The sequence below is a fragment of the Chiloscyllium punctatum genome, chromosome 2 (assembly GCF_047496795.1).
Source record: "Chiloscyllium punctatum isolate Juve2018m chromosome 2, sChiPun1.3, whole genome shotgun sequence".
NCBI lineage: Eukaryota > Metazoa > Chordata > Chondrichthyes > Orectolobiformes > Hemiscylliidae > Chiloscyllium > Chiloscyllium punctatum.
The window spans coordinates 83,603,458-83,664,846 of record NC_092740.1 but is presented as its reverse complement, the minus strand read 5'-3'; the positions used below and the strand labels follow the sequence as shown (position 1 = coordinate 83,664,846).

General features: G+C 40.2%; 1 protein-coding gene across 1 annotated transcript; it reads left to right on the top strand.

Moving 5' to 3' along the window:
- Positions 1-4,038: 4,038 nt before the first annotated feature.
- On the top strand, positions 4,039-50,095 carry LOC140492353 (uncharacterized). Its single transcript, XM_072591275.1, has 11 exons — positions 4,039-4,152; positions 17,021-17,187; positions 18,007-18,140; positions 21,314-21,411; positions 24,660-24,761; positions 28,723-28,822; positions 29,905-30,097; positions 35,469-35,649; positions 38,228-38,429; positions 41,497-41,726; positions 50,048-50,095. Exons 1-11 carry the CDS (start codon positions 4,039-4,041, stop codon positions 50,093-50,095), a joined length of 1,569 nt encoding a protein of 522 aa, XP_072447376.1.
- The last annotated feature ends 11,294 nt before the right edge of the window (positions 50,096-61,389 follow it).

Here is a 61,389-nt window from a genome sequence, read left to right as displayed (position 1 = left end):
AACAACTGAAGTTATTTAATAGAGAAAAAGTTATAGGCCGAGCAACAACCTAACCACTGAAGATTTGTGGTCGAGAACTTCTGGATTCCACCATAGTCAGTCAAACTCTGACGGCATAGCAGCCTTGATCCAAACGTGGATCAAAGATCCTACCCTTACTTATTTCTCGGCCCACTTCTTCCTTCCCAGTCTTGATGAAGGGTCCTGCCCGAAAGGTTGACTCTCCTGCTTCTTTAATGCTGCTTTACCTTTTCAAACTCCACTTTTATCGACTCGGACTTTACAACATCTGTGCTCCTCACTATCTCAAAGAGCTTAATTCATAAGGTGAGGCAAGAGTGATGCATTTATATCAAGCTGACATTTGACTGAATGTGAAATCAAAGATTCCAAGCAAAATTGACGTCAGTGGAAATCAGGGAAAACACATCCACTCTTTGGAGCCATACCAAACATGAAGCAATGTGGTTGTAGTTGTTGGAGACGAATCACCTCCGCTCCAGGATATAATTGTAGGAGTTCCTTAGGATAGTGTCCTAGACCTAAATATCTTTAGTTATTTCATCAGAGACCTTCTGTCAACCATCAAGCTAAAAGTGAGGGGATGTTTAGCAGGTTGGACTGTTTCACATTCTCTCTGTCTGTACACAGATTCCATTTCTCTATATAGGGGTCTTTGCAGAACCTTGAAACTCTGACTAATTTTGCCTCCAGGATGGGTCTATCTTGAATTGAGCCATCCTTCTTCATTGGAGTGTCATTGTTCTCCAATAAAAGCAATTATTGTGCATTGAACGGACACCTTTGATCAAAACTTGCCAGTGTGGTAACAGGTACTTTTCCATAACTGCTAACAGAATATTAGAATTGTAATATACCGTTTCAAAATGTTTAAAGCCAAATTTCTTGTTCTTGTTAAAAAATAAGAGCACAAGAAATAAAAAAAAAGGAATACACCATTTCACGCCTCAAGCCTGCCATTCTTTATGATTATAGCTCATCTGCACTCCTCGATATTTCAAATATCTATCCATCTCCTCATTAAAGAATTTCAGTGATCTAGCCTCCACGACTGCCTGAGGTAGAGAATTCCAGACATTCATTGTCTACTGACAGAAGAAATTCCTTTCCATTTTGGTTTTAAATGAATGTCCCCTATTCTGTAACTATGTTCCTCAGTTTAAGATTCCTGCACTAGTGGATATGATGTAGAGGTATCGGTGTTGGACTGGTGGACAAAGTTAAAAATCACACAACACCAGGTTATAGTCCAACAAGTTTATTTGGAGGCACTGGTTACCTGATGAAGGAGCAGCGCTCCAAATAAACCTAGTGGATATAACCTGGTATTGTGTGATTTTTAGCTTTGCACTAGTGGAAACATCTTTTCAACATCTAGCCTTTCAAGTATTCTCAGAATCCTATATATTTTAATAAGATCACCCCTCATTCTCCTAATCTGTAATGAATAAAGGCCTAACCTGTTTTATTGTTCTTGATTAGTCAGCCCTTTCACCCTTGAAATTAGCCTTTTGATTTTCTTTTGAGCTGTTTCCAATAATATTGCTCACCATGAGAAGAGGTAACTTGTCCTAAGAATTTATTGACAGACTCCTTGGGCTAAAGTTTCATTCTTGGGCTAAGAATCTGGAATATTTTTGGGTCATAACCTTGTGCTATATTGGTGCTAGTGTCATAATGAAATTTTCAAAGTGTCAGCGAGTTGACAGAGTTGGTCCAGAGTTGGTCCAGAGTTGGGTTCAACTCCATGTATGGGCATAGGTAAAAGGTGAAAATTGGAAACAGTGGGAAAACTTAAAAGGCAAAAGGCAGTCATGACTAGGCTTGCTGTTAATGTTGAAATAGATGAGCAGGGAAAGCAGAGAGTTAGCTGTGGTCCTCCAGGCTGATGCCTCCTTCAAGGCTAAAATGGAGGATGGAGAGGAGAGTTGTGCTCTTCCTTTTATTTAGAAGTAGACTTCCAGTGAATGAGATCATGCGGGCATGGCGAGAAGTGGCCATAGATACCAAGCTCAGAATACTCTCAAAATCAAGCCTCTTCGCTCTCGCAATAACACCTGTGTTGGTGCATGAATAACGGTATTTTAAATCTGCTCCTTCATACAACTCTTTCACAAGTCAGTTACCAGCTGTAAAGCTTCCCCATGCTCAATATCTATCCTGCAGATCCTCCGTGCTCATCATTAGAATTTGCTGACGGTTATTCCCCACACTCAGAATGAGATCTAAACTAACTCAACAAGGGGCTCTGAGGGTTGCTGGTTCTTCTTGCTCCCATATTTGACATTCTGCTAATTTCATCAAGAAGTCGAAATCAGTGAAGCCATCAAAATGCTTGATTCCCTAAACCCTTAGAAACACAATTCATCCCCACTAGAGTTAAAAATTCAGAGGCTGTTGAATATGTGGCATAATGTGAATTGTCTTTTCATCAATGTTTCCATCAATATTGCATTTCTCAGCTTCCACCCATTCCTTTCAACTGCAACAAATGCTCTTGTATTGGTCAATCTGTTCTAACTATCAAAATGAAAGAATGGTTATCGAACAAAGGAGACCACTGAATCTATTAAATCCATATCCAAGACCAATTCAGTTAAGTCCCACTCCACTACCTTTTGCCCTTCATTTGCCTTTATAATTCTTCATTTTTTAAAAAAAAGTTAATATTAGATTTTTAAATAAAGCTGTCATCTATCTGTATATATGATGCTATAAACTTGATATGCTATTTGATAATGTATTACAGTCTGCTGAGGAAAATGTCCAGCAAAACGTTCATATGACATCGACCAATCTAGAAGGGACTAATGAGATCAAAATCGAAGCAGCTCGGATAAGATTGGAAAAACTAAAACAGACATTGAGCAAAAGAGAAGCTGAAATCATTGAGCTTTTAAGAAATAATAATGAGCTAGAAAATGATTTTGGAACATGGAGCAAATCACAAGTTGCCCCGTTTGATACATCAAGAGTAGTTCTACTAAAACGAATTCTAGAAAAAGTGAGTTTTTAATAATTTAATAAAAATTTGACTGTACTATGTAATAGAGATGATTTTTTTGTGCACTGATTGTTCAGTTCTACCAATTCCTAATGGTTCTGCCAGCTTGACTCAATTGCTTGTTATCGTTATTGTGTTTAAGTCAGAAATTTAGAAAATTTCATTTTCAATTCAGTAACTAATTCAATTGATACTCCAAAGACATGTTGACATGTTACCATGCAGAAAGGGGCTGTTCAGCCCATCATATATGCACTGGATCTTTAATCATTTTAATTTAGTCTCAATCTCTTGTGTTTACCCGATATCTGTGCATTTTGTTTCTAATTAAATAAACATCCAAGCCCACTCCAATGCTTTGATTGAACCTTTTGCCACTGTGTTTCTGAGCAGTGCATTCTAGACCTTTAAATACTCGCTGTGTGAAAATGTTTTTTTTCTCATTTTGCATTTGCTTCTTTTGCAAAACATTTCAAAACTATGCCCTCTGGATCTTGACTCTTTCTTGAGTAGAAATGTGTTGCTGGAAAAGCACAGCAGGTCAGGCAGCATCTAAGGAGCAGGAGAATCGACGTTTCGGGCATGAGCCCTTCTTCAGGATTCCTGAAGAAGGGCTCATGCCCGAAATGTCGATTCTCCTGCTCCTTGGATGCTGCCTGACCTGCTGCGCTTTTCCAGCAACACATTTTCAGCTCTGATCTCCAGCATCTGCAGTCCTCACTTGGGCTTGTCTGGTATCTTCTAGGAGAAAGTATGTTCACCTTTTGATATATCTATAGCATAGCAGACACATTATGAAGTTGAGCTCTTCTGTGCAGCAGTCTCATGTGCCTGATATCTTTTTTCTCTTTTCTACATATTCTTGGTGGAAGATCATGCTATAATGGGTGAATTTCACTGTGATTATTGAAGTTTGATGGGGGGGTGAGTGTTGGAAACAAATTCACACTCTTGAGTAAATGCTACGTACCTGAATGACTTGCTATGGTATCACTGTCTTTAGTGGATTAATAATGGCTAGTCAGCGGTTTGGTATATCTCCTGTCACTTGGCAAAATGAAAATGCTGGCATATTCTGTTTTGGTTCTGGGGATCCACTTTACTTTGGCATTCATTTCCACAGCCATGTTAGTCCTGACATGGATTAGGTCTTATGGAATTTCCATCCCAGGCAAGTATGTGAACAAATTAGGAATTTGGGCTGGAATTCAGTATACGGTACGCAGGTTTCATCTTTTTTTTTGCCTCTCTTCAATGGTATTCCTGCCCAATCCACAGCAGCTGGATCTTCAGGTCCATCGATCATTCAATTTCATAATTCTAGCTTCTCAGCCTATGAGTGGTATATTGGAAGTCTCATCTGCCAGGTGGAGAATTGGAGAGAGGCCTCCTTTCAGTAAAGCTTCCCAAGCTACAGGCCAGCACAGGGAGGCCCCTTGCTATTGGGATCAAGATGGAGGTGGAAGCCCTGCCTAGCAAGAGCTCACTTAATTCATCCAAATCACAATGAAGTATCTCAGCATTCCCCTCACAGCTCACCCTCCCATGTAGCTTTGTTTTAACAGTTCTGGAGATGATAAAATAAGTGTTTCCTTGCTAATGCCCAGCTAGAAATTTCTCATTAGATATGTCAGTCATGGGGAAAAGATTCTCTCAATCTACCATAATTTTGTATACCTCAAACAGATCACATCCCCTCACCCCCTGCCAACCTCATCTGCTCCAAGGAATACTAACCCAGCCTGACCTGTGTCTCCCATAACTGGGAATTTTCAACCCAGACAACATCTTGGTGAATCTCCATTACACTCTCTCTAGTGCAATCACATCCGTCCAATAGATCAGTACAGCTCAAGGTTTCATATCTGTGGCCTAATTGATGTTTTATAAAGTTATAAAAAAAGTTCCTTGCTCCAATGTTCTACACTTTAGCTAATGACTACAAACATCCGTTTCTTTCTTCACCACCCGTCTACTTGTGCTGACACCTTCATGGATCTATGGATTTGTATATCTATGGTTCTTTCGTTCCTCAGTACACTTCAGGGACCTGTTATTCATTGTCAATTCTTCCCTTATTGGATCTCCCAAAATGTATCATCTCACAGTTATCAGGATTAAATTCCATCTATCATTGCTCTGCTCCGTTTACCAGTTGATCAATATCAGACTGTAGCCTGGAACCATTTCCCTTGGTATCAACAACACTATCAACTTTCACGCATCTGCAAACTTACTAATGATAGCTTCCACATTCACATGTACCTCATTAATTTTCATAACAAACAGCAAGCACTAAGCCACATCCATGGTTTATTATATATACTGAGGTGGCTTAGCTGCCTAAATAGGATAGCAGATGCTCCATAGATCATTGCCCATTGTAGTCTCCACAATTCCATTCTCCAAAACAGAGGGAACGCCTGAGGGATCACTTATCATTCCACTGTGTTCACTCAATTGTGGACTCAACTGAGACACGTACCTGCTTCTTGCTCACAAATAAAAAGGTAAACGCTCATCGCAGAGTAGTTAGTTTGATTTTTTAAACTTAGCAGGCTGATCCCTCTCATCACACAGGTGAGTGGCTGTTCTTGAGTTTATATTCTGATTCTCAAAACCAGAGTTGTCAAAGTACAGAAATGGACATGTTGCTAATAAGTGATATGAAGTATTGGAGGTAATAATTCTGATGGAGAATGCGACAATAGCAAATTATATTGTAAATATTGGAGATCCATTCTAAAGGAGACTGCAGTGGGTTTACAGGCAAAAGCACATTGCAATAAAACTGAGATGAGTTTTACTTTAGGCTCTGCAGGTAACCTATGCTACCTGACAGTAGAAACCAACAGAATCAGTTTGACTGCTTGGCTTTCACCTCATTGAAGTTAATGGAAAGTGGAATTGAGCAGCACATAAAAATATCGACTGCTCTGAAATTATTAATTTCATATGAAACATATTCACAGTAAAAGAAAGACGATGACCCAGGGAAATCTTCAGCCAGAAGAAGAAAGACACCGAAGATGACAGCTGCTGTATGGTTTTTGAAATTAAATTGATGTGATTTTAATAACCGTTTTATTGGAACAGTATGTTGTTATAGAGTTGGTGGCAGATAATATTCAGTGAAGAGAAAGGGAGGAGATAAGTAGCAATCCCCTCCATCTTTTCTCTTAACTAATCTATTATTTCTCTCAGCTTATGTCCCACCATCACTCCCATTGATTATTTTTTCCAGAAAGCACCATTTATAATTGAATATATCAACATATGAGAAATCACTGCCAAAAGACATAACTCTATTAGATAATTTGTAATCTAACCAAACAAGTCACAATTCCGTTCATGTTTTGCAATATAATCAAAGCAAAATCTGTTTTTACATCATATCCTGCATTTCCCAATACTAGTGTCCTTGGCTCCGGCCAATTCTGGTGCATTTCCTAAGTTCCATTTGAATGTCTATGATTTGGCCATCAGTAGATTCCACAGTAGATTGTCTTTTTGAGACAGCCGTGGCTGCCTGTCATTAGGGTAAATGCCCTGAAAAATACTCTATTAATGCATTCACAGATTTAAACCACTTAAAAATGATTCATGAATGAACAGTATATATGTTTCATTGTTTTGCAGCTTCCCCAGAAGTCATTACCAGAGTAAAATGGAATTATATTAGTTTCCTTAATAGTTGAACATTATCTGAGTCTTTAAAACTGGACACCTTTTGAAAACAGTTTCTTATAGCTGCCTTGAAAACATAGAAAACTTTAAAAAATGACACAAATTCAAAGCTTTCCATCTTGCTCTCATCAGGACTGAAACACGAACTAAAAATTCAGAGTGAAAACAATTTGTACAACCTGAGAAGAGAGCACTGATTGGTTGGACTATGATTAGCAATGATGGTGCAGCAGGAACTGTAAGTGTCAGTGTTAAGTGACTAATTTGATTGAAAGCAAACAAGTCACCTCTGACTGATTAGAGCATTGCCATGCAAGTGCAGTAGGGATTGGGTCTCTCCATATTCCCTTCATTTTTTAGAGGTGCAATGTGTGGACATATTCTTTTTACCCACAAAGAACAGGACATTATCAGTGTATTGTTATGACATGGCGGTGAACTCTTATGTTAATTAAACTAAATGCCCGGAAAAGCTCACCTCGTCTCATAATCTGTTAAAATATGAGTGACAGAGAACTCCCATATTCCACTAAAGAAAATAATATCAATTTATTCTTTAATTCTAAAACTGAATATTAAACAAAACAACTATTTACAACTCTAAGCCCCTATTTCTCTTAACTGAAAATTATCTGCCACCAAATCTATAACATCATACTATTCCAACAAAATGGTTATTAAAATCACATCAATTTAATTTCAAAACCATACAGCTGCTGTCATCTTCAGTGTCTTTCTTCTTCCGTCTGAAGATCTCCCTGGGTCATCGTCTTTCTTTTACTGTGAATATGTTTCATATGAGAAGGTACCTTTAATAGAGAGTGTTTCAATGTCTTTGGTCTTTCTCAATGGCAGTTACTCTCTGACTTTCAAAATGCTAGCCTTTTTTACACTCCAACATCAGATTGTCTCATTGGTTAGAGTTTGGCAAGACAATTAATTCAAACTTGATTGGGTTTTAGTATCCTGAGGTATAAATTAAACTGATTGATTAAATTGGAATAATTGTCAAAACAGCAACCCCCCCCCCCTTCAGGTATCCATTTCACAACCAAATGTTACGTATTTTCAATTTTCCAGACTGCTAGATAGTCACATGACAAGTACTTGTAAGCTTTCAATGCAGAACAGCACTCACTTTCTTAAAGGTACAGTACTCACCTTCAACTTCATAACACTTTCCCCAAAGAAAAAAATGAAACATCATAATGAAAAGATGGCTTCATTTTAATTTCTAATTCTTAATCTCATTACAATGAAATACAAAAGTCATTACTCTAATTCATATTAATTTTTGCACAACCATATATGTTTCCATATTGGAAACTGTCCAAACTTATCTATACTTTTTCCTTTAAATCCTCGATAATACATCTGCTATCACATTCTTACAACCCACAACATGTACAATTTGAAAATGAAAAGTCTGTAACATAAGACTCCAATGAAATAGTCCCATATTTTTCTCTCTAAATCGTTTCAAGAATGTAAGAAGATTGTGGTCCTTGTACATAACTGTCTCCGACACATTGTTTATCACATAAGCATTAAAATGTTGTAAGGTCAGTACCAAACTCAAAAATTCTTTTTCAATGGTGTTGAATTTCTTTGAAATGTAGCCAATTGGCCATTCAATTCAATCATCATCTTCTTGTAGTAGTATAGCTCCAACTCCATTATCGCTAGCATCGATTACAACTTTGAAGTGTTTCAAAAAAATTGGTGGAGCTAAAACTGTGCGGTGGTTAATACTGCTTTTAAATTCTCAAATACCTCCTGCTGTTGTTTTGTCCACCGAAATTTTGTGTTCTTCTTTAGGAAATCTGTTAGCGGTGCCACCACACTGCTGAAGGTCGGACCAAACTTCCGGTAGAATCCGTTTAATCCCAAAAATCCAAGCACCTGTTTCATCAAGGTTGGTCATGGAAATTCCTCGATGGCCTTCATTGTGGCATTCCTTGGGTCAATCTTCCATGACCGATGTTATGTCCCAAGAACGAATTCTGTTTTCTTTATGTTTATTACCAGTTTTGCTTCTCATAATTGTTTAGAGTTCTGCCAATGGTACCATGTGATCTTTCCATGACTCTCTAAAGATCGCTATGTTATGAAGATGTGTGTACTGTACCTTTAATAGAGTAAAAGCTAGCAGTAACAGCACCAATGGTTCGCAATAAGACACAATGTACAATGTGCCCCAGCTACTGCGGTCGTTTGTTGCCTGGAAACAACAAAACAGATTTGAATTAGGCCAATCAGTTTATATTATACCCCAAAAAATACCAAATTCCAATCAAGTTTGAATTGAGTATATTGACAATCTTAAAAGCCAATGACACAATCCGATGCTTTGGGGTACAAGAGCAGGGAAATTGAACAGTTGGGAGGAGAACTGCCACCAGACCAACAGATGTAGACTGCTCATCAGAACTCTGAGAGATACCTGTCTAGAGAAGCAGTTTGCACAGAGAAAAACCTCAACACTGACCTGGGGAGCACATCTACCAAAGATAAAGAGAAGATTCGACCACTGGCTAGTTTTAAAATGTGAATTTTCAGTAAATCTTAATTGGGAGTTTTATTGGACTAGTATATAGAAGGGAAGGTAAATGATAGGTTAGAGGAAGGATTGTAAATAGTTGTTAGTTAATTATTCTCTGTTGTACTTTAAGAAATAAAGTAGTTCATTTTTACTTGAAATAGTTCTTGGCCACTCGAATTTTTACAGATTACTGCACAGGATGAATCTCTTCTGTGTTGCTGGTTTTAAATTATGCAGGAGGGTTTACCCCATGTCGTAACAATTTCATCGTCCAGATAAACTGCACAATTTGTTAATCCAGCCACAACTCTGTTCATGAGTCTTTGGAATGTGGCTGTTGTGTTCTTCATTCCAAAAGGCATCACTTTGAATTGATATAGCCCATGTGGGATTACAAGCACAGAAACTTCTTTTGTTTTCTCTGATAAAGGTACCTTCCAATAACCACACAGTAAGTCCAACTTTGATGTAACTGGCTTGTCCAACTTTCTCTATACAGTCCTCCGATCTTGGTATTGGGTATGAGTTCGATTTTGTTATAGTGTTGACCTTCCGATAGCCCACACAAAATCATTGAGTCCCGTCAGGTTTGGTTAAAAACACGATTGGTGAATTCCACTCACTTTGACTCTGTTCAATGATGTCTTCATTGAGCAATGCATCCACTTCCTTCTGGACATCTGTGGCTTGGAAAGGATTACGTCTGTAAGTGTGTTGTTTTATCAGAACAGCACTCCCTATTTCCACTTCATGCACAATAGTATTAGTATTAATAGTATTATCCCTATCTTATTCCTATATCTGCCCTCACACTTCTGCAACAAACCTTTCAACTGTATTCTTTGCTCCTGAGACAGATAAGTCACTAACCTATCCCACTCCTCAAGGACTTCCTCATTATTTAACATATTTTGAGGCACATCAAACTCCATGACATCTAGATTTGATTCCTCACTCTGCGGGGCAATAACTAACACGTGGTTATCTCTATTATAATAGTTTCAACATATTCGCGTGACATGCTCCATATAGATTTTCTATCTGGCATCTTTACCAGATATTTCGCCTGAGTTTTTATCTGCCACCTGCTTCATTCTATGCTGTGCCCTCTTCAGGTGCTGTTTAGCTAACTCACCTACCCAATTTAATCTCTCCCTCACCTCAGATACATAATCCAAGTGTGAGATTGCCAACTTTGGCCCTATCATTTCTCTTTAATCAATTTCAAAAACCCTCTCACTTCATGTCTGAATATTAACTCAAAGGGAGCAAACTGAGTTGATTCATTTTGGGCATCTCTAATGACAAACAATACGAATGTGATACCTTTATCCTAATCATTCGGGTAATCCTGACAGTGCACTCTTAACATGGTCTTCAGTGTCTGATGCCACCTTTCCAAAGCTCCCTGGAATTCCAAATGGTATGCACTTGATTTAACGTGCTGTATGCGTAAGCTTTCCATGACTTCCTTAAACAGCCTAGCAGTAAAATTTGAACCTTGGTCTGACTGAATCTCTCTTGGTAGCGCATACTGCGTAAAGACAGCTTCTAACTCCTCTACCACCCTTTTGGTCTTAATACTCCGTAATGGAATTGCCTTGAGAAATCTGGTAGACACATCCATTATGGTTAATAAGTACTGCTTCCCACTTTTAGTTTTCGGGAGGCGACCTACACAATCAATCATAACCCACATCAAAGGTTCTTCGAATGCGGGAATTGGCAACAAAGGTTTTTTTGATTAGATTTCCTACAGTGTGGAAACAGACCCTTCAGCCCAACAAGTACCACCGACCCTCTGAAGAGTAACCCACCTAGACCTATTTCCCTCTGACTAATGCACATAACACTATGAATAATTTAGAATGGTCAATTCACCTGACATGCACATCTTTGGACTGTTGCAGGAAACTGGAGCAAACCCACGCAGACACGGGGAGAATGTACAAACTCCACACAGACAGTCACCCGAGGCTGGAATGGAAGCCAGGTCCCTGGTGCTGTGAGGCAGCAGTGCTAACCACTGAGCCACCATGCTGCCCGGTGTTGGTTTTAATACCGCCCGTGGCATACCTATCATTTGACATGTATAACACATGCAGCAAAAGTTAACCACATCTTTGTGCAGTCCAGACCAATAGAAATGCTTTTGGATCTTAGCCTGAATCTTCCTCACACCGAGGTGACCTCCTACTGGTAATTCATGTGCTACCAGCAACACAATCTGGTGCACTTCTGCCCATTTCTCCTCTGCACTAATCTGCTGTGGTCTCCATTTTCATCCTAGCATTCTATCTTTAAGATAATAACCCTCAGGAATACATTCTGATTCCTTTTCTGGTATGCATCTATCTATATATCTTTCATTGTCTCATCTTTCTGTTTTAAGTCCATTAGCCTTTCAGGACTAAACACTTCTGCCTGATCGTCTGTCTGTTCAGGGTTTTCCTGCATCGTTACATCAAACAGGGCATCCGCTAATTGAACTTCAACTCCTTCATCTTTCTCTTTAGTTTTTGCTTCATGCTGCGACTTATGATAGTTGAATCTTGTTACTACAAATCTGGAAAAATTCCAGGGTATTTTTCTTTTAACTCTTCAGTTCCCTTACGCTTCCTTTGGCTTCTCCACAAGGGGTGTCACTCCCACCTTGGATCCTGCTACTCCCACTGTTACTGTTGCCACTCCACCTTGATCTTACATATGGGAACTTTAAATTTCTATCCACCTATTCCACAAATTACCACTCTCTCAGGTAACATGTCAGAAAGAGTGCAAATACATTTATCTCTTACTGTTGGAGACTAATTAAATCCTGTATCTCTCAAAATTATAACTTCTTTCCCTTGTACCCCTGTTCTTCTAAAGTAAACTTTACCCACAGAGGCAAACTCTTGATAGCGATCAGGCACTAACTCCATACCCAGTCCCGGCCTAGGATGTGCACTCTCCTGCAGCTCCTCAACTTTTCTTGGGGTCTCCTTTAGTATCTTCACTAATGCTATTGGCTTAGCTGCTTTTACCACATCTTTTTCTACAGCACCTTTCTTTAATGACCTGCACTGTAACTTTATGTGTCCCACTTTACCACAGTGGAATACCTGAGACCTTTCACCTCCTTTCCATCCTCTTGGGTTTCTTTTTTAACCTGTGGTGAACTATTACTAGTGTGCTGTAATCTTTGTTTTGTAGTGTAGGATCTCCCCTTCTCCAAATGTCTATCCTTCACAGGATGAAATTCTTCCTGGAAACTAAATTTTGTCTTATGCACCAATGCATATTCATCTGCCATCTCTACCATTCTTCTCACTTCTTGAACATTCTGTTCATCCACATGCATTCTTATCATCTCTGGAAGTGAGTTTTTAAATTCCTCCAGCAGAATAATCTCTCATAGAGCCTCAAAGGTCTTTTCTATTTTTAAAGCCCACACCCATCTATCAAAATTACAATGTTTAATTCTTTCAAACTCAACATAAGTCTGACCTAATTCCTCCTTTGTTTCTGAACTGTTGTCTATATTCTTCTGTTAACAATTCATAAACACTTAAAATAGCCTGTTTAACCTCTGCATAATCTCTTGACCCCTCATCTGACAGTGCTGCAAATACCTCACTAGCTCTGCCTAACAGCTTAGTCTGAACTAAGAATTACCCACAAGTTCTCTGACCACTCCATCTGCCTAGCCAATTTTTCAAATGAAATAAAGAAAGCTTCACATCTTTCTCATCAAAATGTGGCAATATTTTAACATATTTGTATACATCACTACCTTCTGTCTTGATCTCCATCCTGTTAACTTGAAATTGCTGACTAAATTGCAAGTTCTGAAGTTCAAATTCTGTGTGGGTGTGGACTCTCTCTCTCTCTCTGTAACTCTCTCTCTCTCTGTATCTCTCTCTATCCATCTATCTATCTCTCTCTCTATCCATCTTTCTCTCTCTGTATCTATTTCTCTCTCGCTGTATCTATCTATCTCTCTCTGTATCACTTTCTGTCTGAATCTCTCTCTGTATCTATCTCTCTCTCTGTATCTCTCTCTCACTCTGTATCTCTCTCTTTCTGTATCTATCTCTCTCTGTATCTATCTATCTATCTCTCTCTCCATATCTATCTCTCTTTGTATCTCTCTATCTCTCTCTCTCTGTATCTATCAATCTCTCTCTCTCTCTGTATCTCTCTCTCTCTCTCTCTGTATCTCTCTATCTCTCTCTGTATCTCTCTATCTCTCTCTGTATCTCTCTCTCTCTCTGTATCTCTCTATCTCTCTCTGTATCTCTCTATCTCTCTCTGTATCTCTCTATCTCTCTCTGTATCTCTCTATCTCTCTCTGTATCTATCTCTCTCTGTGTATCTATCTCTCTCTCTCTGTATCTCTCTCTCTGTATCTATCTCTCACTCTGTATCTCTCTCTCACTCTGTATCTATTCTCACTCTGTATCTATCTGTATCTCTCTCTCTCTCGGTATCTCTCTCTCTCGGTATCTCTCTCTCTCGGTATTTCTCTCTCGGTACCTCTCTCTCTGTATCTCTCTCTCTCTGTGTATCTCCCTCTCTCTCTGTATCTCTCTCTCTCTCTGTATCTATGTCTCTCTCTGTATCTATCACTCTCTCTCTGTATCTATGTCTCTCTCTGTATCTATCACTCTCTCTCTGTATCTCTCTCTCTATGTATGTATCTGTCTCTCTCTCTGTATCTCTCTCTGTATCTCTCTATCTCTCTGTATCTCTCTATCTATCTCTCTGTATCTCTCTATTTATTTCTCTCTTTCTATCTCTCTCTCTCTCTATCTCTCTCTCACTGTATCTCTCTCTCTGTGTATCTCTCTATCTGTCTATCTCTCTATCTATCTCTCTCTCTGTATCTCTCTATCTATCTCTCTCTCTGTATCTATCTCTGTCTCTCTGTATCTCTCTCTCTCTCTCTCTCTCTCCCTCTGGCTCTCTCTCTCTCTTTGTATCTCTCTCTGTATCTCTCTCTCTCTCTCTGGCTCTGTCTCTCTCTCTGTATCTATCTCTCTCTCTCTGTATCTATCTCTCTCTCTCTGTATCTCTCTCTCTCTCTCTCTGGCTCTGTCTCTCTCTCTGTATCTATCTCTCTCTCTCTCTATCTATCTCTCTCTCTGTATCTATTTCTCTCTCTCTTTATCAATCTCGCTCTCTCTGTGTATCTATCTCTCTCTGTATCTCTTTCTCTGTATCTCTATCTCTCTCTGTATCTATCGCTCTCTCTCTATGTCTCTCTGTATCTATATCTCTCTCTCTCTCTGTGTATCTATCTCTCTGTATCTATCTGTCTCTCTCTGTATCTCTCTCTATCTATCTATCGCGCTCTCTTTGTATCGCTCTCTCTGTATCACTCTCTCTCTGTATCACTCTCTCTCTCTGTATCACTCTCTCTCTCTCTGTATCACTCTCTCTCTCTATATCTATCTCTCTCTCTGTATCTCTCTCTCTGTACCTATCTCTCCCTCTCTCTGTGTATCTATCTATCTCTCTCTCTATCTGTCTATCTCTCTCTCTGTATCTATCTATCTATCTCTCTTTCTCTGTACCTCTCTCTCTGTATCTCTCTCTCTCTCTCTGTATCTCTCTCTCTCTCTCTCTCTGTGAATCTGTCTCTCTCTGTGAATCTGTCTCTCTCTCTCTCTGTGAGTCTGTCTCTCTCTCTCTGTACCTCTGTCTGTCTGTCTGTCTCTCTCTCTCTCTCTCTCTCTGTGTGGTCTCTCTCTCTCTGTGTGGTCTCTCTCTGTGTCTATCGCTCTCCCTTTGCTCAGCTAAGAACCTTCTCTCTCTTTCCTTATCTTCTCTCTCTTTTGCTTCTCTCTCTCTCGCGCTCTCTCTCTCTCTCTCTCTCTCTCTCTCTCTCTCTCTGTATCTATCTCTTTCTCTCTCTCTCTTTCTCTTTCTCTTCTCTCATGGCTCTTCTTTTCCCTTTCTTTATCTTCTTACTCCATTTTCCTCAATTTCAATTTAAGTTTATTTAACTCTACTGCACTTATCTGTTTTTCTGATACATCTAAATGTTTGACTAACTCCATTACAATTTCAGCTTTCCTTTTGCCTATGGTGAGATCTAATTCTAACCTAGCTACTAATTCTAAAAGTATGGCCTTTCACTGTCGTTCTAACCTTTCTTGGGAATCATCTTCAAACCCCAGAACCTCTTTAGCAATCTTAAGAGCTATTTCTCACACTTTTAATTTAACCAACCAAGAGTAACCAAAATTAAACAACTTATTTCACCCATGCTTTATTTAAAGATCTAGGACACTAATCAGCAAGTTTTAAATCTGCTGGGATCTTTCATACTCCAAATCTGTTCAAATCTGTCCACATCTCAGACTGGATTCTGTCCAAACCACAGATCCGAGCCCCCAAACTGTTGCAACATTGAGGTGAACCCTTATGTTAATTAAACTAAACACCCAGAAATACTCACCTCTCCTGGTAGAACTCCCAAATTCCACTACTTAAAGAAAATAATATTAATTTGTTCTTTAACTCTGAAAGTGTTGTCAAAACAGCAACCACCTCAGGTATTCATTTCACAGCCAAATCTTACGTATTTTCAATTTTCCAGTACACTCTTGAGATTGCTAACTAGTCATATGACAAGTGCTTGTAAGCTCTCAGTGCAGAACAGCATTTACTCTCTCTTAAAGGTACAGTAAACACTTTCAACTTCATAACAGTATATATTTGGCTTCTTGCACATGCAAATGAACCACACTGTTGGGCCGAATGACAATCTTAAATTGATTTCCTGTGTAATTCTTAGAGTCTGGGATTATTTACTAGAATTTGTTCAATGGCAGAATCACATCTAATGTTGGACACTATGTTCTCTGTTTGCAATGATGGGATGGTTGCCCACAACCAGCCTGCTGTCTGCTGTGAACTGTTACTTGATATGGTCTGACAGTCATTACTGCATATTGCCTCCATACCTCACATCCTATTAGTCGTAAAACTCAAAAACCACATTTCTCATTTGTGTGGTAAACAGAACATCCTTTTGGCTTGAATGTTATTGTCCAGTTAATGGAGAACATCACTTATGCATTTACTGAAATGTAGGAGCATGAATTGGCAAGCTTCAAATGTTTCTCAAATGTTTGAGGCCACTTTTCCTTCCAGCGATTTGACTTCATATAATATATTAGCAACAGCTACATTAATGTACTCAGAGCTGACTCTGGTTTTGAGAAACAGAATACATACACAAGAACATCCACTAAATTAAGATGGGAAGGCTCAGCCTGCTGAGATAAAAAAAACAAGTAATACATTACGATGAATGTGTACCTTTTTTATTTGCGAGCAGGAAGCAGATACCTGTCTCAGTCAAGTCCACAACTGAGTGAACACAACAGAATGACAAGTGATCCCTCCGGTTTCACCTGAAGTCACTCATCTTACGATTGTATGAAATGTTTGTTGTATACAGAACTGTCACACCCATGTACTCAATAACATTTCAGTTCACTATTACTGAGACTGCTGTTGGGGTTAGAGTTCATGGCTAAATTAAGTGCTGTAGTATTATAAAGTATGATAAGTTAATAGAAAGTGATGGGTAACCTGGATACAATGACATCTCCCATAGATCTGTACAAGTGCAATGTATTCAAGGATGGTTCTAGAAAAAAAATGTAGAGAACGAAGATGTGCATTTTGCATATTATGTTAAAAATCCACCTTTCTGTTTAACACAGTTACTCCATCTTTAAAACCAGTAATTTATTTCTATTTTCCACCAGCTTCATTTCATTCACAATGAAGTTCCAGAAGCACAGCAACTCATTGACAACCTTTTGAATGACTGTCTTCGAAAGACAATAGAAGCCAAGGAGTCTTTGGACAAAATACAACAAGATATGATAAATGCTGAAAGGGTAACTGATGGAAAATCCACAGATTTTACTAGGTACAACATCTTTTAACAAAATAAGTACTTCAGATGAAGTCTAGTTCATTCTGTCTACCCTGTAAGTTATACCATCGCTCAGGGAGTTTCTGCTCATTTTACCCTTTTCATTTTCACACAGCACAGGGGATTACAGGTTAGACATTGGCCTGGATGTTCACCAAGTCTGGGATTCCTTCCAGAATTCCCAATTTTATGTCTGTTCCCTTCACAAAATGCATGTTGACTCTTGTCTGATCTCCTTCAACTTAGCCAGATGCTCTGCCATAATATCTCTAATATAATTTCCTACGTTTTCACTCTGACCTAAGTTAAGTAACTCACCTATAGAAGGCGAAAGGACTGTGGATGCTGTCAATCAGAAACAAAAACAGAACTTGCTGGAAAAGCTCAGCAGGTCTGGCAGCATTTGTGAAGAGTAATCAGCGTTAATGTTTCATGTCTGGTGACTGTTCCTCAGCCCCTCGTTGAATCAAAGGAGTTTTGGAAATTTGAAATTAATGCATCACTTATCTCATTATCTGCTTTTTAAGAAGTTCTCCAAGAACCACACTGCAGGTCTTTTTATTCATGAGAATGATTTTCCTGGTTTCTCCCTCACTTACCATTATGCCAACTACCAACTTAATTAATCTTCACTTCCTTATTTTCTATTATTAAGACTCCACTTTCTAGACTGTCAGTGCTCTCTTTGCTCTCTCTTTTCTTTAGTAACATGTTAAATATAATATTTCTCACTAGCTTTTCCCCATGCACTTTAATTCTATGATCATATTCGGTTGATGTCAATGGTTCAGAGCTAATTGACATATTTTGCAGGGATCAGATTCCAGAGGAATTCCTGAGTTTGGAAGAAGCCCAAGTTGATCTTTGGGAAGCAGAAATTCTGCTGGAAGTATTAAGTACAATCAGGTCTGGATGTATTAATGATCAACTGAACTTTATTATCGCAGGTAAGATACTTACATTTGAATGAATAGAATTATTTAACAAGATTACCTATTGTACTATTCATTTTAAATCCCTCTGAATAATTACTTTAAAACTGTTAAACTCCTTTTAGATTTTTTTCTACACTTAGAGTCATAGAGATGTATAGCACAGAAACAGACCATTTAGTCCAAATCATTTATGCCTCCTATTGTTTCTCTTGTGTTCTTTCAAAACTAGAGGTACAGCTCTGTTATTTCATCCACCCAGACAGATTCCACTGTCCCTTTATGACAGCATCCAACTTTTTCTTTCTGATTTTCCTGCAATAGCCTCCATTACGCCTGCCAAAGAAACTATTCCTAAATTTACTGGATCGATGCATCCTAGCATTCTTATCTGTGGTAAAACCTTCTATGAGTCTGTTCTCTCCAAAGGTGACTCAAAGATACAACATTGACCAAGCTGATTTGAATTCTGAAGATTAGAAATAGACTGAAACTGAGAGGGGGTGATCTAACCTGAAGAAGTAACCTGTATGACTTCATGCTCACTAATCGATGATGTAGATAGATCTGTCGTGATGTTACTGGGAAGGAGTGACCACTAGATAGTCTGAACTCTGTACTGAGTTCACCCCTGGAATCAGCAAATTTGTTTCCTAGGAGCATCAGCAGACCATGTAGTCTTTTGGAAATGCTCCACCATTCAAAACGAGCATGATTGATCAATGCCATTTACCCACCCCATCCCCATAACCCCATTTTCCATTGATAATCAGAAATCTGTCAATCTCTACCTTAAACATACTCAAAGACTGAGCTTCTATTGGGCCCTGTGATAGAGAATTTGAAAGGTTCACAACCCTCTGAGAGTGCAAATTCTTCTCATATCGGAAATCAATGGTCTTCCCTTATTTTTAAATTGCCCCCCTGGTTCCAGACTTACCAAGCAAGTGAACCATCTTACACATATCCAACCCATCTATCCCTTTAAGTAGTTTGTATGTTTCAACAAGATCACTTCTGAAGGGAAGGGACAAGAAGTTTGGTAGGGATGTGAGGGCATGTATTTTCACACAGAGGATGGTGGGGAATCTGAAACTCGTGGCCCAGAATGGTATTAGTTGCAGAAACCCCCATAACATTTAAGACTTATTTAAATGTGCACTTACATTGTCAAGGTATTCAAGGCTATTGGCCAAGTTCTGGAAAATGAGATTAGAATAGATAGGTGGCTGCTTTTGACTGGTTCAAACTAGATGAACTGGTATCGGCCATATTCAGTGCCTCTATGACTATAACTCATTCTTCCACTATAATCTGTAGATCCTGACATCAATCCTTTCACTAAGTCTTCCTGTCTACCCTCTCTATGCCCCTCATAATTGTATACATCTCTGTCATAGTTCCTTCAGTCTCCTCTGCTCCAAGGAAATCAATCCCAGTCTGTCCAAACTCTTTTCATAACTAAAACTCTCCAGTCCAGGAAACATTCTGGTTAATCTCCTCTGCACCCTCTCCAGCTGAATCACATCCTTCCTATCATGTGGATTCCAGAACTGTACACAATGCTCTCTAGTCTTTGTCTAACCAACTCTTTTTATGCAGCTCCAGGGTAACCTCCCTGCTCTTAAAATCTATGCCTTAGCCGATAAAGACAAATATCCCATATGCCTACTTAGCCATTTTACCTACCTGTCCTGCCTCGTTAAGGAACCAATGAAAATGCATGTCAATGATCCTCTGATCATCAAAATGTATTCACTTGCTTTGTTTATCTTGCCCAATGGTCATCTTGAACAAGAGAGAATCTAACCATCTCCCCATCACTGAATACCTCACTACAGTATCCCAGGAGCTGCCTTTGACCAAAAATGAAATGTCAGTAGCAAGGCAAATGCATGGAATTCTGTAGTGAGTAGCTTACTCCTTACTTCCCAAAGTTAGTCCACTTTTTGCAACACTCATTTCAGGAAAGTGATGGATTACACTGTATTGTCTGGATGAGTGTACCTCCAACAGCACTGAAAAAGCTGAGGTTCATCCTCGCCTCCTTGATCAGCAACTTACTTGCACCATCTTCAAATTCATTCCCACAACACCAGTTCACAGTGGCCATGTACCACATATAAGGTGCACTTCAGCAATTTTCTAAGCCTCACTCAATAGTACCTTCCAAACCCCCAACCTCTACTACCTCTCAGGTCAAGGGAAGCAGATTCACTGGAACACCGCCACTTCCAGGTTCCCCTCAGAGTCCTACACCATCCAGACTTGAAACGATATCACTATTTCTTAACTATCTCAAGGCCAAAAGCCTGGAGCTCCCTTCTGAACCATACACTGAATGTACCTATCCCAAACAGACTGCAGAATTTCAAGTTAACAGTTCACCAATACCTTCTTAAGAGTCAGTCAATTTAGGCAATAAATGCTGGCCTAGCCAGTGAACTCAATATGAATGAAATTGTTTGCTTATCACAGGCAGTGTTGGAGATGAGAAACTGGCAGCAGGGCACATGAGCAGATGATACTTCCATCTTATACCATAGTCTCTTTTTCCATTCACCTTATGATCACATAGAATCCACAGTGGGATTATCTTTCACTTCAAGCAGTCTGGCATTCCCATGTCCTCAAGCTGTGAGCTGTCCTTTTGTAAATGATGCTCACAGAGGCAATTTCTTACTTGACCTCCTCCAGAAATATCTTTGATGCCCCATAACTCTTACATCTAGCTTCATTAGCTTGAACTCAGCCCAAAGCCAAGCTAATGACTTGAACAGGAAAATATAGCTCATTGTGTTGGCTAACAGTGAATAATGAGACCTGACATTTTAAAACAAAAGCTAAGCTTTGGAATGGTAAGAATGCAGAACAAACATGTGTTGAATATAACATACAATATTTATTGGCTTTTAGTTGCCTTTCTTTTGCTCTGTGCCTAACATGCATATTTTTCTGGCAGAAAATCTAATCAGGCTTTCAATGCAGAGAAAAAGCATGTTTTTTTTTGCTTGAATTCATTTAAAATGGTGGGTTTTGCTTTCAGCTTGGGTAATTCATGCTGAAGTGTTACTACTATTTTTTCATTCAACTCAATAGAAGCCCTCCATCTTTATTAATTACATTAAGTCATGTTCATAAAGTTACAGCAATTTCAATAATTCTTTTTTAAATGATGTGTTTAAAAGGTTCTCAAAAAATACAAGAGCCAAAGTTCGGGCTTGATTTGGGTCGAGAGAAAATTAAACAACCGTTTGCTGCTGATATCAACATTAGTCATGGACAGGTGAGTAAAAAATACACTATTGCTTAAAGAAAGCAGCATTTTATTAGAAAAGTGATTTTTGTTTGTGTCGATCCTTGTGAAATTTGTTAGGTTTGAAAATGGAACATTTCAACTTACTTCAGTGTCAAGTACCCCTCATAAACAAAATATTTAAGTACAGCTTAAGTTTCACTTCATCACTTCATCTTAGAGTTATAGAATCATAGAGTCATACAGCACAGAAACAGACCCTTCAGTCCAATTAATCCATGCCAAACATAATCCCAAACTAAACTAATCCCACCTCCCTGCACTTGGTCAAATCCCTCCAAACATTATTTGTTCATGTACTTATCGAAACATCTTTTCAACATTGTAACTGTACCTCTGCATTCATCACTTCCACTGTCAGCTCATTCCATGCCCGAACCACTCTCTACATTAAAAAAAATTGCACCTTTTTAAACTCTTTCTCTCTCTTTAAAAATATGCCCTCTAGTCTTGAAATCTCCCATGTTATGGAAAAGATACCTGCCATCCACCTTATCATGATTTTATAAGCCTCTAGAAGGTCACTTCTCTAACTCCTACACTCCAGTGAAAAAATGTCCCAGCTATCCAGCGTCTCCCCATAATTCAAAGCGTCCGTTACCAGCAACATCCTGATAAATCTCTTCTGAGCCCTCTCCATCTTAATAATATCCTTCCCATAATAGGACAATCAGAACTGGATAGAATACTCCAAGAGATGCCTCACCAACATCTTGTACAACCTCAACATACCGTTCCAATTTGTATACTCAAAGATTTGAGCAATAAAGGCAAGCTTGCTAAATGCTGCCTTAACCACCCTGAGTTTATGTGACACAAACATCAAAGAATTATGCACCTGAGCCCCTCGATCTGTGTTCCACAGTACTACCCAAGGTCCTATGTTTAATTGTCTAATGTGTGTATGCAACTACAGAAGTGTCCTGCATTCCTCAAGTCAGAACTTACTACCAGCTATATCATCTGAAAGTTGACTCACCAATTATTTTTGTAACCAGTCCAAGGGTGTTTCCAATTTGTGTATATTCCTTCTAACACATGCACAAAGCTTATATCTTTATTTCTACAATTCACAAGCACTGACTTATTGGCTTCAGATAGGCTTTTTTTAGTTCATTGACACAGCATTCATATTTCACAAGAAATAACGAAAGTTGGAAGATGACTTGAATGCAAAATCTGGGGACCAACTTGAAAGCAAGACTCCAACCTCCAAAAGTCTTTCCAGTCATTCACTCAGGCATAAGATTGGATGATGATACTACGTTCTGGCTACAGTTACACAAACATTAAAGCATTGCTGTAATATAGTTCATGTGGATGCTACAGCTATACCATAGAGGCATATTAAGAGGAGAATTGCTCCCTTTGCGATGCAGAGTGATCCCAACAGAGTGAGTTCTATTCCCACTCTGGCTGAAGTTACCATGAAGGACTCTCCTTCTCATCCTCTCCTATCAAGTGACCCTCAGAACAAACTACCATCAGTCATCTCTCTCTAATGAGACAGCTTCCCTGTGGTCTGGTAAGACTTTGGTGACTTTTATCAGGAAGGCACAATTGGCCAATGGACTGAGGTGTGGCACTTGGAGTTTAATTTAGATGAATGTGAGGACTTATACACTTACTGGCAAGGTCCTGAGGAGTGTTGCTGAAAAAAAGAGACCTTGAACTGCAGGTTCATAGTTCCTTAAAAGTGGAGTTGCAGGTAGATAGCATAGTGAAGAAAGCATTTGGTATGCTTTCCTTTATTGATCAGTGCTTGAGTATAGGAATTACGAGGTCATGTTGCAGCTATATAGGACATTGGTTAGGCCACTTTTGGAGTATTATTGTGTTCAGTTCTGGTCTCCTTCATATCGGAAGGATGTTGTGAAACTTGAAAGGGTTCATAAAAGGTTTACAAGGATATTGCCAGGGTTGGAGGATTTGAACTATAGGGAGAGGTTGAAAAGGCTGGAGTTGTTTTCCCTGGATCATGGAGGGATGAGGGGTATAAGGTAACTAGACAAGGTCTTTTCCCTGGGGTAGGGGAGTCCAGAACTAAAATGCATAGATTTAGGGTGAGAGGGGAAAAATTTAAAAGGGACCTAAGGGGCAACCTTTTCACGCAGAGGGTGGTACAAGTATGGAATGAGCTGCCAGAGGAAGGTGTCTGGATGGGTATATGAATAGGAAGGGTTTAGAGGGATATGGGCCAAGTGCTGGATAAATGGGACTAGATTATGTTAGGATATCTGGTGGGCATGGACAAGTTGGACCAAAGGGTCTGTTTCCATGCTGTACATCTCTGACTGTATGACTCTAAATAAAACATTTAAAGCAAAGAAAGTTTAGGGCATTGGAAAACAAAAATTAGATCATGGAATATCTTCACAGTAGTACTAAACTACTTATACTGAACATGGAAATGAATGTGTCAACTTGTGTTCCATTGTTCAAAAACTTATTGTTGCCTGACACAGAAACAATATATATATATTGAATGCTACTATGTAAGTGCTTAATGTAATAGGAACCAGCAGTTCAATTGAATAAAGTTCATAATTCAAAATGTTTTGATAATTAAAATTCAATTTTGCTTTATTTCACTGGTTGCAATTCACTGTCTTGTCTCTCCTGGTTATTCACTTATGTCCTCATCAAAGTAAGCAAAATAACTCTTGGCAAAACTCTGACCACAGTAACATTTTCTACTATATTTTCTAATTTTTGAGGGATCGATCTATGTTTGAAACATAGATTATTGAAGCAGAGAAAGGGGTCATGTGGTGAATCAACACCCAAAAATGAAACATAATTACAATAAATCAAGAGTAATTTAGCAGAGGAAAGGTAACGTCAGTAGCTGAGAAAGAATCTGGCCTAGCTGAACTGGAGTTGATGGGCAAAATGGTGTCTGAATAATGTGGGCATGCACAAAGTATATTCCCAAGAAATGGAAATGGATGGAAAACAAATATAGAACTCCCTGCATGCACGAACAGATTCGAAATGAAGATGAAGAAGAAAACTTGTGTCAAGTGAGCAATACAACCAAGAACAGGCTGAATATAGAAGAATCCAGTAGGAAATGAAAATGGAAATGAGAAAAACAAAGATAAAAAATGAGAAAAGACTGGCTACTAAAATAAAAGGGAGTCCCATAGATTTTCTATCGGAACGTAAATAATAAAAAATTAACACCATTTCTTTCCTTTTCTTTAACTGAACTTAAGAGGTTGAAGGATAATTTGGATGGAAGGACATTAGAGGAACAAAATTCAACACCAGCAGGATGGATGAGCAGTGCTAATAAGCTGCAGACTCTACAAGATGAGGTTGGTAAGCATTCTCTCACTTGAGCTTAATGATGATATCTGTACTTTAATCTTTGATGCATAACAGAATACTCAATGCATATTTTTCAATGATGTTTTATGAAAGCACTCATAATACAACAGAGATTGAGCAGATTGCAATGTGTTGACAATTTTATATCATTCAGTCAATGTTATAAGTGGGACTGAATGTAAATAATCTTTTAAATTGACTAACTGTGACTTAATCCATGGGTTAGAATGCAGAGTTTCCTTCCAGTTGCAGCACATTTCCAAAAAGTACTTTTCATGCCCAACGCACAATATTAAAAGCAGAATTGTCTAATGGACACATGCTTCTGGTGCATAATTGCTAAAGTAGTACAGGGTGTAATGTTCAATTTCACATTTAAATGCTTTGGTTAGTAATTTTATGATGCAAGCCTAAGAAAGCCTAATGCCACAGTAGAGGTTTTCATTAATTTCTCATTTGGGACCAAATGATATCAGGACCTGAAAGGTTTGGCTGCTCAATGGAACACCCAGATGCCCCACTTTGTGTTCTGCCCTTGAATATTTTCCAAAGTGCCAATGAAAGCCAATCCCCCAAACCTACTCACCCCAACTGGTGAAGCAATTATTTGCATTGTGGATTCATTGGAAGCTTTAATATGATAGTTCTTTTAATGTTCATGGAGGTGACCTGTTGGTTTTTATACCAGTTGTGTGGAAGTGGAAACCATGCATTGGAGATGGGAAGTGTTGAAAAAGTAAGTGAAATGCTTTTGACTTTTTTACCATTCACCATTTAATGCTGTAACATGAACTGAATCTCTTTTTTTAAGGTGGATCATGACAATGCTGTGATTGAAAGATGTAACTAACCCTGAAAAAACTTTTGCCAGATTGTTACTTATACAAACATACAGATGTCAAATAAAATAATTAGCACTGCAAATGTGGAAAAGTCTTCTGATGAATTAAAATTGTTCAGAATAAAATGGTAGAATTTTAATGTGTGAAAAAGTAGCCTGGAATAATAACAATGTCTAATTGTTTCAAATTCGCACTTTCTGTTTTTGTATTTGGCCTGAATATCTGTTGCAACTGTAGTTCTGAAGTCTGTTTGTTCATTGGGGAGTTTTTTATCAGCTTTTTATCAGCTACTGACTGTAATAATGTAGTGTGTTCATGACATGTATAGTGGATAAGGATGCAGGGACAGTCTGAAGGGTAATTTAGGGTTTCAATTGGTCAGAAAGTTTAACTCTGAATAGAGAAGCTGCTGACTGCATCAGAAAAATACAGCCAAGAGTGTTTTTGGAAATGAATGTGGCCCTATGAACCTATCACTTACTTCCATTCCTACTTCAGGGATGTAGGTCCATCACCAAATCACTTAGGGCCTGAACTGCCAAACAAAATTCCAACAGTCTCGAGACAGAGATGGAGAAAGGGAGCAGGAACATGATGTGAGATTAGATCCATCTCCCACAAGAAATTCTGGCTGTAGGGTGACATATTACATACCACAATTTCAACATAATGAAGGCAATTTGTTTTATGAAGAGATTAAAAAGGGTATGTGAGAGCAAGTAAGTTATTTAATGAATAACTTTAAATAAAAGAATGTAAACAGGAGAAATGTTTTTAGGAAGTCTGCAATTAAGCATCACTAGTCTGCAAAGAGAGAAAGTTGACATTTTCATCGGAAAGTGGCCTTTCCTGTATCAATAACATGCAAATATTCGGCGTTTAATGTACAATCCAAGATCTGTCTCTTGAAGACATCTGTCGAAATTTCAGTTCTTGTGGAAGAAGTCAGACATCCAATGTTAGAGGTGTCCACTGCTTACTGACTTGCACATATGAGAAATGTTTTCACATTGAGAATACATTTCACTCTGCGCTAAATGGATTAGGTGCAAATCAAATCTAGTATCTCAAAACAGGGCATCTATGAGGAACTTTGGGCCTTTAGCAGCAGCAGAATTGGATTCAACTACAAGCTGTAACCTGATGGTTTGGCATGTCCACTGTTCTAAACCTATCATTGTGCCGGGTGAATAACTTTGGTTCAATGAAACGTACAGGAAGACATGTGAAGAACAGCACCAGACATGCCTAAAAATTCGAGACAAAAATGAAAATTGCTGAACAAGCTCAGCACGTCTGGCAGCATCTGTGAAGACAAATCAGAGATAATGTTTCAGGTTGAGTAACTCTCCCACAGAGCCATTCTGATGAAGGGTCAGTTGACCCGAAACATTATCTCTGAACTGTCTGCACAGATGCTGCCAGACCTGTTGAGCTTTTCCAGCAATTTCTATTTTTGCTTCTAATTCACTGCATCTGCAGTTCTTTCTGTTTTTATTAAGCCTAAAAATTAGATGTAAATCTGAAAAACCTAAAAAAAAGGACTGTTTGCATGCAGAAACAACATGCAATAAACTAACATAGGCAATCCCACAACCAGCAAATTGGATCCAAGCTCTGCAGTCTAGTCACATCCGGTCTAGTAAAATGGTGAATGTTTATGCAATGGTGTGGAGGAAGAGAATCCATAAATATCTCCCTACTCAATCATGAGGGAGCCCAGTACATCATTGCAAAAGACAAGGCTAATGTCGTTGCAACCATTTTCAGCCAGACGTGCCAAGTGGATGAACCATACTGTCTTCTCCTGAGGTCCAATCATCATTGATGCCAGATTTCAGCCAACTCGACTCACTCCACAGATATGATTTGTAATGCAAAGTGACTTGTCAGTATTTCTGGAGCCCTAGATTCTTAAAACTTATGTATGGGTAAGAGAGTGAGTTCCGAGAGACCTAATGGGAATTTCTTTGCATTGGAAAAGTTTTACAAATAGAGGGATTAAACACTGAAGAACATTACCCTGTTCTGTTAGAAGGATCTGGAATTGTTTCATTTTTGCTCACGTGAAGGCTTTTAGGTTTAATACACTGATGAAGTAGACTATGTGCATTTGTTGTAAGAGCTGGACAATGTTCAGGTTGTAAGTAAATTCACATCACAGTGCCAAGACAGAATCTAATAATTTCCCTATGATATTCAACAGAATTACCATCACTGAATCTCCCATGATGATCATTCTGGGGAGTTACCATTGACCAGAAAAGAACTGCACCAGCTATAGAAATGACTACTGATTACTAGATCAAACAGGGAATTATGCAGCATGTAACTTACCACCTATCTCCCCAAAATCTGACCACTATCTATAAGGCACAAGCCAGGACTGTGATGGAATGCTTTCCACTTTTCAGCTCCAGAATATTTGAGAGCTTGATACCAGTCAGGATAAAGTATCTCAGTTTGGCAACTCATCCACCACATTAAACATGCACTCCCTCCACCAAGCAGCAGCGTGTGTCATATGTATGATGCAGAAACTCACAAAGTCTCACAGACAGTTGGCTGAGGGGAGAATCAAACCCAGGCCCCTGGTACTGTGAGGCAGCTGTACTAACCATCATGTCCCCCTCAATAGCATCCTTTAAAACCATGACCTCTACTAATTACAAAGATAAGGACAGCTGATTCACAGCAACACAACCACCTGCAAGTTCCTCATGCTAGTCTGACTTGAAATTATATAACTGTTTCTTCAATGTTGCTGGATGACAATTTCTGAAACTTCCTTCATAACAGCATTATGTTGTACCGATGCCACCTGGTCTGCAACAGTTGCAGAAATCAGTTCACCACCATTTTCTCAAATACAAATGGAGATAGGAAAGTAAACGCTGACCCACCCAGCAATGCTCACATCCTGCAAATGAATAAATTTAATAAATTATGTTCTCTCGTCAAAATTCTGGAAAACTGAATCCTTTATTATCGTCACCAAAAGGTGATCAATTCATCACTGGTATATAGATTTAATTTTTAAAAATATTCTTTTTGTTGTAAACAATGAAGATCTCTTCACCATCATCCATTTTTGTTTTCTGTGCAGTTGGAACAGCTGAAGTTGGAAAATAAAAATCTGGTGAAGAATTTGAATACTGAGAAGACTCTAAGAAAGAAATACTGCAATATGGTGGAGGATTTGAAAGGTGTGGCTGAGCATTAGGCGTAGATGAAATTCATGTCAGATTTGACAACTCTCAGTTTGTTCAGAATTAATATTGCTTTCTGCAAAATACAAAGGAAGAGCAGGCAAAATAAACATCACCATTGATTCACTAGGTCAAGTGTGACTTATCTGTGATCTCATATCTGAGGTACATCACCTGAATGAGATGTAATAAATATGTACTCATTGACCATTTATCATTTCTTACCAAAGTCCCAATACTTAAAATATTTTCAGTGATTTGGTCATAATGTCATAACTATTAATTCATCAGTGTAGACATCATTGCATAACAGCACAATACCATTGCTATTCATTCTGAGAGCTGCTTCACTAATGTTCTTTAATGAAGGAAATCTAGAATTCTTACCTAGTCTGGCCTATATGTGACACAGTAATGTTGTTGACTCTGTGCCGCCCTCTGCGCTTCTCAAGCAAGCTTCTCAGTTCAAGGGTATGGCTGGGCAACAAATGCCAGGCTTGTTAGTGACATTCGCATTCCTCAAAGGATTTTTTAAAAATAAAAGATCAGCAAACAAACTGAATGAAATCAGAATGTCATAAAAAATTATATCAATAACATTTTAGTGATTTAGGCAACAATTGCAAACATTTTCTCATCTCCTGACATCCATTAACTTCTTGTTCACTTCTATTCAATTTTCAGCTTATGGATTATTTATGCCCTCTGTTCATAGCTGACCAAGAACCACTGTTGATAATAATGACGGTCTTGTGAACAGACATACTTTCCACTCTTCTCCAGAATACCCTGGCCAAAAACCAAACAGGCAAGATCACAGTGCGGATTTTGCACAATGTAAGGGCTCTACATGGGTTCAATTCTTTGTTTCCTGATTGCTGAATGAAATCTGGCAATTGCTTGCTTGATCTATGGAAATGCTATTGTAGCAGCACTCAGAGTTACCACAGATCCCAGAATAAATTCACAGAGATCATTATTGGTGACAAATGTAGCAAGTAATTTTATGCAGTAAAAGGATTACACTAGAGTTGAAAATAGTGAAACTGTGCTTGCATGTACCACTTTCCATTATACAGGAAAAATCCACGTCTTCTGTCGTACACGACCTTTGAGTAAATCTGAGCTAACTCATGGAAGCCAGTGTATTGTCCAATCTCCTGATGAGTATACGGTGACCATCAAAAGTAGCCATGGAGTGAAGGAGTTCCAATTTGATCAAGTATTTGACGGTTCCACATCACAGGAAGAATCCTTCAGAGATACAAATAGGTTGGTTTTAATTATTAATCAAAATTTCAGAAAGTTGTCCTCAGAGAGGTTGCAGTCTATTAAACATAACATAGGAGCAAAATACTGTGGATGCTGGAATCTGCTCTGATGAAGAGTAATCTCGACTCAAAACTTTAGCTTGCTATCTCTCCACGGATGTTGGACAATAGGCAACCAACTAAGTAAGTTCTATTGTCTGTGCTGAACTGCTCTCCCATTATCACACACTTTAACACGTTCCTCACTTTTACAAAAACTGCTTCACCTTATCCTTTTCATGCAGGTACGAGCCGAACGCAGAAAACCACCAACACAAAAGACATCAGGCTCTACTTTCACCTCCTGAGGAGAAAGCCAATAAAGCCTCAGATTATGTCATGGCACTTTTGCGATTTATTTGGAAGAGTTGCTCCACTGATCATATGACAAACGCATACTATACAGTGAAAGTGTGTCATGCATACTGAACCTTTTGCTTCCCAGGAGAGTTATCATTGCATATTCGAGAATCCTGCATAATACTTACAGGCGAGGTGGAGAGGGATTCAGGTCCATTCCCCCACTGCACCCTTCGATGTCTCACAAGAATTGTGTTCACTGTTGCCTCCAGACTTCTCTAAATGTTGCCGTGATTACTTCTGCTTCATGGAACTCTACGTTTGATTTGCAAGCACTAATAACATAGTATCCATTGCTTATGACTAGCGTTTTCACCCCACATACTTGTACACTACATACATGAATGGTGATATGATTGCAAATGATGTGTGCCTGCATTCTGCAAGTGGATTATTTATACCTTTGCCCTTTCATTGTCCTCCCAGCGAGCAAAGGTACCCATCAAACTGACACTGACTCCACAATCCTAGGCATTCTCTCAAGTATTTTCCAGTTGCACATCACTTCTAGGCATCGGAAAGTGATGGCAGGGAATGCAGTATGGAATATACACAATCAGTACTAGGCTCAGCTACTGCAGTTCAGTAATGCCTAATGTTATGTGCCACTTTCTGTTGGTGGTGACTGCCCATAACATTCCCTCCCACAGCATTCCATACTCAGCTATTTATGGACCCTAGCACCGTCTGGTCTCCACCTCCCATCAACGGATAGCCCTGAGTAATAACTGACAAGCATCGTGTCCACTCTGCTTGCAGGTCCCAATTGATGATTCACTATTCTCCTGACTGCTTGCACTGGACCTGCATAGCTGAACATGGCCTACTTCCTACTCTGCAGTGAGGCGGGACCCTTCACCATGACTGTCCTTAGTGGACAACTGACCCTGGAATGTGGGCAGACACTCACACTGAGTACCCGGACCAGGACCCCTGCCTGACAGCAGCTCCCTTGACTTGACTGAGGCCAACTCCCCACAGACAATTGAACATGGCTATTTGGTTGCAGCACAGGCAGTGTTTAGCACACAGGCGCATGATGTAGGTGTGCGATTGGTATAGCACAGTGTAACACACACTGGACTGATTACAGTTGACATGCAGTCTGGCTCAGTGTCTGTGCTAAACAGCAATTCAGACTCTGGCTAATAAACCAGCATACTAAAAAGCAATGCAGGACAAGGCTTTGAGAATCCAACTAGATGCTAGGTGAGTCCTAAGAGAACAAGCTAGCAGCTCTCAGGTGCAACCCAGTCCAGTCTATCAGCTGGGCGTCTGCTCTTATGTGCAATGTGTCGTTGTTGAAGCATTTCAATGGTAGCTCCCTATGCAGCATTAAGACATAGCATTTTAGGCAAGTGCGTTGGAGATGTACTATGATGGCACAGAGACAGTGGAATGCTATAGACACCCCTGCTGTGGACAAGAGGTATGTGCAACTGCTACCTGGAAGCATACCCATAAACATTAGTGCTGGGTATCCAAGATAATTGTCCAGAGGAGCAAGTAGCAAGCTGGAATTACGAGGTTCCTGCTTGGATTTTCACGTCAGGAAGTCTTGGCGTCCAATTTCTAACCACTTTGTGATACAATAGGAGGTTGTTATTAATAAGGTGAGGTTTGCAGTTAATGAGAATGTTAACCCCCATTATAATCGCCATTAGTGGATCTCTCACCACACCCTAGTGAGAATCTCATCCTGATGTCTGGACCTCTTTGGGAAAATGTAACTGATTGCCCTGATGTCACGAAAGACGTCACTGGACTTCTCAAACAATTCTCCTAGATTTTGCTCTGTAGCCCATGTCTCTCAAGGCTCCATCAGGTTCCACGCTCAGGTTTCAGTCACATGACTGGGGTTCCTGGATGAGTCACTGTATGAAAGGGTTGCCTTTACATCTGGTCAAAGCCTTTGTGTGCTATAGAAGATACCTATGGGGGCTATTATCAATATTGCAGAGAGTTTTAATGGTTTCCTCTTAAAACAAACCTGGCTGGGGAGATGCAATATCTGTGGCTTCTTCATGGAGTTTGATTAGAACACCTATATAACGCAGGGGGATGTGCCATTCCCAGACGTGTATGAGATGGTTTTTAATCACTGGAATTTTTTTTGGAATGCATATTCTGTACACAATAACCTTCTACAGTTCAGCAGTCTGCAACACAGAAAGAAAGAACACAGTTTTAAGATTGAACAAATTTTGGGCGTCTGTTCATGCTTTCTGAGCATAACATAATTTTGGAGTCACCAGCACAGTGGCAATTTTGTCATGATATAAAGCTAATGAAAAAAGTACGCTACAAGACTGAACAGAACAAGTCACGGAAGGATTTGAATTGACTTGGGATATGACAAAATTCAATGCAAAGGATTGAAAAGTGATTCACTTGGAGACAAAATGTACAGAAATAGTCCATTATTTAGAAAAGGGAAAAAAAATTCTGAAGTTCCTTAATGGCAATTAATTGAAAATGCCATAAAAATGCTTGGTGATAGTGAGTAACAAAAGATAAAATTTTGGGATATAAAGAAGATGAATAGTAAGCCTAAAGTAAGGGATTCTGCCCACTCATAGATCATTGATACGCAAGAATTGGGATAACTGTACATAGCTTGGTCACCAGTGTGTAAAAAAACAGAACTGTTCAAAGTGTGCTGCAATGAACAAACAGAATGATTGAAGAGATTGGGAGATTATATGATAACTTGTCATATTCTCTCTGGAATACAGATAGTTGAGGTACGATTGTGGATTTTAGGATCCTTTAAGTTACTATCTAAGGCATTCTATCTTTTCAAGAACAGTAAAACCAGAGAACGCAAGCTTTCTCAGAAAGAATGCAAATTGAAAATTAATATGTGGAGGCATTGGGCAGACTTTTCTCAGGCAATTGGAAGTGGATTTAGGGGCAATGGCGTTGGGGAAATCCCAGACGGTAACAATGTGGTCACCATCTCTGCCAGCTCCTCTCAGGATAGGATTAAAAGTGAGCTGGGAGCACTCTTGGACTTGTCAGGTAATTAAGAATTTGTTAAGGTTGCTAGTTCAATTATGTTTTAACATTGGAAAGTCCAATCGCTGGTAAGGTGTTTCTCACAGGAGGACACACGGTGCAGCATGGTGGCTCAGTGGTTAGCACTGCTGCGTCACAGCATCAGGGACTGGGTTCGATCCGAACTTTGAGTAACTGTGTGGAGAGTTTCCATATTTTCCCTGTGTCAGCGTGGGTTTCCTCCAGGTTGTCCAAAGATGTGCAGGTTAGGTGGATTGGCCATGGTAAATTGTCCATAGTGTCCAAGAATGTGCAGGCTAGATGAATTAGCCATGAGGATTACAGGGATACCTTAGGGAAGTGGGTCTGGGTGGGGTGCTCTTCAGAGGGTCGGTGTGCATTTAGTGGGCTAAATGGCCTGATTCCACACCATCGGGATTCTGTACCAACTATTCGCTAAGCTTCTGCTTTTTCCTTATAGTCTTCACTTTTCTCTTCACAAGCTGTGTTCTTTACGTTCATGTGGAGAAGAGGGAGGGATCACTTTTGTGGAAGATGTTGTGTGGCATTGGTACAAAGGGGAAATAGGCTGAGGGTGAGTGTCTGTGTTGGCTATTCAGACAGGGATGTGAGTGGATTCAGGAAAAGGTATGAATGAAGTTGCAAGTTGTATTGACCTGAAGTATGTTAGATAGAAGAATACCGGGAAAACCGCAATGAGGCTTGAGCACCTGAAACATTATGCCACTCAGCAGTCATACCTTCCTGAGGTCCTGGGTCCTCTAGGGGCACTGTCTGAAAGCTCACTTCTTCAGTCACTTCCATCCATACTCCTTTATTCGAGAGATCAATTATTCCCTCCTCTCCTGAGCGAGGATGCCTGCTATTGTCTGTCAGCTTTCCTATCAGTGACACATGGTGAGAGACCAGTAGACAGAGTTTGAGAGGAAACATTGATGGGTGAGTGAGAAAACGCAAATGGGTCAGGCTCAGAGGGTCATTCAAAAGATCCCTGGCAGGAGAGGGGGAGGTGGGCTGGGGCTTTTCAACCTTTTGCTGTTGGGGTGGCCTTCAATGGGCCATAAGGCACAAAAGCAACCCCTCCCCCACCCCAGCCCACAAGCAGATTATTCTAGCTAGTCTGCCCGTGAGCATGGTCTCAATCTTGTCACTGATACAATAGATGTTTAGATACTTTCTAATCAACCTGTTCAGGGATGTTATTTCTGAGGACATTGGGACTTAAACCTGGGCCTGCAGATTCAGAGGCAGGGATATTACCCTGACTTAATTTGGGATGTTTGTGTGAAACTGGAGAAGGCCTTCCACCTCACACCTTATTAAATAGGTCCTCTAGCTTCTAACTGTTTTGCAGGGAAGTGGGAGGGGACATTAAATTCAATCCCTAAACTCTTTTTCTCTTGCCACAGATGCTGCCAGAGTTGCTGTGTATTTCCAGCATCTTTTCTTTCATTTCAAAGTTTGCCCATCTGTCATGTTTTGTTGTTATTTATTTTTTTCTGTGTAACCATTGCTTAAGATATTAAGTATTTCAAGAGAAGGTCAAATTCAATAAAGATTATTTGCAACCAAGTTATCACCAAGTTCAAGAAATGTATAACATGCCATCACACCTTGGTGTCTCAATAGTATCTCTGATGGAATTTGGAACAAATTGGAAGACTTTTGTCATAGTCTATTTCTTAAAAAGTCCTATATTTCATTCACCATTTCACTTTAAAAGACTGATCAATGGACCCTATCTGTGCTGTTGCTGATTTTGTTCGCTGCATATACATGGAAACGTTAAATGTTCTCTTCGGGGCATAATAAGAAGTCAGTGCATAGAAAATCAGCTATACGTGAACCAATGTTTTGTGTATGTATTGTATTAATGTAGGACTGTCCTATACTATTGGAAGGTAATTATTCTGGTTAACCGTTGAATCAGTAATTAATGCATTGTGCGCCTACAGGCTAATTGAGTCAGCTGTCGATGGCTACAATGTGTGCATCTTTGCTTATGGTCAGACAGGCTCTGGGAAAACATTCACAATGATTGGAGAGAAGGAACCAGCAAATCTAGGAATAATACCCAGAGCATTCAAGAGAATATTTCAAATTATACATGAAAACCAAGCAAACTTTACATTTAAGGTGAGATGGTAAAACAATATAATTTTTTTAAAAAAACTTAGTCATAAACCTTGAATGTTTTAGTATTTGTCTCTAATTTCAAATATTCTGTGGTAACAAATTCTGTATGTCTGAGGTTCTGATGTATGGTATTGAAAGCATGAAGATATCTTTGGAGTGAATGACAACTCTAGGATCATCTGATTCACAGCCCCTTAAGGTTAAAATAAAAAACAGGAAGTGCTGGGAATACTCTGCAGGTTTGGTGGCATCTGTGTCGAGAGAAACAAAGAATAAGATTTCTTCAGAGCACGTGCACTTACCTCTGCTTCTCTCACCACAGAGTCTGCCAAACGTGCTGGGAATTTCCAATTTCTTACTGTAACTTACATTTATTTTAGTGTCTAATTCATTGCCAATTCTCTTCCAGTCCAACTGTCCAACTGGAATTCTTTTACACTGTTTTATCTTGTTCACCTTCATTGCTTTCAACTTGTTTTCTTTCACTATAGATCCTCCCAGACCTTCTGATTATTTCCAGCACTAACAGGTTTTATTTCAGATTTCCAGTAACTGCAGTATTTTTGCTTTTACTTTACCTTAGGGCTCAATTCTTATTGCCAGCTCAAAGGTTGCTGCAATGCAAGCCTTCCATTCCACTTCTCACCAAAGAAACAAATCAGATAAAAAGGAGATAACATGAAGGGCATGCATTTGCAGTGACCATTGACATTTTGAGTATTGACACCTTATTTTGAAGTGCAGTACAGCAAAAAAAAAGAAAGTTGTGCAAAAGTTCCATTAAAATTTTTGAAAGTGCATTATTAAAGGCAGAACTTGGAAAGGGAAAAAAATATTCTAACATAGAGAAAACAACATATCTGCTCCATGAACGATTACTAAGTAGATCTCACTGTCTGTCACACTAATGTTTTTACAAATGCATGGAGCCACACAAACCCGACTTCTTTAGCAGAATTGATTAAGTGCTAGTTGTTTTCTATGAAAGCCTCTTGAACTGCTGAGTGTTCCCAGGATTTTCTGTTTCTGTTGCAGTTTTCCAACATCTACAGTTTTGTTTCTTTCCTTCACCAAGAGGATATGGATGCATATTAAACTAAAAGAAACCCCAAGCTCCTGGAGTTTAATGTCCACCATAACACACTGATTCAAATAGTCTGAGGAGCTAGTAGAGAAAGTAGTACACAAAATAATTGGATGTGATTCATTTCAGAGCATTTAGTCTATTTCTTCAGTGAACCCTATTATTGTGGGATGATTTTTGGATTTTCCCAACAAAGGGCTGGATCGTACCAGAAAACTGTCAGTTTCAGGGTGTTTCATGGAGGGTTTCTCTCTGTAAACTCTAGCAAGTTATCTTATTCAATTCTTCACAGCTTACCTCGTTCCACTACAGTGCCCACTAGCATTCAGTCCCAACAGTGGAAGCATTTGGCATTGTCACTAACTTAGGATTCCTGAAACCATGGTGACAGTCCAGCCATGTTTAGATCAAGCACTGCCAGCCAGGAGCTGCCCTTCAGTGTGTGCATAGTGCTTCAGCTACAAAACTGATGCTGCTATAGTGCCATAGCATGTTAAAAAACCTGTCTAAGGGTGTGCTACTCCCCCCCTCAATATCTGAGGTTGTGAAATGCTTAGCTTATTAGGGACAGCATGTCTTTTGATAAATAACAAGTTTCCAGTCAATGAGTGATCAATGCACCCAGCTCTCAATTGCTGGGACCTGATGTCAATTATGTCCTGACTGGCTTGTTGTGCCTGATGTTGCACAGCTCTATCCTACTGAAAATGATGTACCTCCAGCTCAAAGTCCTCATCTTCCTCTTTGGAAGACTGAAGTCATTCTCCCAGCAATTCTGTGTCCAGCACACCATCTCTTTGCCTGCTCCAGCTGTGTAGAACATAGAATGCAAGGACAATACAGTAGACTGTGTTTGGAGTGAACTGTTAGACCCCTGTCCATGGAACTTAGTTGTGAGGTTGGGACTGCTGGACTGCTGTCCAAGATGGAAGTCCGGTGGAGCAAGTGGTGCCAAGGAGTTGCCATGGACGCACTCTGACTTTCATGTTGAGAATTGTCACAATCAAGTTTTTCTCTAGCACATGGGAGAATAGGTAACTGAATGAGGAGAGATTAGGCACTCACGTAAGTTCATGCAAATAGGCCACTTGATGTTCATTAGCAAGATTCCTGATTCCCCATTCAAAACTTACTTGCAGAGTCAGACATTTTCTATCCATGAATGCTCTTTTTGCCAATCTTGTAACATTCTCCTTTCTGACTTATGATTGCCTGTTTCATTCAGGGGCTGAGAAAATTCAGCCTGTAGTGCCAGGTGTAGAGCTTGGTTCTTCTGGTGGGTGTATCATTGATTATAGTAACAATAAATTAGTTCATTTAATATGTACGTCTGTTATTTCCCTCTCATAGTACAAGAACGTCCTACCTGATTGCCAGGCCTGGGGTCTTCCATATTGTTTCAATAGCAATTCTGTTTTAAATGGAAGGTACATTCATCTCAGTTCATTATTTTGGCATTTTGTTGACTGGCTTCTGTATCATTGTTTAACTTAGGTCTTGACTTACATGTTGGAGTTACATAATGATCAACTTTTGGACCTTTTCATCAACCCTTGTGAAGGTTCCACTACAAAGCTTGAAATAAGGAAGGATAGAAAAGGATTTGTATACATCCAAGGAGCAGAAATAAAGGAGGTCACCAGTGCAGAAATGCTCTATGCATTGTTTGAGCAGGGTTGTACAAATCGCCACACAAGTAAGATGGGACATGTCACAGAAAACCATCTATATATCAAATAAGGTCAAAATTTATATAACTATTAGTTTAATGCATCATATGATTTTAATGGAGGGGATTGCAAGTGTCTTGTTTATTCCAACATATTATCTAAGGTTGACACCTATTTGGTAATTATGCATTGTACTTATATTGAAGAAGGGGAGATGGGTGAGTTATATGTTCATTAAAAATCTATCAGACATATAAAGAACGCATTAAATTAAATATGCCACATGGTTGAATGTGCATTAAAAGATCCTGAATAGTTAGACGTGTATCCTCATCCCGTCTTTTTTTCTCAATATCTTGGACATTCACCTTTTTATTGTGATTCTTTCTTCTGCTTGCAAAAAAAAGGAATACAAACCTAAGTGCAGAGTTCTAATCTCTTAATCTCACCTTCTGTTATTATAAAGATCTCTTTTTTTTAAACAGAAAAATAATTTCATTCTTAGGTCCAGGAAATGGACTTGCAGAATTAGTTTCTAGAATTCCAGAATGTAAAACTACTTGCCAGCAGCTAATGAGTTTTTCTTTGTTGATGATTCCTATTTAAATGTCTCAGACTGATAGACAAAATACATACATGTCATTTAGGTCATAACGTACTTGTGTAGATAACCAAGATGCCCTCTGGCACTCTCCTGATCAGTTCTAAGAGCTTTGCAAGAATTTAACATAAATCCAGATAGATCTACAAACAGATCCATTTCCAAAAATATTTTTCAAAAGTACTGGCAAAGCTAGGGAATGTATCGGGGTCAAATTCATCCAGCCTGGCATGAGAAAAAACACATTGTCAGGTTGTTTCGCAGTCTTTCTCATTTTTCTTTTCAGGATCTGAATTAGAGTGAAAGATCAGGGAATTATTTGAAGGAAAACAATGGGAATATGCTTGGTAGGATGATAGTCTGACAGAAAGAAGTCTGTGCCAGACCATCAACATTTTACAATTGATATCAATAACTTAGATTAGAGGAGTGAAAGTATGTTAGCTAAACTTCCAGATGATCTAAAAATAGCTAAGAATGAAAGTTGTGCAAAGGACACAAGGAAGTTTCAGACCATAATATACATTGGGTAAAAATCTGACTGATGATAATGTGGAAAAATGTGAATTTGTTCACACTGGCAGGGAGAATAATAAAGCATGGTAGCCTTACTGTGTTAAAGCAGAGCATTTGGCCCACTGATCCTCTGAAGAGCATCTCACCCTGTCCCCCTATCCCAACATTTCCCATGTCTAATCCACATCCCTGGACATTATGGGCAATATAGTATGGACAGTCTACCTAATCTGCAAATCTTTGTTTGTGGAAATAAACTGGAGCACCCAAAAGACATCAATACAGACTCAGGGAGAATGTTCAAATTCCACATGGACAGTCATCTGAGGGTGAAATTGAACCTGGGTCCCTGGTGCTGTAAGACATCAGTTCTAACCACAGAGCCACCATGCCACCCTATTAAATAGAAAGTGACTGCAGAATTCCAAAGAGGGATCTAGGTTTTCTAGTACATGAATCAGAAGATGTTAGCATACAGGTACAGTATGTAATCAAGAAAGCTAATGGAATGCTATCCTTTACTATGAAAGGAATTGAAACTAAAAGTTTGATTTAGTGAGACATGACATTGATGAGACCAAACGTAGAATAATGCACGCAGCTTTGCTCTTCTTGTTTAAAGGATGTTGATGCTATTGAGATATTTCGGAGGAAGCTTGCTAGACTTAAACCTGGGAAGAGTGTGTTCTCTTATGTTGATAGGTTGGATAGACTGGATTCATGTCCACTAGAATTTAGAAAAGTGACTTAATTGAATAGATAAGACACCTGAACATTCTTGACAAGGTGGATGTACAGGTGATGTTTCCCCTTGTGAGTGAGTCCAGAAGTAGGAGCACAGTTAAAAAATGAGGGGCTTCTCCTTTAGGACAGAAATAAAGGGAAAAAAATTATGAGCGTTGTACAACTTTCAAACTCTCTGCCTCAGAAGGCAGTAGAGGTAATTTCTTTGGACATTGTTAAGGTGGAAATGGACAGATTCTTGTTAGGCAACAGAATCAAAGGTTATCAAGGAGCATGTGTGAATGTGGAATTTGAAACATAAACATGAATTTGTTGAAAGGCAGATCAGGCTTGAGGGGCTGAAAGGCCAACTCCTGCTCCTCATTTGTGCATTCCTGTGTACAAGGTTTTGGGCGGCATGAAGGTTCAGTGGTTAGCACTGCTGCCTCACAGCACCAGGGACCCAGGTTTGATTCCCGCCTTAGGCGCATTCTCCCCGTGTCTGAGTGAGTTCCCTCTGGGTGCTCTGGTTTCCTTCCACAATCCAAAGATGTGCAGGTCAGGTGAATTGTGTTAGGTGCACTAGTCAGGGGTAAATATAGGGTAGAGAAAGGGGTCTGGGTAGGTTACTCTTCAGAGAGTTTGTGTGGACTTGTTGTGCTGAAGGGCCTGTTTCCATACTGTAGGGAATCTTCTAACTTCAAAATATGCAATAGTGGAAATAGTTGTTAGATTACTGGAACCCAAACTGAGCTATTTAGCCAATAGTTAGTAACAGGTGATCAAAACCTAAATAGTACTCTTTTAGTGCTTTGCTGCTGGAGTTTACCCTCACCTTTGTTCTGCTCCAAATTCTAGGGTGAGGGCCATTTAAAAAATAACACAGGTACTCACCCCAATACCAGTGCCATTTAGGCTCCAGCTCATGGACTCAGGAAGATTTTAACATGACTTCCTCTCAGAGGCAGAATGTTTCTGACAATCCTGTCTCTTAACATCATGATGTTAGTACAGAGAAAATACCAGGATAAGAAGCCCTATCGCTATTTACCTCAGAATCAGAATGGAACATAATTGGGTCTTGTCCCAAATCAGGGGGCTACTCCCCTCTCACTTTACTAATTCTCATTTTTTATGTGGTATAAATTGATTTTCCTAGATATATCAAGTAATCCCAAAATGTGTAATGACAACTTTGTAGACACATGCAGCCTGTTGTATGTCAGTTCATTCATTTTCTCTTTTTTTTCCAGAAACGAACAATGAAAATTCACGATCCCATCTGATTGTTGGAGTGACAATAAAAAGTACCAATCTCAGTGATGGAGCTGTAACTTATGGAAAGCTCAGTATGATTGATTTAGCAGGAAGTGAGAGAGCATTCAAAACAGGAGCAACAGATGATCAGCTGAAGGTCACTCTCTTCCACATTTTCATTAGTTTTCTCTCTTTCAAATCGCTACTTATTATTTATGATAGCAAGGTATCTAACTGACTGATCCTTCCAAAACATTATTGAGTCACTAGAAAATTGAGAATTGAAAATGGTTTGTTCTTCCTTTTAAATATCATTTTGTTGTACTAAATTTATTGTTACTGAATAGAGAGTATTGAACTTCTTGCTCTGTTTCTCTGCCCAGTCTGCCATGGATCCATCACATATGATGATAGGCTTCATGCTGTCGTAAACTATTCAGATTCTCTCATAGACATGCCTGTCCTTCTGTGCTTTGAATTTCTATGATTTCCAACTTTGTGCCAACAATGGAAATGTATGTTAGGAATTGAGGAATGGACTTTGTCACATTTGTCATTAATTTAAATAGTGCATGGGGTGGTACCTGACTTTTCAATGTGACAATCACTCATTAACTGCACAATTAGAAAACTACAACTTACAGATGTAGTGTATTTCCCACAGTATTGCACAGACTGAACATTTTAATTGTGGGTAGTTCTGTCATGTCAACTTAGTTAAGCCCACAGCATTGTCACGTCTAAATCAAAAGGTCATGGAATTAAACCCTGTCCATATCCCTCTGCAAATTCATAAGCTAATCTTTACTGAAGAGGAAGTGTTGCATCGTTCAAGATGTCATTCTCTGGATAAGGCATTAAACCATAGTTTCACTCAGGGATTAAATATTTTGTGACACAATTTGAAGAAGAGCAGGGAATTTTCCAAGTCTGCCAGCCAAATTTTTTTTCTCAGTCACCATTAAGACATTAACTCTTCTTTTCTCACATTGCTGTTTAATCGGGTATTTGCTGTGCACAATAGTCATCATTTCAAAGGAAGAAAACATTTTTTTACATTAGCATGATATAATAAGATGCCATATATTAGCAAATGTTTATTTGGTGTACACCTGGGAGTTCTGCTGCTTAAGGTAAACCTAATTGATGGTACTTGCTGACAGCTGTTAGCTGACAGCAAAATAAAATGATTTTAAAAAGGATTGGTTGGCATTAGAATAAAACAGGTATAATTTTTCCAAGAGTTCCTACATTAAGAACAGTGTAATGGATAAGGTCTTGCAAATCTCATTGATTTCTGTGATTGTAAACTGGGATAATATTGCTATTGCTGATTGATCTTTTGTTTAAGGATGACATCACCTAAGAGGCACAAGTTTCTCCAATGGATTATCATGTGACTGAACGGGCTGACTCCCAGCAGATCTTTGAGCACTTGTGTTGTGATAAGGAGGATGGAGTTTAGGACTTGCTTCTTTTTCTTTCCTTCTCCACTTCTGCTGCTGCTATCACTGAGGCATTTGAACTCAAAGCTTGATGGGTGAATTGTCAACATTTTGAATGATTGCTAGCAAGCTCCTCTTACTCATTAATGTAAATACCACATCTCAACTATAAACTTAGTTTGTGTTGCCATGAGGCTTGTCACTTGAAGCTCTAATCTACAGTTTGTAGATTTGGCTGTCCTGCTGATCACCTAGTACTATGTCTATGATACATGGCCCATAGCTTCCTCTTACTGAAGGGTGACTACCTACTGCCCCTGGTAGGCATTTGGGTTACACCTTGTACTTAATATGGTTTTCTGTCAGTACATCACTCACCTGTACAGACTATTCCATCCTTGCTTCATGGCATCTTGGGGACGTCACTGACAGATTTACACAAATTTCCAACTCATTATATCATTTTGCAATATTGCATTCCCTCTGCAATGTATAGAATCGTAGTTTTTGGATTTCCACCTTATTCTGTGCTTCAGCACCAAATTTGCTGCCAATTTCATCGCAACAATAATGCTGACAGTACACCGTCATTATTAGTGCAAGAGCTGGCCTGCTAATAAACAAGAACCTGCAATTTTTTGAATAAGCACAACCCAACAGAAGTGACAGACATTGTATCAATTTCATCTCAGCCAAAGGTGCCAATCCCACTAGCTGTGGGTTTTTTCTTTGAGTCTTAAACTTGAAAGTATCAACTCACTTAGTCTTTAGTATTGCACATCAGGTACAGCATGTTTAAGAATCTGCACTTTGTTGGTGAGTTTTTCCATTTTTAGTGGAACTGTGAAAATGTTAAAACAAAACGAATACAGTGCAGGCCACAATGAGAATGCATTTATATAAAGTGGTCAAAAATTGTAATTAAGGGACTGCAGGATAAATTATTTCCTTCCCATACTTAAAAATCTGAATGTAATATTGAGGAACACCTGACTCAAATATGTGTTGGGGTGGTGCTTTATTCTGATGAGAGGTTGGATGGATGAATGTGAAAGACAGAGGAGAGTTAGACAGATTGTATAATTACACCATTAACTCTCTTGCATCCAAGGTTTCACTCCTGTCTAAGCTACATAATTGGTTTGTGACCAGATCATATGTCTCTTTGTGGTATGCGGAGGAAACATTGTTTGCATCAAAATTAAAAATTAAAACACTACGAATGAAAAGAAAACGATTTTCAAAAAATACTTTTTTCAATAGCGTGCAGAAATCATTAATTAAAAGTTTACCTGTGTACTTTTATCTTCTGAGGATCACAGGAAGCTAATTCCATCAACGAGTCTCTGAGATCATTGGACGATGTCATCTCTGCTCTCTCAGGGGAACAATCCTTCATTCCATACCACCGTAACAAACTCACATTGCTGATGCAGGACTCATTGGGTGGGAATTCAAAGACACTCATGTTTGTGAACATTTCCCCAGCAGATTACAATGCTGAGGAAAGCATCAGCTCATTGACGTGAGTATTCAACTTCAAACAAAAGAGTAGAGTAAAGCAGGAGAAGTGTGTTGTTGTGGTTTTGACACACTGGCAAACAAAAATCTATCCACCATTCCAAACTGATGCTTAGGATTCTACAATTTTTTTATAGACTAAGAGGAATGGTAAGATCATATTTCACACCAAGGGGTAAGCTGTTCTGGCCCCAAAACAAGGATCAAAATTCTGGCCTGTGTAATATTTTAGAGATATCTGCCTAATCTATATAAAACTATTATCATATATACTTTGGGAACTAACAAATTTAGTTAATGTTTGTTTTAAGTGACACCTTTGAAACCTGATTTTTCATATATGTAAACAGGCATGCAGATGATAAGCAGAGTGACTACTGCTATTTGACTCATTAAATTGAGTGGACTGACCAAATTTCACATTGGCCCTGTAATGGTGGTGTGTTGTAGATAGTGCCACGGACAATGAAAGCCATAAAATGTCGGCACTGGTGAACAATTCCACTTCTCTGGCCACACAGTTCCCCAAGAAAGGTCCCAAATTAAGGAAGTAATAGCAGAACATTTGGAAAGCTGTAAACTAATCAGTCAGAACCAGCATGCTTTCATGTAAGGGAAATCCTGTCTGACTAATTTATGAGTTTTTTTGAGGAAGTCTCAACCAGAGTGGATAGATGGGAACCAGTAAATGTATTGTTTTTGGACTTCCAGAAAGTGTTCAACAAGTACAATGTATATTAATCACCTGCAGGAAGTGAGCCAAATTTGCAAATGGCACAAAAATAGGTGGAAAGAAAGTTGCAAGAGGACTACAAACTGTTGGCAGAGAGATATTTATAAATTAAGTATGTTTGCAAAAAGTTGGCATTTCGACTATAATTTAGGAAAGTGAAAGGTTGTTAACTTTGGGAGGGAGAACCGAGCTTAAAAATGTGTTGCTGGAAAAGCGCAGCAGGTCAGGCAGCATCAAAGGAACAGGAAAATCGACGTTTCGGGCATAAGCCCTTCTTCAGGGCTTATGCCTGAAACGTCGATTCTCCTGTTCCTTTGATGCTACCTGACCTGCTGCGCTTTTCCAGCAACACATTTTTAAGCTCTGATCTCCAGCATCTACAGTCCTCTGGAGAAGAACTGTAGAAAGCTGTAATACAAAGGGACTTGGGGATACTTGTGCATGAAGGCTCACACACAAGTGCAGCAGGTAATCAGGAAAGCTAATGGAAGGTTGGTTGTTATTTCAAAGGGTTGGAGTATAAGTAGGGAATTCTTACTGCAACTCTGGTTGCTTGATCTCTGGTATAGAGGGATTATCTTATGAGCTAAAGTTAAATATCTAAATTTAGAAAAATGAGAGGTGATCTCATTGAAAAATGTAGGATCTTTAAAGGACTTGACACGATAAATGCTGAGAGGACGGTTCCACTCAATGGAGAGTCTACGACCAGAGGGCATAGTCTCAGAATAAAGAGACTGGGACAAGAGGAATCTCTTTTCTCAAAGGGTTGTCAGTCTTGGGAACTCCTTGTCACAACAGAACTGTGGGGGCAGAGTTGTCATCTTAATTTAATGCTGATATAGTTTGATTCTGGATCAGCACTGAAACCAAGGGTTATGGGAAATGCAGGAAAATAGATGGGAGGAATGTTCGATCAGCTATGATTGTACTGAACGGCGGGAGCAGGCTGAAGGGCCAACAGCCTATTCCTGTTCCTATTTCTTACAGTCTTATTGACTATGCTGAGTAATTGATAACATTAAGAGTGGAAGATTGTATAGTAAATTCACTCAAGCCATAGCAGGATAGGCAGAATAAATCTCACACAACCAAAACCTTCAACTAAAAACGGCAAAATTAGAATCTCAGCTCATTTTTGAGACAACAACAGAGATTCCTGGCACACAATGCTAACAACATCTGGGTCTATCTATACTTATGCAATTGGTTCCTAATGGCCATCATTAATGATGTTGTGCATTTGGAACACACACTCTGTTTTAACTAAAAGTTGCGGTCACCATTATCAATGAGGTGAGGTCAGGAAAACTCTACGAAGACTATCAGTGCACCACCTCCTGTACCACCACAGGATGGCGAGAGATGTAACCACCTGGATTATATATTTGCCATGCATTTAGTCCTGTGTTAGAATAAACAGATGGCACTAACTTAAATTGATGTTCGAACCTGTGAACAGATTTCCTAATTATTTTAAGCAGAGCAAGCAAATTGTATCATTCTGTATGTCCTTATTCACTATTTATTATTATTCTAATGTGTTCAATCGTCTGTAGGTGAGTTGGATATTACCAGTAAACATTGTTAACTACTGTAAAATGTTTTATTTTATTATAGTATTTAATTGACATGCGGATGTGACTGCAAATAAGTATTTTCATGATTTATTTTTAAACATGAGAACTTTTTCTGCTTTTCTGAAGTACTTATTTAACTTACTAATTCTTAACATGTAGTTGTTAATTTGATGTGCAAATCCAGCAGTTTTTCTACATCACTAACTGTCCATTAAAAGGTGATGGGGATCTTGAATCACTATAGTTCATTTTGGCCATTTTGATACAATCGAATGCTTGCTGGGCCATTTCAAGGCAGGTTATGAATCAATAATGCTGGCACAGAACTTAAGTCACAGGGTGGTCAAACTGGGTAAGAAAAGCAAATATTCTTCCATAAAATGCTGAAATTTAAATAATATTTCTATTTTGCTTTTGAAACAGTTATGCATCTCGTGTTAAATTGATAACAAACAATGCACAGAAGAATTCTGAGATCTAAGAGGTAGCTCAACTCAAACAGGTAAGAAAGAAAGTCAGCCATTTTAAGCACAAAAAAAGCAGGTAAGTGCAAGACAAAAAGCTTCAACAGCATGTCTCTTTTCTCAGCAATTCTCAAGTTCAGTGCTTCATCAAGTGAGGGATAGCATGATCGTGTTGAGGAGGAGGGTGTTCTGATGGATGCAGCAGGTGAGTGGCACAGTAGTCGGTATTGTTGCCTCACAACGCAAGGGACCCGGGTTCAATTCTAGCCTCAGGCAACTGTCTGTGTGGAGTTTGTACATTCTCCTTGTGTCTGTGTGGGTTTCTTCTGGATGCTCTGGATTCCTCCCACAGTCCAAAGATGTGCAGGTTAGATGGATTGGCCATGCTAAATTGCTCAAAGTGCTCAGGAATGTGTAGGCTAGGTGAATTAGCTATAGGGATGGGGTAGAGGCATGAATTTGGTTGGATGCTTTTCGGAGGATGGGTGCAGACTCAATGGGCCGAAAAGCATCTATCTGCACGGTCGGGATTCTATGATTCTATAAAGGAGGTACCACCCCTTGGCTAATCACTGGCCTCTGGTGCAAACAGTGAGACCTTCCAGGTGAGGAATTTAACATCAGCTTCCCTTGCCGTATATAGAAACCCACAAGTGTCAGGAGGAGGTATGTCACTGGTCATTAATTAGCCACTTCAGGGCTTTAGTTGGCCCACAAGTGGGTGAGCGTCCCCATGTCTTTGGTAAAATTGTGGCAGCAGTGTGGTGTGGGATCAGGAATGGGGCCAAGGGGGAGCTCAATTCTACAAATGCCCAGCACTTGCTAACTTCTGTCCACAGGGCTATAAAATTCACAGAATAACAAATCTCAAACTTAGTACCTGGATTATTTTTTGTACAACACACTAGTGAGTGCAAGACTAGTAAGATGAAACTGGTTCTTGCATGGCCAGAGGAGTTGGGCAGGAGGTAGGACAACAGATCTCAGGGGGTATTGGGATCAGTTCTGTACCTGTAGGAATCTGCCAAAGGTAGATGTGTTGCACCTCCATGGAGCTCAGTCCAATGTTATGGATGTGTGTTATCTAGTACTGGGGAGAATTATAAACTGGGGATTTGGCAGAGGATTCAGCACCAGGGTGTAACATCAAAAACTGCAGCATGCACTGCTGCCTGGAAGATTACTTACAGTGTGGAAACAGGCCCTTTGGCCCAACAAGTCCACACCGCCTCGCCAAAGCGCAACCCACCCATACCCCTACATCTACCCCTTACCTAACACTACGGACAATTTAGCATGGCCAATTCACCTGACCTGCACATCTTGGGACTGTGGGAGGAAACCGGAGCACCCGGAGGAAACCCACGCAGACACGGGGAGAACGTGCAAACTCCACACAGTCAGTCGCCTGAGGCGGGAAATGAACCCGGGTCTCTGGCGCTGTGAGGCAGCAGTGCTAACCACTGTGCCACCGTGCCGCCCACCTAGTAGCAAATTTGTCACGAAGTAGCAAATTAAACTCAATTCTGACATAGGAAAGATCAGTGATTGAAGCCAATTTGAAGCATTCTAAGATGGCTTTGAAGTGCATGTATATAAATGAGTTTTCTGTGCTACAGACACTATGATATAGCAACATTACCAGCAACCTAGTTCAAAGATGGAGAGGATTGGCAATTTAATGTTTTTGACTAAAACGCATTCAGGAAAGATGGGAAAGGATTGGTGGCAGGATTATTCAACAAAGCTATTATAATAACAAGAGTGAAAAGATGATGATGAGTGACCAAAGCATAATGTTTATTTGGATGGAATTAAAGAACAGTAGAGGAGCTCTTGTGCTGGCAGGAGGAAATATAGACTGGCAAATAGTGGGAAAAAGATACAAGAGCTGTGTAAAAAAACAATGAAATCTCACTGCTGGCATGTAAGTACAGGATGATGAAAATCCAGAAACTTCCTGCCATATGAATGTTGGTCCATATTCTGGCTACCAGGTGGGATTTCTAATTTGAAGCAAAACAAAAGAAGAACATTTGTTTGCAAGAGACCGGATGGCACAAGAATCCCTACAGTATGGAAACAGGCCCTTTGACCCAAAAAGTCCACACCAACTCTCCCAAGCCCGTTCCCCTACATTTATCCCTGACTAATGTACCTAACCTCTACAAACACCATGGGCAATTTAGCATAGCCAATTCACCTAACCTACACAGGTTTGGATGGTGGGAGGAAATCGACATAGACATCGGGAGAATGTGCAAACTCCACACAGACTGAGGCTGGAATCGAACCCAGGTGCCTGGTGCTGTGAGGCAGCAGTGTTAATCACTGAGCCACCATGCCACCTCTGCAGTGGTGTCATTTATCAGTGAACCCAACTGAAAGATAATGTACACAACATAAACTTCGTATACATATAACGTTATAACCTGAAATAAGTTAACACAAGAAGCTTCTCGGAGATGAGTGACATGTAAGCTATTTGTTTGTAGCCTTTAGTTTAGTTCATATCTCCTTCACCTCATAACCACCATCACCATTTTGACCCAACTCCTACTTTGAACAGGTGAAGCTGGGAGAGTTGTTGAGTGTCCAAAATACAGTCACAAGCCAAGAATCACTATACAGCAAGTATACTAAACTTCACCAAAGTAGAAAAAAATTGAAATTATTTAGTGGATCTTTCAGAAGAGAGTTAGAATTAAACTTTACTGGTTCATCTCAAAATTGTTCTCAATATTTCAGCATATTTTGAAGTCACTTATTTTAAAAAATGAACACATTGTTCACTTTCTTTTTAGATTTTTGCAAAATTGAAACCTGAAGAACCACTGGAAGAAGCATATTGAGTGGTGTTCCACTTTGACTTGAAACAACAAATTGATGAATTAAGCAAACATAATGAAATGTCTTGATTGCCATTATGAGAACAGGTTTTCACTCTATTGAAAGTCAGATAAAATGTGCCTTTTGCAACATCCTTTGTTCCCTGGTTGTTTTTAGGTTTTATTTATTTACTGGTTTTAAATTCACTGCCAGTTTTTGCACGGCACTTCTTGTATTATTTTTGAACTTCAATATCTGCAGACTGTCCTCTTACAAATACATGTTTTGAATGGTTTTCTCAGTTATTGGAGAAATTTCTGACAGGCTAAGAATAAAGCCAGTATTTACAATGTTCATATGTAATGCCCACCTGTGCTTTCCCTGTGAGAGTGTGGTATTGGACATTTTTCCTTGGTTGATGGTATTGGGTAGGACATTGCGGCATTTTAACCCAGTAGTGATGAAGTCCAAATGAGAACAGTGTGCATCTGAGAGGAGAAAATGCACCTGACCTTGTTGCTCTTGTCCAATTTCTTGGTCAAAATCATAAAGTCGGGATATATTGTCAAAGTAAATAAATTTGCAGATGATGAAAGCATGGGCAAACGTCCCCATGCCTTTGGTAAAATTGTGGCGGGAGGGTGGTGTGACATCAGGAATGGGGCCAATGCGGCACTCGAGTCTACAAATCCCCAGCACTTGCCAACTGACCAATCACATTACCCCGATCTTCTTGTTGAGCAGTGTTAAAGTATCATGAGGTGAACCAGTTGATACTGTATACCCAGTGTGTGCCCATCTCTTATAGCCCGGTTATTGATATGGCTAATGCCGTTAAACCTCTAGCCTGTGATGTTTCTGAGGAGGTTGAGGATGTATACATCGTCCTGGAAATGCTATTGAAGGTCAATAGGAAGGGGTGGATGAGTCTTTTCATGTTAGTCATTTGTTACTCCAAGCCTTGATTTAATCTAGGTTCTGCTGTAAGTTGAGCTGCTTAATAGCAAAGCAGAACATGGTACACTTGCAATGGGAAGATTTTTGCTGATGGGCAAGATTGTGATGTTGCTGAGAACATTGACATGTTGTGGACAACATTGATAAACTGTATGGTTTTCAATAACAACAATAACTAAACAAATTTCTATTGCCAGCCAGTGATAAAGTCCTTAGAAGTGTATTAGCACTTAAAATCTTGCTAGATATTTTACGAAAGAAGAAGTAAATATAATTAAAATCCAGGTTTGATGTAATTTTTCTCAAGATTAATTTATAGGGTATGAAGATCTCTGGCAAAGTCAGCACTTTTTCATGCATTTATGAGATGTAGGTTTCACAGGTGGGGTCAGCATTTATTGTCTATTCTGAACTGTCCTTATGCATCTGGGGATGAGCAAATTTCTTGAATTGTTGCAGCCTGTTGTTGTCTGTCCTTTGGACTCTTTGACAACTTTACGTACTAAAACACTTGACCCACGGGTTCTTGTTGGTGAGATGGGGCATAGAATTCAGTTTGTGATTCCTCGATTTTATTAATAAGATATTCCTTATTAACAACACAATGTGAACATTTTCACACATTATTTCCTCTTTATACGACTCTATCTAAATAAGAGAGGATATTACACACAACAATCCATGAGTTTGAGCTGGGCAGCTGGAATCCCCTTCCTCTCTGACATGGGTCTTAGTCTCTTCCACGACAGTGGGTCTCGCAGGTCAGGCTGGACCTTGTCCTGGATTTTATAGGGTTGCTGCACAGTGTTTTTCCACGACTCTTCCCTGCGGCTCTTCCCTGACAGAGTGACTTCCAGATGTGTGTTCTTATCTCCCCTCACCAGGACCTCTAGCACCTCAGCCTCGTTCTGAGGGTGTGCTGCATTATCAGTTGCAAATGCAATATTATAAATAATGTGTCCTGTCAGGCAAATGTAAAAGATTGAAGTCTATGACGTGGTAAAAAAACAGGGAAATAGGCTCCATTATGTCAACAAATATTTATCCCTCAACCACACCACCAGAAGCAAAGAATGATCTGATATGATATAACTACATAGGATCACTGTGTTCCCTTTGTTATAATATCTCAAAAGTGTGTTGGGGTGTTTTGAGGTAATTAAAGATATTATATAGCTCAATGTTTTTCTTCTTAAACTGACATTTGCTGTTTGGAGTTGAGGCAAAATATGGACAGAGCATCTTAATTTAATTCAATGCTCATTGTTAACACTTGTTTGGTATTGTAAATAAACATTAATAGAAAGATTGGATATCCAAGAATACTGTTTTGTATGTAAGCAAGTATTGTTTTGGAATAGTTACTTAAATTAATACTCACAGCCTGCAGTGCCATCTGGTGGTTGTTTAATAAATTTCTTCTGTCTAATTTTATACGGTTAAAAATTACACAACACCAGGTTATAGACCAACAAGTTTATTTGGAGGCACTAGCTTTCAGAGCGCTGCTCCTTCATCAGGTAGTTGTGAGGTAGGTGAAGGAGCAGCACACCGAAAGCTAGTGCTTCCAAATAAACCTGTTGATGACAACCTGGTGTTGTGTGATTTTTAACTTTGTCCACCCCAGTCCAACACCGACTCCTGCGCAACATAATTTTATTTGTTTTTTTTAATTAATGAGATGGTTATGGAGGTTCTAAGATGAAAAAGCATGAATTGGTACGTACTGTAAGCTGAGATGAGATCAAAAAGTTGAAAAGAGTTTGTAGATCTTTATATCATGTTGACTGGCACTAGTTTAAATGGGACAGACTTGGACAGTTCTAGCAAGTCAATGCTGAGCAGATATGAGGTTCTGCGAGCTATCAGCAGCAGCAGAATTGTATTCAGCTTCAATCTGTAGCCTGATGGTCTGGCTAAAGTATCACTACTGTACCAATACCATCAAATCAGTAACTCAATCCTGGTTTACTGAATGGTGTAGGAGCAAACCAGGAGCAGCACCAGGAGAACAGTTCATACTGTGAAAAGGAGCTTCACCATCAATCTCCCTCAGACAGGGTTTCTTGGGTTGTTTTTTCTGAGTTGATTCAAGTCTACTATCTTGTATAAGATGTAAATGTGTACCCGGGCCTACTTCTTATCGACCCTATCATTCAGCATTTCTTTGAAGTGTAGATGGCAGCCAAAGTAAGCTGCAGGTGGGAGAAAAGAGAGAAAAATAATTAGTGACTATGTACACAGCAATGTCATAAGGCAGGTGGAGCATTAAGAGCTGGGATATTGATTTCAGATGCTGAACGTATTTAGATTAGTGTCCAAGAGAAGCTCATGTTTAAGTGTCTTCAGCTTTACTGGGAATAGTGAAACTTTGGCTCTTAAGGATTGTCCATGTTGGTGAACTGGGAGCATAGCTGCCATAGATGGGTCTGTTCTGTAATATGTCTGAGCTCCAAATGACAGAAGCCAGGACCTTCACAAACATCAAGTTTGTCTTTGCACCATGGACATTCTCCCATTGCTGCTTTGTCATCTGCAAACCACCCACCATTGCATGTACTGGGGAAGAAAAACATAAGATTTCAACTTTGAAAATCAGAGAACAATGAAGACTGATCTTGTCTTGATTACGTGGACATGGATAAAACAGTTTGGAGCTGTATGAGCAATGATTGTATTCTTGCATGCTGTATGAAACATGACCTGGTGCAATGTGAGTATATTTAATACTCTACTGATGAGAGTATAAAAGGTTTCTGATTGGGCACTGGGCTCCCTTTCAATGCCAGTCACTTGGCCATAGGGTGATTGGCCACCTGCACCAAGCTGGGCAGGGCATCACTTATTGCAACCATGGTCTATGCAAGTCATGCTGCAACAAGAAACAAAAAGAAGAGTATTGGGTGCTGTATCCTGATCTGAACTAAGGAATCCAAGCAGCAATGTTGGAAATGAAATCGCACACACTTTGTAGTGCATGGTGATGACAATTGTGTCCTTCAGCTGGTCTGTTCTGCAAATGGTTTCTGCCTGTGGCCTCCACCAATTCACAGGCTAGAGACGCAACCTTCTGTGTCACATTGGCCTGCGGGTAAACCAATCTTTCCTCTAGGATAGGTACTGTCGGTGGAGGAGACATCACATTCATGGTCCTTTCTGACGGGGACAGGTTGGGGTGGGGAGCGGGGATATTGTTTTTGTGTCTTGGCTCTGACCCTGGTCTACAGGCTCTGCAACTATTTCCTTCATGTTTGAGGTGAGGGATGCCATGGTCGTCCCTGCTGATTACACTTGCAGGAAGTGCACCCATCTCCAGCTCCTCCAAGACCGTGTAAGGGAACTGGAGCTGGAGTTGGATGAACTTAGGATCATTCGGGAGGCAGAGGGGGTCATAGGTCGGAGCTTTAGGGAAGTAGTAACTCCAAAGATTGCAGACAGATGGGTGACAGTGAGGGGGACTGGGAGGAAGCAGCCAGTGCAGGGACCCCCTGCGGCCGTTCCCCTCAAGAACAAGTATACCGTTTTCGATACTTGTGGGGGGGGGGACTTACCAGGGGTAAGCAATGGGGTGCAGGCCAATGGCACGGAGCCTGTCCCCGTTGCTCAGAAGGAAAGGGTGGAGAAGAGCAGAGCAATAGTTATTGGGGACTCGATGGTTCGGGGCACAGATAGGCGGTTTTGTGGGGGCGAGAGAGACTCACGTTTGGTATGTTGCCTCCCAGGTGCAAGGGTACGTGAATGTCTCTAATCGTGTTTTCCGGGTCCTTAAGGGGAGGGGGAGCAGCCTGAAGTCGTGGTCCACATTGGCACCAACGACATAGGTAGGAGGAGGGCTGAGGATGTTAGGCAGGCTTTCAGGGAGCTAGGTTGGAAGCTCAGAGTTAGAACAAACAGAGTTGTTGTCTCTGGTTTGTTATCCGTGCCACGTGATAGAGAGTCGAGGAATAGGGAGAGAGAACAGTTAAATGCGTGGCTACAGGGATGGTGCAGGAAGAAGGGATTCCGGTTTCTGGATAACTGGGGTTCTTTCTGGGGAAGGTGGGACCTCTATAAACAGGAAGGTCTACACCTGAACCTGAGGGGCACCAGTATCCTTGGGGGGAGGTTTAAACTAACTCTGCAGGGGCATGGTAACCTAGACTGTAGCTTTAGGGTGCAGGACTTGGAGTGTAGGGAGGTTAGGAACATGGCATCAATCTCAAAGGAGGGTGCCTGTAAACAGGAAAGTGGCTTGAAGTGTGTATACTTCAATGCAAGAAGTATACGAAATAAGGTAGGTGAACTTGCAGCATGGGTTGGGATTTCGATGTTGTGGCTATTACGAATACATGGGTAGAACAGGGACAGGATTGGCTGTTGCAGCTTCCAGGGTTCAAATGTTTTAGATGTTTAAATGTTTTCAGAGGTGGGGGTAAAAGAGGGGGAGGTGTGGCATTGCTTGTCAAAGATAGCAATACAGCAAAGATAGTAATAAAGGACGAAAGATGAAGACTCGCCATCTGAGGTAGTTTGGGCTGAGGTTAGGAATAGGAAAGGTGAGGTCACCCTGTTCGGAGTTTTCTACAGGCCTCCTAATAGTCCTAGAGACATAGAAGGATTGCGAGGATGATTCAGGAGAAGAGTGAAAGTAATAGGGTGGTTGTTATGGGGGTCTTTAACTTTCCTGATATTGATTGGGAAAGCTATAGCTCGAGTTCGTTAGATGGGTCGGTGTTTGTCCAATGTGTGCAGGAGGGTTTCTTGACACAATATGTAGACAGGCCAACAAGAGGTGAGGCCATACTGGATTTGGTTCTGGGTAACGAACCAGGCCAGGTGTTAGAATTGTTAGAATTGGAGGTAGGTGAGCACTTTGGGGACAGTGACCACAATTCGGTGACTTTTACTCCAGTGATGGAGAGGGATAAGTGTGCATTGCAAGGCAAGAGTTATAGCTGGGGGCAGGGAAATTATGAAGCGGTGAGGCACGATTTAGGATGCGTGCCTTGGAAAAGTAGGCTTCAAGGCAAGGACGCAATTGATATGTGGAGCTTGTTCAAGGAGCAACTATTGAGTGTCCTTGATAAGTATATACCCGTCAGGCAGGGAGGAAAGGGTCGTGTGAGGGAGCCATGGTTTAATAAGGAATTGGAATCCCTTGTTAAAGGGAAGAGGGCGGCCTATGTAAAGATGAGGCGTGAAGGTTCAATTGGGGCGATTGAGAGTTATAAGGTAGCCAGGAAGAATCTGAAGAGAGAGCTAAGAGCAGCAAGGAGAGGACATGAAAAGTCCTTAGTTGGTAGGATTAGCAAAAACCCAAAGGCTTTCTATAGGTATGTCAGGAATAAAAGAATGACTAGGGTAGGAATAGGTCCAGTCAAGGATAGTAGTGGGAAGTTGCGTGTGGATGCTGAAGAGATTGGGGAGACACTGAATGAATACTTTTCATCAGTATTCACTCAGGAACAGGGCATTGTTGCCGATGTGAATACTGAGTCACAATTAATTAGAATGGACAGCTTTGAGGTATGTAGGGAAGAGGTGATGGAAATTCTGGAAAGGGTGAAAATAGATAAGTCCCCTGGGCCTGATGGCATTTATCCTAGGATTCTCTGGGAAGCAAGGGAGGAGATTGCAGAGCCATTGGCCTTGATTTTTATGTCCTCATTGTCTACAGGAATAGTGCCAGAAGACTGGAGTATAGCAAATGTGGTTCCCTTGTTCAAGAAGGGGAGTAGGGATAACCCTAGTAACTATAGGCCGGTGAGCCTCACTTCTGTTGTGGGCAAAGTCTTAGAGAGAATTGTAAGGGATAGGATTTATGGACATCTGGATAGTAATAATATGATCAAGGATAGTCAGCATGGTTTTGTGAAGGGCAGGTCGTGCCTCACAAACCTTATTGAATTCTTTGAGAAAGTGACTAAGGAGGTGGACGAGGGTAAAGCGGTAGATGTGGTGTATACGGATTTTAGTAAGGCATTTGATAAGGTTCCCCATGGTAGGCTACTGCAAAAAATACGGAGGTATGGCATTGAGGGTGAGTTGGAGATTTGGATTAGGAATTGGCTGGCTGGAAGAAGACAGAGGGTAGTAGTTGATGGTAAAGGTTCATCTTGGAGTGAAGTTACTAGCGGTGTTCCGCAAGGATCTGTTTTGGGACCATTGCTGTTTGTCATTTTTATAAGTGACCTGGAGGAGGGGCTAGAAGGTTGGGTGAGCAAGTTTGCGGATGATACGAAAGTCGGTGGAGTTGTTGACAGTGAGGAAGGATGTGTCAGGTTACATCGGGATATAGATAAGCTGCAGAGCTGGGCAGAAAGGTAGCAAATGGAGTTCAATGTGGGTAAGTGTGAGGTGATTCACTTTGGTATGAGTAACAAAAAGATGGGGTACTGGGCTAATGGTCAGATACTTGGTAGTGTGGATGAGCAGAGGGATCTTGGTGTCCATGTACACAGATCTCTGAAAGTTGCCACCCAGGTAAATAGTGCGGTGAAGAAGGCATATGGCGTACTGGCTTTTATTGGTAGAGGAATTGAGTTCCGGAGTCCTGAGGTCATGTTGTAGTTGTATAAGACTCTGGTGCGGCCGCATCTGGAGTATTGTGTGCAGTTTTGGTCGCCATACTATAGGAAGGATGTGGAGGCACTGGAACGGGTGCAGAAGAGGTTTACCAGGATGTTGCCTGGTATGGTAGGAAGATCGTATGAGGAAAGGCTGAGGCATTGGGGCTGTTTTCATTGGAGGAAAGAAGGTTTAGGGGTGACTTGATAGAGGTGTACAAAATGATTAGGGGTTTAGATAGGGTTGACCATGAGAACCTTTTTCCACGTATGGAGTCAGCTATTACGAGGGGGCATAGCTTTAAATTAAGGGGTGGTAGGTATAGGACAGATGTTAGGGGTAGATTCTTTACTCAGCGAGTCGTGAGTTCATGGAATGCCCTGCCAGTAGCAGTGGTGGACTCTCCCTCTTTATGGGCATTTAAACAGGCATGGATAGGCATATGGAGGATAGTGGGCTAGTGTAGGTTAGATGGGCGCAACATCGAGGGCCCAAGGGCCTGTACTGCGCTGTATTTTTCTATGTTCTATGTTCTCTGTCTGGAATTAGATAATAACACTGCAATTGAAAAGAAATATATAATAGAGCTTGGGATACATGCAGGACGTGCCATGGTGAAGAATCAGGGGAGCCAGACTGGAGCGGTGAGAAGAATCCAGATGAACCATGGTGTGAATTCTGGGGGGAGGCAGGATCTGCTTGGATGGGGAAATCAGGGTGGGGGGAGGGGGGGAAGAGGGGAGCCAGTATCTCACAGTGGGGGGTGTGGGGAGGGAGCCAGCATCTGATGGAACAAGGAATCACCGGGAGATGGGATTAGTGAAGGAAGCTCGTTGGCCAGGGGCCATGATCTATATGGATAAGGAGACAAGGGGCCAGGGTGAGAGAGAATGAGCATCTAATATGGGGACCAGGATCTGAGAGCACGGGGAGTAAGAGAAGAAGAATACCGATGTGCAGAATGAAATAGTCTTGAGACAACCACTAAAAGAGACAATTTGGGGTTTTGAGCAGGACATCTCTGCAAGTTTCTGCTGAAAAATTGTGATAGCAACTGATGCTACCTCTCTTCACAATGACCTGGTCACTTCCAGTACAAATCCAAATTGGACCAGATCAAAACTCAGGTGCCAGTATATCCTAAACTGGTTTCATACTGGTTTTACACTGGTCTATACGTTCTTTCCCCTGTGGCATATTTCCTTTAAACTGCAGGATGAATGTGTGATGTTTTTCTTTCAGTTTTCTTCTCTCAGCGAGAGTTAGGGAGTCATGTTGATTATCAGCCTATCACAATTCATGTCGATCACGGCCATCTTGTGTATGTTATTGATGAGCTGCACAGAGTTTGTCAGCCCCATGCACATGATCCTGGCATTCCAGCTTATCCTTCCATGACATATCACCTTCTTTCTGTATGTTTGTTTGCCTGGTTGTGATGGATTACAGTTGCTCGTTGATCAGAGGCTCTGAGCTCTAAACGCATAGTGAAGCAAATAGACCTTATTGATCAGGGGGTTTGAGATGGGCAGCGAGTACCTCAGAAGATCATGGGGATTCCTTCCATAATCGATTGCAGCCCCCAATGCCCATTTCTGGCTGGGCTGAACTGCCCCCCTCATGATATTTCCCATGGTTTGTTCATGATATAACCTATGTAGTTATTATCACATCAGATCATTCTTTGCTTCAACTGGTGTAGTTGAGGGATAAATTTTCATTAACATAATGGGGCCTATTCACTCTTTTTTTCCACATTATGGACTTCAATCTTTTACATTTTCCTGACAGGACACATTATTTTTAATGTTGCATCTGCAACACAGTACCTTTGACAATGCAGCACACCCTCAGAATGAGGCTAAGTCACTAGATGTCCTGGTGAGGGGAGATAAGAACACACACCTGGAAGTCACTCTGTCAGGGAGGAGCCGCAAGGAAGAGTCGTGGAAAAACACTGCGCAGCAACCCTATAAAATCCAGGACAAGGTCCAGCCTGACCTTGGAGACCCACTGTCGTGGAAGAGACCAAGACCCATGTCAGAGAGGAAGGGGATTCCAGCTGCCTAGCTCAAACTCATGGATTGTTGTGTGTAATATCCTCTCTTATTTAGATAGAGTCGTATAAAGAGGAAATAATGTGTGAAAATGTTCACATTGTGTTGTTAATAAGGAATATCTTATTAATAAAATCTCTCTAGGACGCAGTCCTGAGCAAAACTTATGGAGACCCTGGACCACCCAAATATTAGGGTCTCTTCTCAGCTTCCCTGGTTGAATCCAAAGGAAAACAAATCACTGTGATTAACATGATCTTGGTTGCTGGAGATGCTGGAAAAGAAATGCGTTTACATGTCAGTCCATTTTTGTCCCCACACCAGGGCTGAGATTTTCAGAATACCATGTTTCCCAGCTACTGACTGCTGTTCCAAAGAGCATCAATTGCATGAAAATGGTTTCCTGCCCCTCACTCTCCAAGAAGCTGCAGGGGGCAGGACTGTGTAAGTGGTACCTAGAGCAAATGCTCCAGAGGGTTGGACCAGGTAGACATGAGGTTTCAGGTTGAGTTAGGGAGGTGATGTCTATTTGGCAGAGGTGAGATACTGGGTGGAGAGGGGTGTAAGGGTATGTGTGGAGAAAGGGGCTTCCTGGAGGAGGTAGACCTTGTGAGGGGTTGAGGGGACACTCAATATTGGAAGAAGGACATTAAAGTAAGGCTTCCAACCTGAAGCCTGAGTGGGGCCATTTTGTAAATAATCTCCCTGATCCTGTTCCTACAGCCAACCATAAAATTGAAGTTTGGTGGGTCATTCACTGGCTTCCTAAGGGCCATAATTAGAGATAGGTCCTAGCCCACTCCCCACCATCCCCCCACTGAGAGGATGGGGTGACCTGGAGGCTGGTAAGAAAGCCATCTGAACAATTTTACAGGTCCACTCCTACTGGAATGGGAGCGTAAAATTGAGCCCCAGTTTTGTTTTGTCAGGCCTTGGTCCATTGACCTTCAACTGTCCTGAGGTAACCACAGGGCAGTGAAGCTAATCTTGCATGTGGATCATGACTACCAGGATATGACCACACACTTGACGTTCCTCTGCAGCTTTAGTCTGGGACCTCGAAGGACCAGTTACCACAAGGAGTCACAGTCAAGGAAGTGATGATAGGGAAGCTATGTGCTGATAGGGAAGGATTTGCAGACAGGGCTCTTTCTCTTCGTATTACTGTGAGCCACTGATGTGGGCTAACAATGAAAAGCAAACAAACACAAAAAAGAAAGAGAGGCTAATGCTCTTCACCCACAAATAGATGCATCACATCAATTTATTAGAGGCATAAATTCACAATTCAAATGCAAAGGTACTATTGCACTGCAAGAATGTTGGCTCATTCCAACAAAATTGATACAGATCTAGTTCCCCCTGTTCAGTGAGAAGGAAATCTTGTCCTTATCATTTTGATTACATTAGTTATGATATTAGCAATTCAAGTCTACCACATTAGTCAGTATGTTCCCTCAGATTCAAGTCACAGGCACCACTTGCCCAACCAGTTCAATTGGTTATGGAGATAGCGATGTTAGCAGTCTCGTCTACAAGTACACTATTGTGGTCAAATTCCTTCAAACCCTTAAATTGTGGAAGTGTTCATCAATTCACAATGGTATTTCCAACTCAAGAGAGAAAAGTGGTTGTAACTATTTCAACAAAGTGTGCAAGTTAAAAAGAGGACTTCATTGGTTCAACACCTTGATGGAGTCTCTTCCTGAGAGTGAGATAGAGTGTTCCAAACAAGGTATAGCTTTAAGGTGAAATTA

What these genes read in the sequence shown, in the direction of transcription:
- LOC140492353 (XM_072591275.1), top strand. Translation starts at nt 4,039, where the DNA reads ATGGCTAGTCAGCGGTTTGGTATATCTCCTGTCACTTGGCAAAATGAA. An exon ending in GCATTCATTTCCACAGCCAT is followed by an intron (nt 4,153 to 17,020) that starts GTTAGTCCTGAC and finishes ATTTTCCACCAG; the next exon opens with CTTCATTTCATTCACAATGA. An exon ending in TGCAGACTCTACAAGATGAG is followed by an intron (nt 24,762 to 28,722) that starts GTTGGTAAGCAT and finishes TTTTCTGTGCAG; the next exon opens with TTGGAACAGCTGAAGTTGGA.